The following is a 55,721-nucleotide window of genomic DNA, read 5'->3' as shown; positions in this document are numbered from 1 at the left end:
GAATAATTTCTTTGAATGCTTTTTGTGTAAATTTACATGTTTACTGGTAAAATATTTTGAAAAATGTAATTATGTTTGTGAAAAATCATTAACTGCATAATAATAATAAGACATATTATAGGATATTAAATGGACTATAGGAAGCTTGTTTGTAGGTACGAAATCAATCGAATTTTTTAAACTTTTAATGATAATACCGTTTGGTTGTTTAGGGTAAGCTAAATATGAATTATTGCAATAGTTCGCGGAATTTATTAATCGAAATTCTGGATATTGAATTAGAAAAGAAAACAATTAAAGCAATTTCTAAAATGGCATTATGAAAAATATTTTGTGCGAAAAGAAACGTAGTTTAACAGTTCGTATGTAATATATGTAAGTACATCCAGAAGTATACATTTAATTTACGTACGCAGAATTTTTTTAAATGCTCAGAAGCTTGTTAATACAAGTAAGTATGTATTTACATAATTTTCTGATCTGAAAAACCATAGTTTACCATGAATTTTTTGTATAAAAAGATTCAAATTAAAAGTAAGCATTTCAATTTTATTCATACTTTTTATATTTATAATTGAAAAAACAAATTTCGTCTATCTGAACTGAAATTTAAAACAATTTATATGTATGTGTGTAGGTATTTTGGCGCAGTAAAACATAAAATTATCTTGAACAATGCCTAGATCAAACAAAATATGTGATACTTTAGAAACTACATTAGGAATTATAAAACCGGATGGCATATGTAGACGTGATAAAATATTACGTAAAATTAAAAGAAATGGTTTTTATATCCTTTATAATAAAAAATTTCAATTATCTCCTGAATTGGCAGCGGATTTCTTAAAAGAAAAGGAAAACGATCCAAATTTCAATATATTTGTGTATAATTTATCAAATGGTCCAATAGAAGTATTAATTTTATCTAAAGAGAATGCAATTAATGATTTTCTTGCATTAATTGGACCAGAAGAACCGAGTAAAGCAAGATGTTATTCTCCAAATTCAATTCGTGCTGAATTTGGAAGTCTTGAAAATGATTACTTAAATGCTATACATGGTAGTTGTAATAAAAATAGTGCACGCAAAGAAATTCACTTTTTTCATCCAGATTTCATATATGAACCAATAGAACGAATTGAATCAATTGATGACATAGTATACAAGTATCCGGAATTTTTTTCTACCTTAATTGAAGGTTTACATAATATGACAAAAGAGAAACCTGATGAACCAATAATATGGCTATCAAAATGGTTATCAGATAACAATAAAAATATTCCAACTATAATGACAACTTCCGAGTCGAAAATAAATGAAAAAACTAACTATTCAAAAGAATCTTCTTCAACATCAGTTTGCAACTCATTCGAATCTGATTCGATTTCATCAATTTTGAATTCAGTGATTGGTTCAACGACAACATTTAGCAATAATACTGTGTTACAAGTAGACCAACAAAATGATGAATCATCATTAGGTAATGTAATACATGATATTGGGACTTGTGTTGCCAGTATACATAATCCGTGCATATGTCCCAAATGTAAAAAAATAATTAAAGTTCCAAATTTTGATATGAATACTTCACCAAATAGCAATGAAGAAGCAAAAGAAGTGTTTTCTCCCGAAGATTCTAAAAAGTCTCAAAAGCTCAATCAAGTGTAATTTGAATTTGTAAGAAATCTTCATCGATTTTATAAGTTTTAAATTTATATCAAAATATGAAATAATTGATAAATATGAAATTCCACTTTGAGTTATAGTTTAAAAAATTATTAAGAATTTTTAAGAATTGTCATTGTTTTAAGAGTTCTCACGAATTTAAAATTTCCGAAGAAGGATACTTTTATATTTCTTATATCTCAAGTGGTAAATTAATACAGTAGATTTGGAAATTAAAACAGTAGATTTTTTCTAATTGGTTTTTTTTCTGCACTTTTCTTTATAATTCGAGCATACAAAGCTTCTTAAACGAGTATATAAAACTTGTTAACTGCGCAAAATGTTGAAAAAGTTGAATGACCCAAATCCGAATCTAAAGATATAATATGCATCCTTATAAATTTGAATCATTCAAGAATTAAAATTGTATTATTGAATAAGCCGTGTTGGCGTTAGGTCTGTAATATATGCTATATAAACATCAACATGCAAGGATGCATTTCAAATTTTTGTGTAGGGAAACAAGAGTAAATACTAGAATCTGGTAAATTAGCAAAAAAGAATGAATTTTAAAGTGCTGTTTTCAATTTCCATCTTTGTTTCGGGTCCCACCACTTAATTACATTCACGCGTAATATATTATTTTTAACATCTAAGAAATTTTGAAGTGCATTTTTACATTCTGTTTATGTTTATTAGCTTTAGACTTAAAATTGTTGCAATGCTCCACTTACAAATTACGTGTAAATAATTAAACTTTATTTTTAATTTTACACCCTCTTATAAATTCATTTTCTTCTCTCCTGTACTTGGTATTGTACAAAAGAGACTATGAATTAAAATGCGCAAGATTCATGAACTTTTTTGAAGTTAAATGAAAATTTTACATAAAATTTATATTTAAAAATAAATTTAAATATTTATTGATAATTACAAATTTTACTATACAATGAATTTCATAGACTAGAAAAGAAAAAAAAAATATTACATTATTTAAAAATTTTAGAAATTTCATATTACATTCTGATAATATTAACTACATTATTTCATATATATATACATACAATCATAGGTACATTTTTATCTTACATTCAATATTATTCTCAAATTACATAATGTTAATTTTATTTTAATATTAGATATACATTTACGTACGTATATATCTACATCTTTATATTGAAATTAAAATATACAAATTGTTTATTTGATAATATTCACATGCTTACATACATAATTATATATATATTGTTTTACATATTGTTGTAAATGTAGTCACATTATTGTTTAGCATCACATCGAGTTTTATAGGTCATATTTTTATAAAATTTAATAATTTTTTCATAATTTTTATATTTAGGTACATATAATTATAATAAATTAAATTAATGCCGAATTTAGAAGAATAATAGGTACAAAGAGTACATATTTGGATTATTGGCAGGTTGCGTACTTCAAACAATAAAAAAAATCAATTAATAATTTTTTCCAAAAATTTTAAAGGAAATTGCAAAGTTTCAAAATTGAAGAATATGGCATTCAAAGTTGATAAGTACGGTATTGCATTGTTGCAAATTTTTACAAGATTCGAGATTTTTTTTAAGGGGAATAAGAAAATAAAATTAATCGCAAACGCTTTCGAAAAGAGAATTGCCAACTTCTCTTCTCTAAAATGTAAGACAAAATATGAAATTTGTGTTCTTTCTTTCTCAAAGTACATATTTTGTTATTTCTTTAATAGGTCCAATAGTAAAATCTCACTATGTATAGACAACTGTATATATATAGACAATTTTCATTATAGGTCATAAAATACTATTTCAGAATTGACGGAAGGGATATTCTAATTTAGAGAATATATGTATATGAAAAAATATAAAGTAGCTATAATTAAATTCGGCATAATCTTCTTTTTTTTTTTTAGTTTTATGTAAGAAACCGCTGATAATTTGTTATTTTAATTTAATTATAAAACCACATAATATTTATATTTTATCTCATATAAGTATCGTACACATATTATACATGTATAGAATAAAATTACATTATTATATTATTAATTTATCATGTATATAGATTGTACATAATATAAAATTATATAATTTATTTATTTTACACAAAATCAGTATTATCTAACATGGCAACAGCTTCTGGAATTTTATCTTGTTTACTGCATAACATTGAATGATTTGAATGGTTGGAATGATTTGATTCAAGTATAGTATTATGTTCTTCTTGCATTTGAGTTGGACTTCCTGTAGTTGTACCAATTTGATGTGTTGTTAAATTTGTTGCTGGCATTGTTAAACTTGCTTTATATTTTAATGCTTTCTGTTTGCATATACCAAATCTAAAAATGAAAAGTTTGATTTTGATTTTTATTATCATTATGTTTTAAAGAATAAAAGAAAAAAATATATTTCATTTATGTATATTAAATTGTATTTAAATTTTGTAAGAAATATAACAAATTTTTTTGTTTTTTCTCTTCCTCGCAACTTACTTCGATAATAACGCATATAAATCTTTACGATATTGAGCAGTTAAAAGAGCATACAAATATGGATCAGCACATGAATTCAAAGGATAAAAGAATACAAGTAATATTTTTGATTTTGTTACATTAATCAATGGATAACCGGCAATTGCTGTTAAACCAAAGAATGCAATTGGAGCCCAACACGAAAAATTTGTAAATACCTGAAAAAAAAAAAAACGAGAATCAATTAAGTAAATCAATATTGGATGCTGTTTAAAATTGAAGTGAAAATTTATATAATGGATACAAAACTTACAAGTAATGCCATTTTTTTTGCAACTGTCATTTCACCTATAGATTGATTTCTTGATCTTCTGGTATCAGTACCAAGTGAAAAATAAATTTGAGTGTAACAAATAGCAATTATGAAAAATGCTGCTCCATTAATACCTAATATTGAAACTAAATAAGCAACATCAGCATGATCACGTACTTCCATTGGTAAGCAAATACTATGTAAATATAAGAAAATTTAAATAACTTTTAAATTAAATTTTTCCATTAATATGATTTTTTTTTGTAGAAATAAAATTAAAGAATAAAAATAAAATCTCATTGACAAATTATGCACTTCTTAGTTTCGAGAAACTATTAGTTTTTGTCATAAGTACAAAAAATTATCGTTTAAAGTTACAATAATTGAAAAAAATATAAAAAGTACAATAATTGAAGAAAATAAAAAACAAGATCTACGCAAAAAGTTGTACAGGAAATTCAATTTTGTTAAAAGTAAATTAAATTTTCGGCAATTAAAAATTAGAAATATTAAGGAATAAGAACAATCCTGCAACCTTTCATAAATTCATAGATTATAAGGACTTTATTATTTGATTACCATGTTCTTAAAATACCTAAATAAAATAAACAATATATGTACCTTATATTGTTATTTTTTGGAAATATTCAAAATAATATTCTACACTAATAAACTTATGCAATTCGAGAAACACTTGAATTGGAAAAAGGACTGATTTTAATTGCTCATTAAAATATTTTTAAAATTTTTTTCTTATGAAATATCGAAAATGGAATCTTCTTTGGTATTTCAATGTTAACATTGATTCAATGTTGAATTAAAAATGATAAAAAAGAAGTAGATTGGTAAATTTTAAAAAATAAAGAAAAATACTTTTGTTTAAGAACAGTAAAAGAAGACTCAGAAGGAGTTCAGAAACTAAAATTCTTTTTATATTAAAAAAATTATTTTAAGAAATGTTTATACTTCGGGGGGAATTTGATTTTTATAGCGAACAATAGCATTATTGGGAAAATGTAAAGAGGATGAAAAAAAAAACTTAATTTTTCTTTTGAAATTTATACTTTTTGGATAAGTATAGGTTTTAAAATAATATTTTTGTAATATGTTATACGCTTTAGGGGAATATCTATCAAGCTAGAATGACTATTAGCATTACAGTATGCTAAATGAAATTTCAATGAAAATGGAATTTTGAGAAAAATTTTATTAAAAACTTTTTGTAAGAAATGACCTTCAATTTTTGTTGATGGTAAATTTCAAAAAAATTATCTGCCTGTTTAGAAAATTTCTAAACAATTTCATGGTAAAAATTTAAAATTTTACCTATACGAATAGGCTTTAGTGATGGTAATATTAGTGTAGAATAAAAATTTATTGTGTCCCACTTCTCCTGCTAGTTATACTTCTTTAAAATAAAAAAAAATTAAAATTTTGATGAACTGTAATGAAAAACTTACATTTTTACGAACCAAAAGTGATATGAAAAATTTGATGCAGAAATGTCAGAAATGAGTTTTTTTACAATAAAATATTTTTAAATAAATGTGGAGATGTAAAGAGCTGATCCTTAAAAATGAATTGTTGCTTAAACCGATTTTCGGTTAATTTACAGAGCAATCGAGTTTCTAATAAAGTTTGAGACTCAAGTAGGGCTCACTTTTAATAAAGTTTCGGTCAGAGAAGCACATTCTAGTTGAAAACTTGGAAATATTGTGTTTGTTTAATTGAACTTTTTTTTCTTTAAAATTTGCCTTCATTAATTTGATAATTCTGTATAAAAATTGAAATTTATACAAATATCCTAATACACATGAATAAATTAAATCACATATCTTCAAAACTGTTAATCTCCGTGGTAATTATTTCACCTCCATTTTATCCAAATTAATTTTCTATTTCGAATAAAATTTTTTTAACATATTGCAGATATTAATAAAAATTTCGATTTGAACAAAGGTCTCTAGATATCCAAAAATCGTTTTATTTCAAAACAAAAAAAACTTTAAAATACAAAAAAATAATTTTTTTTTAAAATGGTGAAATCTGGATTCGAACTTAAGCATATTATTTTCGTGTAAAAATAAAAAAAGTCAAAATTTTAAAGGATGAAGACCTAAGTTTGGACCAAAAGCTAAACAGTCACTAGTCACAAGCCTCGCGGTCATGCTGCAATTATGAAATTGTAAATATGGAAAATGTTTTTAAAACCTTAATTTAATAACCAATTCGTAACCCACACAACTTTCCCTACTACACTCATTCCAAATTTAATAAGAACAATTTGCGAATGTAAACCAGCAAATTTTAGTATTTATGTTATGTTATGTATATTAAAAAAAAAATTAATTTACAAATATTTATGAGGCTAAATTTTCTTTTTTTTTCATATTTTTGTCAAAACTCTTTTTTTTTAAACAAAGTAATATTATGAATAGAAAAATATAGAAAGAATTAGAATTAAATTAAAATTATAAAATTAACAAAAAATTGATGAAAATAAATTAAATAATTTAAGGATTTCGAAGAAAGTTAACAATCAACTTATGCAAGAAATATAGAAGCAGTGGAAATTATAAAAGAAATTTGGATTATTCTGATGAATTTTTTAATTGTGAAATGAAATGTTCAAACGTACACAAATTCCCAAAAAATGTGGAATTATTTTAGGTTCATACAGAGGATTTTAAATGTTTTTAAAAAATACAGTTTTGGATAACATAAAATCAATTTGAGAGAATGAATCTGTTGCGAAGGGGGCAAAATTTAAACGGAAATTGAAAAATAATTGGAACAATATAGTTGAAAATATTCACATATAATAAAATTGATAATTATAAAAAGATCCAAAGTCAACGATAATAAATAGGAGCAGTTTCGGTAAAATTTTACAAGACTAGGTAAGATAATTTTGGAAAAATATTAAATTCGAGTATTATATTAACGCTTCTTTCAAGTTTTTTTGTTCTGTTTTAAAGACTGCACTTATTGCCCATTCTGACTGAAAGAATTTTAATAATGTAGTACATAGTTAGATTGTTTATAGCCATTGATTTGACCTAACTTTATTTATTTTAATTGTTTGCTTTATAAAATAGTTTTTGTATACTAGTATTTAATTTTATTAAAGTTACAAGGTAACTTCCACAGCAATCCAAATGTTTATATGTCAGACCAATTTATTTTCAAAAACGGAATATTTTTTTCGTAAATTTAATTTTTTATATAAATGAAAATTTAGTATAGAATCTTTACCTTGTTGAAGAATAATTACTTATACCAAATAATGGTAAAGCTGACATTAAAAATGAATACATCCATCCAAATGCCATTATATATTTTGCTGGTCTTAATTTAATTCTTTTATTTAAATACATTGCCTGTGTTATGGCAAACCATCGTTCAATTGTTATAATTGTTAAAGTAAATACAGATAAATGACTAGCAAATACAGTTAATGAACCAGCTATTTGACATCCAGGACCTATATATATATATATATATATATATTTAGATAAATACCATATTGCAAATATAAAAAATATTCCAAAAAAATATTATATACAAACCATATTGCCAATCGAATGCATAATTAAAATATTCTCCCATTGAATGAGCATCAATTGATGCAAGTAACAATAGATATAAACCCATACAAAGATCAGCAAATGCTAAATGACTCATAAGAAATTTTGGTACTGATCCATCATTCCTGCAGCATATTTATATTGTTTAATTAATATTTTTGTATATTGTATAAAAGAAAATAAGAGTTACCTTGTCGCCATTATAACAACTAAAACTGCAAAATTACCAAATACAGCTAATAATACAACGACCCAAACAGGTGCTCTTAACCAATTTGAACCCATAACATCTTCACATGGGTTTAATGCATCTGGCACTGGAAAACATGCAACTTCACGTTGTCTAAAATTTATAAGTTTCTATTATAAGTTTAATTTTTTATTTCTATAAATAGTTAAAGGAAGATTTAAATTTTTATAATTTTTCATAATGTCAAAGATGTAAATATAAGAGAACTATTTTATTTGCTTTTATAATTTCCTTTAAAAATACAAAAGGAAATAAAATTCTTGGCTTATAACAAAATTTACTTGTGGTCGAATTGCATTAGAATTATATTTTAAAGTATGTAGTTGAAAATTCAATTTAAAATAAAATATCCGAGGTGAATCGGAAATTTTTTTACTTGAAACCTCAGATTACATTAAAAGTTTTTATATTGAAAACTATTGAAACTTGTTGAGTTCTATTAAATAAGTGAGGATTGATTTTTTTATATTTTTAGGTGAGTTTGAAAATTTTATAAAATATCCAAAACAATGTGAAAAAAAAGTGTCCACCTCTGCTTATTTACTGATTATTGGATTGGCGTGGACTGCAACTAATTCATGACTGCAAGTTTCTATAATTGCTCATGAAATCGACACTTATGTAAGCCGGACAGTTGAATCTTTTCAAATTGTTCGTGTTAAATAAATTTAAACGATAAAACTTAATGTCTCTGTCTGTAATTAGGCGAATTCAATGCAATAACTTTTAAATAAATTAAATGCAATTTAAGAATCATCCATTACTATGTACAATAAGTTGTAGATCTTAAGATTCCTCATATTCAAGATCTAATTCTTTTAATTATTTTTATTACTTGAATTTTTTTGAATGTGGTACGCTGATCTAATTCCTTATTGCTGTCTTTTATTTATTTCTCGATTAAAGTTTATATAAAAAAAAAATTATTAAAAATTGTTTCAATGTAAAATTTCTTATCCTGAACTCAAATATGTGTGTATATAGGGAATTGATTTCAGAAACTTATTTTATTCTCTTTGTTATAGTTGCCCTCCTATTCAAATTCTTTTCATAGTAAAATGTATGTATTAAATACTGTTTAAAGTGGATAATAAGCAAATGAAAAAAATAGGAATTAGGCTTGTCATATGGTAAATTTTTTTAGAAATTTAATCGATTGAGCTTTCTTTCAGATCGGATTCGATTATGACAAAGAATTATGGATTCATCTAACTGTTATATTGAACGTCTTAAAACGGTTTTTAGAAATTTAGATAATTTTTACTAAGGGTATCTTATATTGCATCTTGTTTAGTCTTCATAAAAAAAAACTGGAACTACATGTACATTAAATCGTTCATTGTAATTTAAATAAATTACCATGCTTAACAAATATAAATCTATATAGAAGCGTGGCGAATTTGAGCTCAAATTTAATTTTAGAATATTAATAAGATGTTTTTGTTCTTCCTTTCTATTAACAATTATAATCCGAATTTTCATATTATTGCCAATCTTTATATATTATTAAATTCAACGCATTCAAATAAAGTTGCAATACTTTAATTATTTTTGAATTTTTTATACAAAGTAAATATTATAAAACCTTAAACAGCCACATTTACTTTTTACATCTAAAATGAAAATATTAAGGGTGCTTATTTTTGGTATCCCTTAATTATGTTTATTATATTATGCAAGTGAAAGAAAATTAAAAAACCTCATTTTAAGGAATATTGTACCTATAAGAGTTTATTTAATATTCTTACATTATTATAAATTCATTCTAACCATAGTGCAATATTTTTTCCTTGAGATAGAATGTTGTAGAAAAAAAATTGAATGCTTTTAAAAGTCCTTGTAACCCTGATTTTAAAGACCTATGTATATTCACTCTTTTGTCTTTTTTGTTCTCTAACATTTTATGCACACGTCTATGAATTGGTATTGAATAAATATTTTTGTTCCTATGTTTATGTACACATGCAATAGCTTCCTTTTTTAAAGATAAAATCTTTATAATAGTATAGAAAATGAAAATGTAGTTAGAGTTGGTCATGTCAATTCTGTGATATTCGTATGAATGATTGATTCTAGGAGTCGGGTGATAATTATCTTGCAGACTCATGTTACTTGCTATTTAAAAACAGATCTTGTTAGTAACACATTTTGTCTTTAACTTTGTTTTAGGTTATTATACTGAATTATTTTTTCGGCAAACTTCCATTCGTACAATTTCGACTTGGTTTTAAAGAAAGTATTTTTGTTTTATTAATATTTTGGTTTGTGGAATATTTTAGCAATATATGTATTCTTATAATATTTTTGAAGACTTATGGCCAAACGACTTTTGAAGCTCCATTTGGTATTTACTTAAGCCGTTGTTTAGATGATATGTAAATTAAATATAGGATTTTGCAATTTAATGCAAAAAATGTATGAAAATTTGGTAAACATAGTTCAATTATTTTTTGAGTTGTTGTCAAGACGGACAGATATACAGACATAATTCGACACAGAGTAAAAATTTATACACATAACTATTATTCAGCATAATAAACTGAATGGTAAATTTATAATTAAATTTATAATTTTAATATGATGATGATACATTAGTACGGTTATAAAAATTAATAAAATTTTTAGTTATTGTGGGAATTATTTTTGCTTTTTAAATACTTTTTGGCTCAGACAAAGTAATTTTTCTTTTATGATGAAAAAACGCATAAAATGCATTGTACATTTATACTTAAGTGCCTTTTTGTTATAAAATTAAAAAAAAAACATGTAAGAAGATGTTTTATATGTATAGAGTAGAAGGAAATGTTCTTTAAAATTTCATTAAATTTTAAGAAATTTCTACATACATATAACGAATTATTGATCAAAAATTAAAATTATATACATACATACATATTTTTTAATTTTTTATGTTTTAGGGAAAGAATTTTCAATAAAAAAAATACGGAAAATATAAAGGAAATTTGAGGTTTGATTGCAGATGAAAGCATTTTAGTCTTATATAAGAATATTAAATGAGGATGGAATTAATTTACGATTTTTAATTTTTTTATCGTTCCTGTGAACTATAGAAAAAATTAAATTATCGTACCTATAAACTATAGAAAAGTGTCTATTTAAACGACAATCTAGAACAAGTTTGAGCTTTGAATTTAGATAAAGCTACCACACTGAAATTTTAGGTAGGTAGTAGAAGAGTTTGTTCTTAAGGGTTTTATTATGTACTTTGTCATTTTATTCCCCGATTGAAAAGAAAGTGAATGAGTGTCGTATATTTTGTTCGCATGTTATGTGAGAAAAGTTTTTTCATATTCTGCATCTTAATAAAAAATGTTTATTCTACTTTTCTTTTTATTTTAATTCGGATAATTAAAATTTAGAATTATGATTGTTTTAGCATTAGGAAAAGACTTATGAAGTTTCCCCCAAAGTAGATTGGGATCAGTTTTAAAAATAATCTGCTTTTATCATTTTTATCATTCATTAATCATCTTATTCACGCTTTATAACCATCTAAATATAATGAAACATATCTTTTGAGTTTAATGTTTTAAAATTTAATGCGGAAAATGCAAAAATATTTCTTTCCGAATAAAAACAACTTTCGCATTGGCGCAAAATTAAAATTTTAAAACATTTCATCATTATCTTATTAATTTATATGTATTTCAGGAAAATGGTACCAACTTTTTTTTTTATAAAAAATACTTTTAATATTTTATTTAAAATTTTCAACTTAAGAACATTTAATAACACTTTTTCATTTAAAAGTAACATTTATTTTTTTTTAATACTCACTTAAATGTAACATTTCCGCATAATGCATCAAAATGTGTATTCTGCGTTGTTACATTATACAATGGTATATGAAATTCTCCAATATCTTCCATATTTAAGAATTCTTCATCTTCAGGTACAATATCTTCATCTACATTAAAATCTAAATTAATTGGAGAACCTCTTAATGGATCTTCAGATAATAATTCAGTATCTTTTGAAAATTGTGAACCGTTTAGATTATCCCATGGATTTAATACCGTCCTACAATATAAATAAGATATAAGAACATTATAATATAGATAAATAAATTCTTAAAAAAAAATTGTTGAAGATGTAAAAATAGAAAAAAAGGGATTATTATTTTTTTTTATTTCAATGTTACAAGAAATTTGTATTAAATTGTGGTAATAACTTGGAATTTATTAAAAACTACTTTAAGTAAATAAAAAAATTTTTCAATTAGAAGTATTATTGTAGTGAAAGAATTATAAAGTTGCTGGCTTTTGAGAAAATCAAGAAAAATTTTTCAGTAATATTTTTTTTTTTAAAATTTGAAGATTCTTCAATGCTTTAATGGTCTATTTTTTAATGGAAAATTTGAAATTGTATGAGAAAAACCTCACTTTATCTAATTAAAAGCTGAAATTTCTTATTTCATAACAGTCAAGTTTAAGCAACTTACGATACATAGATTGAATTCACGTTTGCAGTTCTAATTGCGCGAGATCTTATTATCTAAAACTGCACGGCAATAGAACTACTAATCTTTGTTAGAACTGTAAACACAAATTCAAGTATGTCTAGACTAAATCGTTCTCATGTTGTCATATATTGAAAAATAGAATTTCATTGAATTCATTTAGAATTAATTTTCTTTTTTGAATTAATTTGAATCTTCATGCGCCTATTATTTGAATGCGTATATCTAACCCCAATTAGGAAATGCCAAAAAAGTAACTTTAATTTTTTTTTGTTGTAATCTTATTTTCATTCTTTTAATGATTATTCAATTTTCATTAATTTTGATTGAAATTTTAATGCAGCAATTAGAAATTTTAATAAAGGAAAAAATACGAGCAATAGATTTTCTTTTTAAAAATACTAAAAGAATTTCAGTACAAATTTTAAATCAATTGTTTTTATGTTTAAAATTTTAATTGTACATTAAAATAGCAATTCCACCTTTCATTGATCTCCTTCCTTCTAAGTTTAATAAAATTTCAAAGGAAAAGAAGAAAAAGCAAGAAAATAAAAATCTCTTTTTGTTCTTTCATTGAACTCGAAAAATGTACGTTTAATTAAATTAATTTTTTTGTTTTTACATAATTTTCTTTACACTTTAAAAAAAATTCTTTGAAAATTTTTGTTTTATGTCATTTTTATACCATTAATTATGTTTGTGTGTGTATGCGTATTCTCCTATTTATGTACTTACCCTCTATACATTCGAATTATTTTTTCAGCTATCATACGTTTTGTTCGCCTTAGGACAATTCCATCTTTTGATGTTGAATATCTTATGCCTTTCTTTTCTAATGATGATTTTAAAGGTACTGATGATGATGTTGATGTCGATGATAATAATAATTTTTGTTGTATCATTTGTTGTCTTGAAATTTCTTCAATTTGTCCCAATTCAAATGATTCACTACTATCTAAAAGTTCACCATTATCTTCAACATTACCCGAACATGTTTTTTCTAAATGTTCTAAATATTTAAGTCGTTTTGCATGTCTTAAAGGATCATGTCTTGATGGAAATTTAAATGCACAGCAATGAAATGAATGTGTTAGCCAAGCAATTTGTAAATTCTGTAAAAAATATAATTTTTTTATGTATTTATTTTTAGAAAAATATTTTTAGGTGTTCGTTTTAAAGGATTTACAAAAATTTTTATAGTGTGTACTTTCTGGAATACTTTATCGTGTTTATTAATGTTCGTTTAATATTTCTCTTATTCATATAGGGATTTCGGAAAATTTAATAGTGTGAAAGAGGAAATAAAAAAGCAATCACTCAACAATAAAATTCGTATTTCATCCAATACAGTAATACCAAGGTAGCTTAATTGATTACAGGCATGTTAGTATACTTAATAACGTACGAAAAATCTCATTCATAAAAGAAATTGATTGTAGAACTTGTAAGAATATTAAGCATAAGAAATATTTTAATAAATTTAAAAGATATTGTACGGGTTCAGGAACTATAGTTATTGCTATTTTCACTATAAGTCGAATATAGCGTTGAAATTAATGTCAGATTTTTTTTGTAATTTTTAATTGTATGGTTTATTGTTTTTTCCATATCAATTTTATAATTGTAACTTTTGTCAGGGGATTGAGAATATTTCGATTAAATGGGTATCCTCTATCAAAGGATATAAACGAATATTTGATTTTAAACTTATTTTCAATATTGCCTGTAATTATACAACACGTGTCTATACAAAATTTTTTTAAGCTATGGGTGTTATATTGTTAAAAATTTATACGACCAGAATGAATCTAATATTTTTGAAAAAAAAAAATTCACTTTGCGTACACAAAGCATCGGAAATCCACGAAACAAATAGCATAATATTACATTTCCGTTTACGTAGGAAATACAGTCTCACATACATATGTATTTATATGCATATACAATGTATGTATTATGTACGTACACTATGTGGTACATTAATGCCATACAAATTAATTTGTAATCTAATACAATTTCAATCATCTAAATTTTAATGTATTTACCAAAATTTGAATGAAATATGTCTCATACTCGTATAACATGACAATTTACTATATAATTATATATTTTACGAAATCAATTGAGGCAGTAAAACATTTTGTATTTACGTTTTAATTGTTACACATTTATTTATAACAGTTTATGTATTATACCCGTGTGAATGTATATTCGAAGGGTTTTATAAATTTGCCTTACCGTTTGTCACGCTAAGAAATAATGATTTAAGATATAGACATAAGTGTACATATGTTTTTGATCTTTACATACAACTTTTTAATATTGTCATTTGATTTAGAATCATTTGATCGAATATTATGGAAACTATTGTAGTTACAGGGCTAAAATTTTGCATAAAAATGTATTGTAATATACCCATTATTTTACTTCATTAATTGCCATTATACTACAGAGTTGACACGGTCGTTTCTCATTTTGTTTTCCTTAAATTTTTAACATAGAAATACAAAAACGTAGTTAAACAATTTGTAGGCGAAATATCGGTCTATCTGATTATTCAACTGAATAATCAGATAGACCGATCAAATCGGGAGATTTTCTGCAATAATTTCGATAAACTAATAATATATTAACAGATTTATTTGTATGAATTTTTTATTTTTTTTTGGGAATTATTTTTTCAAAAAATTTTAAGTATTTTTAAATTTTGATTTGTAATATTTAAATATTCAGATATAATCAAAAATTTCCTAATTAAATTTCAAAAAATTTTCTTATATTATAAACTCAATTATAGTGTGCATATTTAATTTAAAAATTAATTAATACTTAATTAATAAAAGCAATTTTAAGTACTCTTTAATTTTTTTTCAAATATTGCTTTGAAACGGAAAATATTTTAAATAAATTTTTTGTTAATTTTAAAAATTCTGAAATTTTAAAATTTAAAATTTCAATAAAAATTTTATACCCCATATTTTAAAATCGTCACACAATCTTAAATATTTAAATATTTTTTGATAAATCCATACGTATGTACGCGCAGCATCCATATTCGCTTTAAGAAATACAAAATTGCATAATATATAGTGTAGCAATAATCCTCCTTTCTGTTAAAATTATTAATTCTGAAATCTTGGAAAAAGCTGAATAAATTTTCAAATTTTTTGTTCTTTTTCAGATATCTATTTACATATGTATTTGTATTTATGACCATGTGTACGAGTATAACGTTGCACACGTGAATTAAATTTTTTTTTTTTAATCAAATTTTCAATTGAAGCAAAATGCTTTTCAAATTGAAAAATTTTTGTATTTACTTACTTTAAAATTATAAATTGATGGAATTGTTTTCAATGTATGAGTATTTTGAACCTTTAGTATTTCCAGTTCGTTAAGTCCAATCGATGGTAATCTAACTATTGATGTACTTGACAAGTCTCTAAATAAAATTTTTTTTTTTTAAAATTAATTTTTGTTTAGGATATTACTAAATAATAATGTACTTTGTAAGCTAAAGTTTATATGTATATGTATATGTACCTAAAATGCAAATGAATGTTTAGTGGTCAATCAAAGACAGTATAACAAAATTAGAAAAATATTTTTATAATACATAAATTAAATGAACAAAACTGGAAAATCCGAATAATAAATTTTATTTGAATACTAATGAAAACCTTGTATATAGGAATTACTATGTAATTACGAGTATATAATTAATTATTCATTTATACTTTTGTTTTATAAGATACTATATTTCTAGGTAAGGATTGATGACACCATTTAGTTATGCAAAATATGTAAACTAATGCTGAATTAATAAAATTGAATAAGTTTGAATCAAACCAATAGTTTGTAAAGTAGCACCTTTCCTTATTTCACGGAGTTCAATAAAAGGTTCTCAGAGGAAAGAATATACAGTGAACTAACAATCAAATTATTTTTTTAATTTTTTTTTGGAATATACTTAAAAGAACATTTGACATAAAGATCGTATGAAGCAAATCAATGCTTTAAAAGTTTTTAAATGCAATTGTTTAGAATGTGTTTTTTCTAGAAAAAAAAAAAAATATTTCGAAAAGGATGTCAGGAACCAGTAACCTTTAATAATCCGAAACATGAATAATTTGAAATTTCAGAAATGATATTCATATTTCACTTGTTATTAAATTCCATTTGGAACTTATTTTTGAAATCAATAAATTTATTACAAAAAATAAGGAACTAAAATATGTTTACTAATTTCAGGTCTGATACCTTTTGATACACTGTGTTTTATTTATTTTTTTAATATTTTATTAGTATTAAAATCTTATTAGCATTTTATTACTCGGCTTGATTTATATTATAGCTAGTAAGAGACTCCGTGTCTGTATACTAAAAAGTGATACTATATTTATGCTCTTTTGTATATAATTATTTCGATGAATAATATAATGATTTCATGAATAATACCCATAGTTTACAGGATAAATAATGAATTTATTATAGTTTATGCATATGATTATAATGAAATTGTGGGAGAATTTTTTTGTTTTTTGCTATTTAAGCCACTTACAATTCTCTTAAATTCATAATACCAGCAAATGCTGATGGGTGTATAGTACTTAGTTGACGATTTCCAATAAATGTTCTGTAAATTTATAATTTTAAATTTGTATTTTATAATTATTGTATGATATTTGCCAATTATTAATAATTGAAAAACTAAATAATAAAAACATATTAAAAATTTTACTTACAATTTAGCAATTTGTGATCCATAAAATGCTGAATCTTCTATATTTCTTATAGCATTACTATCTAAACTTCTATATAAATTTGAAAATAAAATTTAATTGAAATAAAAAATTTAAGTATGTATATATAATTTGTAAAACTTACAATAACTCAGTCTTTATTTGCACGGAATTACTCTCTACATTATTAATACAATTACCAGCCAAATCTCTGTCGAAAAAAAAAAGAAATTGAAAAATGTTATATTTTAATTGAAATTGGTTGAGTTTCAAATTTAATTTATAAAATGTCTTATAAAATACTTATGGAATAGAGGTTTATTTAAATATGAGTGTGCTTATATGAATACATGTTATTAATTTTATATAATTAAAATTTTATATACTTACACCATTGTCAAAATTGTATCATGTGATTGAAGACTTTTAAAGCTTGGAATTCTCACAAGACCACTGTTTATTATACGTCTGAAAATTAATATTGATTTATTTTTGTTATTCAACTATAATACATGAAATCATTTTCTAAAAATAATTATAGATGAAATATATTAATGTTGTTGTAGGTCTATTCTATACTATTGTATACAAGATGTCTCCAAAGAACGTTTAACATTAAGACATTCAAAAAGATTAGTATTTTTAGGAAATTGAAAAAAATTTAATATATGTAACCATTGCTGTTGTATATACTTTATATATATGTATAAATATAATTTAAAGCTATTTAAACATTTAGATCTTAGATTCTTAGTTTTTAAATTTATTCCAAATTTCAATTGTCTATAGCCTCATTCATATTGGGTCAAAATTTAATTACACAAATCCGAATTTATGGATATAATTTTTAAAAAATGAAGTTATTTATAAAAATTTCTTATTCTATTTTAAGATTAATATTCGCGAAGCAAGTACTTTTTTAAAACAACGGATATATCCTCCCATTTATGTCTTACACACGCAAATTACAACTTTGTGTCATCTTGTCATGATATTGATGAAGGTCAGAATAGTTTACCTTCAGAAATCAACAATTTATTATTATTTTTTTAATGAGGAATTGCTGATGATTATTAGCTGCAATTATCATTAAGAAATTATAACCATATAAAATAATTGTTTCCCATTTAAAATTAAAATATGAACTGCATGATATGAAAATATTAAATTACAAAAATCGATATTTGGGTTCGTTGCGATTTAATTTATAAATAATATGTTTGTATGATTTGTGTTTGAATGGTATAAATGTTCGATCTATTTTAAACTTTTAACCTCAATTGAATATATTATAATATTTAACTTTTAATTATTGTGAATTCTTTATAACCAATAGAATTTTAATCAGAATTAATCAATATTTTCGTGCATTATTAACGACCATAACGAGTATTCTTGGTGAAGAATATTCTAAACGTAATAATTTCATTCACTTTTTTGAGTATTGCTATTGCCATTTATTACAAATACCATCAACAAGACCGTGTTAAAATAAATTGGAAATTGTCTTGGAATGCCAAATATCATGAATGATCCATTCATGATATTCTTAAAATTATTTTTGAAGCAAAGGTTGCGGTAGCCACATGTAGGCATGTAATGCATTCGCATCTCATCCAAATCACTGTCATCCCCTTTTTTTCTTAAAAAGTTATTGATTTGAATGTGATAAAGATTTGCATTAATCATTATGCGAGTATGATTTGATAATGCCAAAATATTGTTTACAAAGCATTCTAGATGTAATAAAGTTTTTAGAATCTCTATAGATAATTTGTCTAACTTTGTATGATGTATTTTTTTTTAGGAGAGACAGTTAACATTTTGAAGAAGACATTTGAGACCTATCTTTTCGAAAAAGCCAAACAAAACATCCATTGTAACAGAAAAATATGTCGTATGTACATTGAAGAAATTTTGAGGTGAATGAAGAAGTATAACATCATGAAATTATATAACAGGGTAAGTGGATTGTATTGTTTAAGTGAAAAATTTTGATCTGACGATGTTGACATGATTTCATTTTAATACATCCTTACAGTCCTTTATATAATTATTAATTTTTTTGATAAAAACAAAAATTTTCGTAAGGTTATGAATTGAACATTATTTTTATAATTATTGTTATATACTCGTATTTGGTATATGAATAAAACTTCCCTTTTTCATGTTACTAAAAAAATATGGTTGATCAGCGACAACAAAGACATAAAATAAAGAGCCAGCAAGATTGAGTACATTAAGTAAATATATACATATATTCACATAACAATTAAATCAATTTCATAATAATTAAATCAAAAATGAATTTATTACACATTAATTAAAATTAAGTTCAATTATATTTTAAAATCTTTGATATTAATTTATTTGACCAAATGCCTCCTGCTCATCAATTAAGAATGAATCTGTGAATGAATATTTTTAAAATAAAATTCTTATTACAATACGGTTATACGTATACATACATATACTAATATTCAATAAATTATTGTAATATTTATTGTTCAAAGAAATTATATGTAAAATATTAAAAGTGTACAAGGACCTGTTTATAGATTTTTATATTAAAATTTATGTATAAACAATCACAGTAAATGTTATTACAAAAAGGATTCTAGTTGTGAATACATGAATATTGGAACAGAAATTTATATTAAAATATTGCGGTTTTAAAAAACCAAAGAACAAATTCTTATAAGAATTCAAAATAAGCTCATCCTCAAGGTGAAATATTCCTGTACTTTTAAAAATTGTAATTTTATAAATCCTAATAACAGTTTCGAAAACTTCACATTTAATTTGGATCTCGATTTAATCTTGATTTCAGTTAATTTTAATTTTATATTCAACTCTGATCCCAATGTTTATACCCTTTGAGGCTGCTTCAAATAAAAAAAACTTAAAATACCGACTCTTTGATTTAGATGGTCACAAAACTATGGTTTCCACGACATCATATACATACATTATTTATGTTACATAGAAATTATTTTGAGTATGTTTTAAATTATATAAGAATTATTTCAACCATAAGTACATAAAATTAAGTTTAAACATTTATATAATACTTACATGGTTTTAATACTGCTTGATATTCCAGTGAAAACTTCATTTGATAAATTTGTTAATTTCGGAGCACTTGAGACATATCTTGAAAATTATTAAAATAAACAAAAGAGAAAATAAAATTATTAACTATATTTGCTCATAAGCATATATATGTATATAGTTTATGGTTTTCTAATTGGTCTATTTTATATATTATAAGGATTTTCACAATTCTATATTATATAGTTGTGGGAATTTTAAATGTAAAACAAAATAATATACATAATGTGTGGTTGAATTTATTTATAGAATATTCATTTACTAACTGTGGTATTTTAATAATAGAATATCGTAGGGTCTTTCAGGTCTACTATATATAAATATATTCAAAATTTTGCTTTAAATAATCATTATATCGGTTATTGGGAGTCCCCATTCTCATTTATATATTTTAGGCGTAATACGAGTATTAATATTCCTTTATATTCACATTTTTTTTAAAAATTAAAAACCTTTTTTAAATTAATTTTATATTCTTTAGGCAAAATTTTAATTATTGACTGAAAACAGCATTTTTCTTTTGAAAAATTTTGAATATAGTACCTTTTTATTAAAAGCTTTTTATGAATTAATTTAAAAAAAAAATATGGCAAATGATGTTTCAATATGCTTTCAATTAATATTTTACAAAAATGGTTATTAATTTGTACATATAGGAATTTTTTTTATTTTCCACTTCAAAATAACTGAGGCTGATAAAATATTTTCATCATATTTAATTTTTGTTTTATGGTTAATTTTTAATAGGTTTTCAATTTCGGAAAATATTTTATAAAATGAAAATTAACGTTTTAATCATCTGTAGCTTATTTAAATAAGCTAGAATCTTATTCTTGATTACGATTAATTATATAGAGCAAATCATTTAAATTTTATTGAATTTTTTAAGAAATGCAGTGCCCCCTATTTCGATTACGTATTAAAAATAATATAAAATTACTTTCTTAATATTTTTATAATATTCTGAAAAACTTTGAAATAAAATGCTCCAACAATTTTTTTTCATTCGTATACAATTACATTTATATATTATATTCTATTTGATTTGTTCCAAACATATCTAATGTTTCGCGTGTTCTCTTATCACAGGAAAAAATTGTATGAAGGAAAGTGCAGACATACTTGGTTTGGAACTTTAGCCTATAACAAAACAGGATTCCAGATTTTTCCTACATATAAATAAATGCTTATAACTTCGGTACCATGCGACATAGAGTTACCACCGGGAGCATATTTTACAATTGATTGATTGTTCTTTATTTTCGGTCTTACGTCAGTCTTACGTCAGATTCAGAATTTTAGTTTTTTTGTTTTGAAATTTTTTTTTTAAAAATCTGATTTTTTTCGAAAATTCGTGTTATTATTTTGTTTTTTCGACGCGTTACAATTAAAGTTGAAAGTTAACCCACGTAACACTTTTCTTTATCTTTCATAGTTTTGCCAGTGAAACGTGCGTAATATGCTTTAAAAACATGTGAAAAATGCATAGTTATTAGTTATTAACTGTAAGTGAAACACCCCGTATGTGATATAGATAAAATAGATATTTATAGACAATTTTAATTATTTAAGTTGTTTTCATTATATGAATCTAAAATCACATAAATAGAAGCTTTCAACATTTAGATAATATTCATTGATTATTCAAAATTTTAAATACTCAACGTTTACCTTGTACGTATAGGTTTCACGATTTATATTTTACCATTTTATTCTTGTTTTACGAATTACTTAATGCAGTAGAACTTCTATATAATTAACCAACTAAATTCAAATATTTTTCTAACGCCAAAGTAATAGTTCGATTATTAAAGAAATTTCTTGTATATGTACGTTATATATTTAAACGAGTCGTTTAATTAGAAAATATATAAGTGGGTCGTTTCTAGAAAATATTGAAAAACTCTTGACAATGTATCAAATATTTCACATTATAATAATATGTCAATAGTTGGTGTTACTGTATTTTTCTTTTAATAATATTATACAAGTAAGTTTTACAGAATATAATTTTATATTTATTTTTTATATTATCATTATTATACTTACATTGTTCTTAGATTTTTAATTGACTCAAATGATCCAGCTTGTATACATTCGAATTGGGGTAAATCAGTTAATGTTCTACAATTTAAAAATAAAAAATAATTAGCTTTTCATTTAATAAATCATTAATGTGAAAAAAGAAAACAAGAGATTATTAATAAATTGAAAAATTATTTGGAAATACCTACGTATAGTGTGAAAAATTTTTAATATCTGATGAAGGTTAGTTATTTTGATGTTTTTGATTTTAAGAGCATATTATTGTATTAAGACTTACCACGTGTTTATATTTAAAATTTATTTTAAAATTGATGTTTTTATAATATTTTAGTATTTTAATATTTGTGTTCTATATAATTATTTTAATGATGTTGGTAATTTTAATAAAAAGTCTTATACATTATTGAATTAAATTTTTCACTTACATATCTCTTAGGGTATCACCATATTTTCTTAATGCAGTACTTCTTAATTGTACAATTCCAGCTGAGGAAATTGTTAAACTATAAACTGATAATAATTTTTGTGGGATTTTTGTTAATGTTTTACTATTACAACTGTATTCGTAACCATCCTAAAATGAAAAAAAAAAAATGAAATTGTTATAAAAATTCAAAATTGCGACAAAAGTAACTGTTATTTAAAACGAAAAATACGACATTTTTGTTATGCGATGCAGTATGAGTCATATACAAATTTGGAGATGCAACAGTTTAATTATTTAAATATAAATGGCACTAATAAAAGAAAAAAAATTTCAGTTTATTTCTTTTGACGTCATATAGAAATAATTGGGAAAAAAGTACTGTTTAGTTGCACTGTGTCTGTCCGTCTGTCCGTTTAACTTTTACACCCTTTAATATAAAAAGCTGAAAATACATACACAAATAAATCTTTACTTGAAACTTTATTAGTAGAAGTTACAATATAAATTTTAATTGAAATGCTATTCAATTTTCCCGCATTTTATTTGATGTTGAATACAAATCCTTTAATTAGTCAATTACAAATTAAGATTAGTCAATACAAATTGAGTATACAATAGAACATAGTGTAAATATATTTATAAAATGAATATTTACTTTAAGTATTATTGGGAAAATTAATATTCGTGTAAATTTTATAATGAGATCCGCTTGGCGCTAAAATAAGTAACTATAAAATCAATATATAAGAACAGCCCCAAAACGTGTCTCCTTTTTTACATCAGCGGCAGACAGACACAAGGAACAGGTTTCACATTCTCAACCTTCGCAACATCTTGACATCCCTGACAGACATCTGTCGTAGTGACTCCAAGCCTCTCCAAAGCCTTAATAGGATCTTTATTTTCTTTAATTCTGAATTAATTATTGAGCAGAATAAGTAGGATACTTTATTTTTTTATTATACACTGTATTATTATAATGAGGTATTATATAAGATTAACTCTTAAATTTTGATATTCCACTGTAAATTATGTTCAAAGCTAAATTTGATAAAATAATATTAACAAGTTCGTAAAGAAATTTTATTTTTTAAATTTGACATAAAATTGACTTCATAAACTATCTGCAGTTCTTAAATTACCTATTTAGTTGAGATTATTATACACAAAAAAAAATTTACTTCCAGATTTAGTTTAATTCATTTTGTAATACCTTTTTTTATTAGTGCAATAACTTTTATAGGGTAAAAATTTCATTAATTTCTATATACCTTGGTAAACTTAAAAATAAAATGAGTCATAATATTTTCTTCATTTTCACCTTAGATAAAATGTTTGTAATATGCTTGGAAAGTAGGAAATTTCCTTTGAACAAGAAAAAACTCAATTAATAATTGTTACATAACGTCAGGATGAGAAAAATAACTATGATTGAGTTAAGATAAATAATTATTGAATTAAGATAAATAATTATTATTTTTCAATGGCAAGATTACAGCTACAGTTTTTTGATTTTATAGAAATTTGAGAGAAATAAGGAAAAATAAGAAAAAAAACCCTAATTTCTGCTTCCTTAAAAAGTTTTTTTATGACACTTCACGGTAGATTATCCTACTTCTCAGTTGGTTTGTTAAATTTTTTTGCGTTTGTGAATTTTAATTATGTTTGTTGTTTCTGTTAATTTTTAGGACTTTAATAGGCCTAATTTTTGCTGAGATGTGAAGTCCGTTCTTCCACGAAATGAGCTTCATTGTCATTTTAATGTACTCGCATATAAAATTTCAGCTTACTGTGTATTATACATTAGAAATTTTGTAAAAAGACACATGGATCGACAAGTACAACAGACGGTTAGAATGAAACAAAAGGAGCCCACATTTTTAGAGTGTTTTTGGAAATCCACTAAAAATATGTAATGCGATATAGAAAATGGAACATAAAAAGTTTTTGACCTTATAATCTTAACCTTTATTTCAAGATTTGTATACAACTAATATGTTTTTGTATAATATTAAACTTTTACTTTTTACATATACGTATAAGCATGAATTAATTAAAACTAATAAACCACATTGTATATAAGAGAAAAAATAAAAAGAAATATAAAATAATTATGGGATCAACTTAGTGAAAATATACAAGAAATGAAAAAAATTCTTGTTCTTAAAATGAAAATTATTTTTTAGTGTATCGTGCTTGATTTAGTGAAGAGGAAATATCTCCTTTAAGACGTTTGTTTGTTTTAAAGCCAAATTATCTTATTTAATTTGAAATTAATGATTTCATTATATTGAAGGGAGGTTTATTCCCAAATGTTTACAAAAATGAACGCATTTGTATATACTCAAGCATATTTAATTAAAAGTCAAATTCAATAAATTTGAGAAAATTATTTTCTTTATTAATTTATTATGGGGGATAACCAATATTAACTACCATTTTATTGAAATAATAGTGTGAATTAAAAAAGGATAATTACAAAAAAAAGGCGTTCATTATAAATTTTTTATACTATATTTTTTTCCATTACTTGTAATTAATTGTGGACATTTCCGAATTCAAACTTTGAATCAAAATTTAAAGAATTATCTGTAAGGATAATAACGGGTAATGTTAAAATACATATGTATGTATGAATGTATACTGCATCAATTTTTTAATGATATTTTACGAAAAATTTTTTTAATATTTTTCCGTATAATATACATTTAGTAAAGAAAATTAAATGGCAAAAAATATTATACAGTATATTTCAAGAAATTCTTTCAAAAATGTAAACCAATTGTTTGATTGCATAAAAAAATTAAAATTATTTTATTATTAAATATTTTCAAAGTGTGATAATTGAAATATCGTGTAGTGTATATGACATGTTTTGTTTGCTATTATACAACGCACAGAAATAGTTGATATAAATGCTTGAAACAATTGTTAAAAATATATTAATTTTGTAGAGTGTGTGTGTGTCATTTCAAAGTACACTGCAATATACCATTGTAAAGATATTCTTGAGTAAGTAAAACTTTTGTTTGACCGCAGCCTAACCAATTCTTTTTAATTTTTTGTAATTTTTGAAAAGTATAAGTGTAACCACGTTTTTTTTCTTAGATGAATGTATATGGTTAAAAGTGATTTATGGTATAATTAGAATATTAGGAAATATGTAAAATAAATTCATAAAAAGTTTATGAAACCTCAGAACTAATTGCCTTTCTCATGAATATTTACGTTAGTTATAATTTCTTCTGATTTAATATTCACATAAATTTAATTTTTGTCTAAGACGTGACATTGCAACTTATGGAATTCCTGTAAATTGACCTTTAATTTTGCATATCAATCATATCTTCGTATTTTCTACGGTTTAAGATTTATTGAGAAAAATAAAATATTATATAATTGTTTTAATTATTGCGGAAAAAACAATCTTGGTGTCACATATTAGAATATTATATTTAATTGTATTCAAGTTGATATATAAGAATTATTTCTTAGGATTGCATTTTAACCAAATCCTTAAGGTTGCATTTTAAGCAAAATGACATTGTAAAAATATCGTTTAAATAATTTGAATTCTAAATGTTTAAATTTTATATTTTACTTAACTTACATATGGTCGTAAATTAATATTTCCTATTCGTCTATATTCAATATTGAATTGTGTCTAAGTCAGCCTCATTTAAAAATACTATAATGGCTTGGTTCACAGTGTTGAATAAAACCTAAACATTAGGTTTTAGTGTTTGCCTTTTTCTGAATTATCTTTATTAATTACAAGTTTTTTTTTAATTAAAATATTGCATATTCAATATATACAAAATATTGTTTTCAAAATATTGTAAATTAATCAAATTTGGGAAATATTATTAAAAAGTATTAATACTATAGGTGCACTACTAAAGTACTAAAATAAAGAATCAAATTGCTTCTTTTGAAGAAATAAACTCGATTTAAATTTTATAGAAGTAATAAATTTTGCCATATTTACTGAATTTTAAAAATATTTTTGGTTTTGAATATAAATAAGTCATAAAAAACTTCCTCTTCCGCAGCTTAGAAGATCTATAATTAAAAGTGAATTTTATTTTTTGACAAACGGACGACAGTAAAAATTTAAAACTCATGCTCTTCTTCATAATTGGTTGTGTACACTTCTATTATAAATCATTCTCCTTTGACTCAATAATTTAATTATGATCTGCCGGTATACTTTTTTTCATAATTTTTTAAGGAAATTTGTTAAGGTTTATTAATTTATTCTTACCGTTTTTTTATAATTTTAAAAAATATACAATACTGAGAAGATTTTTGTCTAACAATGTTTTTCTATAATACAGAAATTTAATCTTTTAATAATCTCTACACTTGTGGATTATGGAAAATATTACATTATTACATCTACAAAAAACATCTACGTTGAAACAAAATTTTTCAGGTTTTACAAAGCCTTGTAATACCCATAACAGCACGTATAACCGACCTATTATGTGACCTTTTTTATGATCTTTTGAAGTCATTTTTTTTAGTGGCGTTAAAATAAAGTTTTACAAAGTTTATAATCGTGTACTTTAAAATAGATCAAATAGATAAAATTATATTTTGTAAAGTTTAGCTGGCAAAGTTTAGCTGGCAAAGTTATTGTACCAAATTTTTAAATTCAATTATTTTAAATTTCATATACACTTTATATGTATATGGCTAATTAATATTTATTTACCATTTTATCTATATAACACGTTTGACTTGCTAAAAACTTTTAAAAAACTAATAATGGGAAAAAAGTATTTTGAAAAAATTTTGTAAATGTAAAAACTTTTAAACAAATTATTTTTTAAATAATTTTATTAAGACCATTTTAAACGAGAAATTTATCCCATTTCCCCAATATATTCACAATACTTGTTTTTATCCTTTAGAAAATTATATTTTTTATTGTGTATCCCCATAATTTCTTTTTAATATAATGAGATTTTGTGTGAGAACTTTATAGAAAATTGCAACCAGTTTCTTACAAATTTTTCATTCTAATGAAATTATTTCGTTGTGAAATGAAATTCTTAGAATCGAACTTTGATTTTTATGATTTTCGGTAATTTCTAGAAAATTTCACAGTGTATAACTTTTTTTTTTGTCATTCAATTCTAAGTAATGCTGGTTTCAAGTGAACAAGTCAATCATAAAAAGAGAATTTTTGGTTTCTTTTTCTTTTTTAATTTTTATAAAATTAATTTAAGCATTTTGAAAAAAATTAAAAAAAAATTTGATGTGATTCGCACATAACTGATCTCAATGTATATTGCCTAGTTAAGTGAAAGTGCTACAGAAGATTATGAAAATGCGTTTTAAACATTTACTTTTAATTTGAAGGAAGTTAGCTAACATACCTAGAAAAGAGTAATTTTGGTTTTTAGTAGAATTTCGATTTATGTCAGCCGGTTCCCTTAAAAGCTCACAATCAGGATTCAAATTTTAAGAAATTTTATCAATCCCTTACGTCGATATGGTAAAAAATGTAAAGTCGGCCTCTAGTTCGGTTTTCGAGCCCTGATCGTTCGTAAAAGTTTATAGATTCATTGTTTTAATACCCCGAGGTCTGATATATCCAAAAAGTTGATCAATCTGTAACAAAGCCAGCATAAACTTACATATAAAATTTCATTAAAATCGGTTCAGTCGAAATCGGCCGACCTTTACTTTTAATATAAACTACTTTTAAAAAAATATACCGATATAGTTTATTTACACTTCTTTACTATGGAACGTTCCCATCGAAAAATCGACATTCAAAATTTGTTGCCATCGCATAACCTACCTTACTGTATAAAATGCGGTCGGTTCAAGCTACAGAAACGAAAAAAACTTTTTTATCTGAATTATTCATAAATGGATAAGCATAATTAAGCTCATTATAAACTTTATACTTTAAACTAAATACGTATATTCGCGAAGACAATATTTTTTTTTTGAAAGTTATTTTAAAATATTTTAATTTAATGGGGATTTTGAATATTTAAAGTGAATATAACAAAAAATTTTTCATGGAAGTAAAAACCAATTAAATTTTTGTTGACTGACTGACACTTGGAAAAGCAAAAGGTAAAATTTTAATTAAGGACATGTCAAAATTGATGCATAGTTGTGTGTTGCCATTAAAAATTACTTTTTTATAATAATTCTTCTAATTGTTACCGTTTATACCTTTCAGGTTCAGGAATGTTAGATTGAGAGTCAGCGAAAGTTTTAACATAAATTTTTTGTAAACGATAAAGGTCACGGACAAGTAGACTACTTTCTGGAAATTCTTGAAATTCTTGACAGCTCTTTCAACTTCCATTTTTAGAAATATGTACATATATATGTACACACACTCGTAGGACCAAATTATATTTGGTCTGATTTAAAAATCATAAATATTGTAATATTTTTGAAGAGAGTCATCTTCTACTTTCGTATATGGTATTCAAATATAAATATATTGTCACATTACTTGTTTTCTTAACGTACGTATGCTTAACAAGATGATTATTCCATTTATAGAGTTCTACAATCACTTGCTTTTAAAATACCAACATTTTTTTAGTTAATAAAATTTTGCTTTTTTTTTAAAAAGTTACTCGTACTTCCAAGAACCCCACTGACAAAAATAAAAAAAGTTTTGTAACAAAAGGGAAAATACGAAAATATTATAAAACAACTTTTTATAAACTAAGAATATTTTAAGGAAAAAAGTTTGGAAAAATTCTTAATATTTCTTTATTACTTGTACACATATACAAAAATATGGAGAACAGAGATGTGATACTCGTATAAATGTAGCGAAATATAATTCGGAAAATCTATAAATAACCCAAAAATCAGACTCAAGGGATTGGCTATATATTATGCGGCAATCTTGAAGGTGGAGAAGAAAGTTGGTTACTATTATGAAAATGGTTGTCGTACAATAAGAATAAGTACCTTAAGCAGAACAAAGAGCGAGATTATCAGGAAAAAATTTTAATAATTGTATGCGATATTTTTTCTGATATTTTCAAGTCTCCATTTTCAAACCTTTCCTCACAAATAATAATGTTTTCGTTTAATTAACAGACAGTATTGCTCCTTTCGATTTCTGTAATATATTAAAATCTAATAACTGTCATCATTTGATCATAATCATTTGATACATAATTTGTAATTAATTAACTTAATAATATTGTATAGAATATTAGGATCTCTAACATATGGTACTTAATTAAAATTAGGTTTAGTGTGAAGTGATACATGAATTGTAAAATTTAAAGAGAAATTTAATTAAATTGCAAGTCTACGAATTGTTATACACTATTGAAATATGTGCCTGTTTACCAATTCTAATTTACTCGTTTACCCGTAGATTAAATGAGTATTGTTTTAATGGTGTCATTTAGTTTCAAGTTGGCATTTATCGGTCGAAATTTTCACAAATTCTATTACCTGTCTTCTAAAAGAATGAAATGTATTTTATTGTAAATGATGTTGATACTTGCATAACAGGACCAACAAATGGTATACTTTCCCATCACTGGTTCCTTCTAACATTTAACCAATTTAACTTGATAAACAAAAAAAAAATATAAAACAAAATTTTTGCCAGAATTTTTACTGATTACATTTTTATTTTATTTTCCAAATTAAATTATACTTTATGGACATCGAAAAGCTTAAGGCAAAAATTTTGAAAATAAATATTTGTAAATATTTACTTTCAATTATATTCTTAATGTGGGAAAGAAAGAGAAGCGAGACTGAGAGCTTCCATTGGAACAATTATTGAAAACTGAAATCACAATAGAAATGGAGGCACAAAGGAAATGAATATTTTTCATACGCATATACATAGCATCAGTCTTATTTTTTTGGGCTCGTAACAGTTTTATTAAATTTTTGCTTTTTTACTGTACGATTTTTGAAATCTAGTAGATTAAAAAGGAAAATAATAATGTAATAATGAAAAAATAGAAATGAGCCTCTATTAAGCCTCTTACACATTTTTCAAAGGCAGTATGAACAAGAGTTTTTTTTAAATTGTCTTTTCGTTGACGGGAGAAAAAAGTTTCATTATATTAGTTCTTATTTAGATTAATTTAAGGTTTTGATAATAGACAACAGAAAATGAATTTTAAAAAAGGTATGACTTCATTTATAATATAATTACTCAAACACTCAATCAAATTTAGTTTTTGGCGTTGCAAACGTTATTCTCAGGGTTGCAAATACTCTCCCCCTTTTTAATAATTTTATTTTTTATTTTAAGTCCACTTACTCTAATACATGAAATACTTTTACAAATAAATATCATTATTCACAAAACGGATCATCTGGATCAATTATAGTGATTTCACAAGTTTTCACTTAATTTATAGAGTATTTAGAATGATCTTGATTTAGCAGGAGCACCATTATGATATAAGTGCATTTACAAAGACAAAGTATACATATAACATCATTATTGTAAACCTCGTATATATTATTTTTCTGTTATACCAACTTTATATTTTTGTCTACTTACTTAAATGTAAACTTAGACATTTTCTTTTTGAATATATAAAATTCTTAATATTTGATTGAAAATAAAAGATAAAGGATAACGATGTAATAAAAAAGAGAAAAAAATATTAAAAGGAAAAACCGGAAATGTAATTATGAACAGTTTAAAGTGCTTTTCAGTAGAGAATTGTTTTTATTAACTAATTTTTCTAAATACGAAACTGAATTATATGGAAATTACTTTTTCTTATGCGTACTTTTTTTTATAATTTAAAATATTGAGAAATAAAATGTTAATAAAATTCTTAAACACATTTGCTAAAGTTGAAAATAAATAAAATTTGAATATGAATTTTTTGGATTTAATGATGAATAATATCTTATAGCATTTTAATAATCTACATTAATAAAGAATTCGAAAAAAACGAATTTGAATCGTTTTTAAATTGCCTTTAAGTTTGAGTTTTTACGATTTTTTACTAGATTACCAAAATAATGCATAATTTTAAAAGATAATACGGAACGTAATTTTTTGACATTATGACGTTGCATGTATTATTTATTTTACATTATTGAATTTATGACATTGCATGGGATATTTTTTGTTTATAGTGAAACTATTTCTGAAAAAAAATTTCGACAAAATAACTTAAAAATCTAAATTGAGCTGTTATATATAACTAACATTTGACACAATGCGTTAAATATTTAACAAACAGAAAAATTTTTCTTAATTTTTACATTCAGTGGCAGCACGGTTTAAATAAAATTTATAAAAAACGTCGGGCAATTTTTCGAGAAGCTCTCTGTTTTTAAGTGCGTACTCAAATGTTTTCCAAACAATTCGGCACTTTACTACATCGTCGAAAGCTTTTAAAATACAATATAGAATATGAAACATTGCAGCAAAAACGCTTTTTTTTTTACAATATGGAAGCCAGGGTGTATGTATGGTATTTATTATTAAAGCAAGGCAACCGGGTTTAAAATTATTTTTTTATAATTTGGAAATTTATTTCATATTATATGAATCTTTTATATTGGTACGTGTATATATTTATTTATATATGAAATCTTAAAGTACACAGAAGTGAAAACCATATGTATGTATATACATATTATTTTAATGTCAATTTCACAACTTTTCTTGTGAATAGCAGCAAACATTATGTCAAGTTGGAGACAGTTTTCTTTATTTCATTTTAATTTGATTTTTCGTATCGTTGTTTTTTTTTTTTGTAAGAAAATAATGTACATATATGTATTAATGTTTATATGAATTTGAATTTAGAGGTACAATACAATACAACACGCATAATCTACGTATATAAATGTGTATCCATGTTCATATATAGAAAATACAAATCCATTCAATTTTAAAATAAAAGTTAACTTTATTATCATATTTTTTTATTTTACGAGTATTTGTTTTTCCTTTTATTTAGATTTTTTGATGTGGAAAATTTAATTTATGGGAAATGTCTAAAAATTTCGTTGGAAACTTTCCTTCTGAATAATTTATTTTTTCTTTATCAATAAATATGTATGTATGTAAATACATATTATGTATGAGAAAAAATGAATTGGGAATATTATAGATAAAATCTACTTTAGCCAAAAGATTTTTCTTTTAAAAATTCATAGATTTTTCTTAAAATTCATGGAAATTCACAGATTTGGAATTAATTGCAAATTGCTAACGTTATGGTGTATAGTATAGATGTGTCTAAAAAATTTAGAAGAGAAACTTTCATAAAATCAAATTAATTTAATTATGAATATTTAATATAAATTTTAATTAATTCTTTATTTTATGTATTTGGACATCATTGGTTTTAATCCTAATAATTTTGTTCCGGATTAAATTTTGTAAGATTTTATTACTGTTGTTATAGTGATATTGTACAAATAATAATGAATTTTTCAATATAAAATTTTATTAGCCTAATTGGTTTCCAATGTGGTTTTGTTCAGGCGGGTTACATGATTTAAAAGAAGAATAATTAGAATCTTGTAAAGCACATACATAAAATGAAGACATTTTTATTTTAAATTTATGGTCCTTTATTTTCATAAGATATTTATAAAATAAATTATTTTATAACAGGTTGAAAAAAAGAATAAGTATACATTGCATTATTTAACAATATTAACTCGAATTTTGAAAAAAAATACATAATTTTAAAAATTTTAAATTCCATGTTCTTTATTTTTACCACAAATTTCAAGATTTTCTTTTTGTTTTTTAATATAGTTTTTCTCAATCAACTTATACGCATGAATGATTTCAAAGAATCAAAGATATCTTTTAACTTTTCTGAAATTAATTCTACCTATGGGTTTTTTGTATTTTTTTTTTCCAATATACTTGTATGTTTGTGGACCCTCATATTATTTTCTGATTTTCTCTTAAATATCAGATTTATCAGATTTTCTATATTAAATGTATACCTACATTAAAAATTCATCATAATATGTGCTGTTCATATAGTTGAATGCAACTTGTTTGAATTTTCTTTTCAATTTTTTTTAAAGATTTTATTTTTACATGGTAACTGGACTAATATATCAGATAAAGGATTAAAAACAAATGGGGTCATGAAAAGATTTAAAAATAGACATAATTTACGTATGAATGTATAAACGCTATAAGAAATTTTGTTGTTGAAATTAATTATAACAGAGACAAAAGGGAGACTGCAGTATTTCAATTCAATTTTTACCTATAGAGACGTAACTAAATTTTATTTAGCAAAAAAATATTTACTAAGTTTTAAATATTTTTTAATATTTACAACGATTATCAAAATTCTTTAGCTTATACGTATACAAATTTTTCAAATAAATTTTATTTTTTTATCACAAGTTATCAAGATTAAAGATTTCAAAAGTTACGATTTTTATCAAGTTATTGCGTTAAAACAAGAATCTTATTTTAAATTTGGTAAGACATGTTTCTTATAAATGCGAAATAGGAAAGACTAACTTTACTTTGACATTGGTTGTATACATATAAAAATAATAATTTTTTGTTCAAATTTTACAATTTTGTAGCCACAGGCAATATAGGCATAAGAATATTAATCTTCTAGAATCAAGTTTATTCGATTATGCTTTATTTATTACTTTATAGTTGGGGAATATGGGAGAAATAATTTAATCATAACAAATAGCAATGAAATGGCATCTCAGTAAGTACACATGTATGTAATATTTCTTTTACACACATGTGTACTTGGTTTTCACATTTCTGTAGTTTTGTTGCTTTAAAAAATTATGAAAATACCAATTTCAGCTTTTTAATTTAAAAGAAGAAGAAATTGTAATAAATGTCTTCTTATAATAGAAAATATAAAAATTTTGAATTTCCGTGAAATCTGTCGGTCTTTTTCTGCACGCGTATCTCTGAATTTCGGCTAAACGGATTTTGATAAAATTTTACGTATGAGTTTATTTTGGCTATGACATGGATTGATATGTCAGACTTCGTGTAATGGAAGTTTTACGGCCCAATTATACTTTTTTGATAATTTTTATTTATTTTTTTTTTATTTCATTTATTTAGTCATTCATTTATCAAAAAGAGCAGCTCTTCTCGTATGGAGTGTTAATAATAATTTAATTATTATTAATAAATTAATAATAATTTTTTGGAAAATATTCGACAGATTTACTTTACATTTAAATGTAATTTTTTTTTTTAAATTTCGTCCGAAAGTACGAAAAAAACCTTACTTTTGGAACAAACCAAGTGTCGGCAACTGGATGTATACTACGGGTCAAATTTGAAAGATGCACTTAAAGGGCATTTTTATGAAACGTTTGCGCTTAGTCAGACAACACTTCTTGCGGTCGGTCATGTGCTGATCACATCAGATTTTTTTTTTAAAAAGTGATTTAGTTGTTGAAGGGAAATAAGCCATATTACAATATATTGTAACATGATTTATCTCAGACCAGCAGTAAAATAATATTGTTGGAAAACATAAAAAAAAAAAAGTTAAAAAAAAATTTTTATTGATAAATGATATTGATATTAGAAAACTTTTAAGATTTATAAGTAAAATACGAGTATGGTATATACTGTATAGTGTTGTCATATATGATGAATATATACTTTGCAGTCTCTACGTAGAGTCCTGTTAAAAGTACATATGTGTCATTTTTTAAAAAATATTATGGTATTTAATATAACTTAATAAAAATAGACTTTATATAAAGTTATTAATTTTATACTAAATTTAAATAAAACAATATATAAGATTATAAAAATATAAAAAATTGATGAGAGAGTAAACTATTTGTAAATTTATTTGATTTGATATTGTATTTTAATTGTAAAATTGGGTTAATAAATCATGTGATTCAATATAAATAAAGGAATATATGATGAGGAAAGAAGGAATAATTACTGAGAACAGCAATGGATATTTTTATAAAATCTTATGTAATATTGGATTTAAATGATTCTTATATGATATAAACCTATAACAATTGAATATCAATTAAGTTGACAATATGATAATAACCAAATTCTATTTTTGAAATTAAAAATACAATTTTTTTATTCAATAAAATCATTATAAAAGTGAATTGATGTTAAGCAGTGGTTGTGGTTTTTAAATTCGCCAAAAAAATAGTTTTTAAAATATGCAATTCTTTTGTACATGAAAATTTCTTAAATTGAAATTGTGAATAAAAACAAAAATGTAGAGCTTGTATTAAAAAAACCTATCATTTAAAAAAAAAAAAGAGATTTTTAAAATAAAAAACAAATAAAACTTTTCAAAGGATTATTTCGGAATAAAAGAAAAAAAAAATTATTTTTATCAGTTGATTTTTACTATGTGAAATTGACAAGGGTCCTCAAATAAATATGATAGACGTATTCCATTCATCATTTTTTTTTCAGTTTTTTAATTTTTTACATAAAAATTTATAGACAAAAGGATTTTAAGAGCTCGAATTGTATATTTCATGACAATAGGACTAATGATTAGTTTTGCTGAACACAATATTCATTCATTACGTTCTTTCACTTATACAAAATACTTTTCCGCACATATACATGTACATATAGAAATTCTGAAGAGCATAATTTTACAGAACGTTAAGTAGATCACAAAAGAAATAATAAAGACAAATTTAAAAACAAAAACTTATTTTGTTGCTACCAGTGATTCTTTGTTTTATTCGAAATTTTCAAAAGTATATCATAACGTGCATCTGTCTCTCCTTGCCATGTGATTAATGCAATGATTTCTTCGTATTTTATGTACATATAATTTTCATTAAATTTGAAAACAAACATTTTTTCACACTCAAATTTTGTATGCCATTCATAACATCTTTTATAACAATATAATGTGAATTTAAAATATTAAAAAATAAAAAATACAATTAGTTGAACTAATGATTTATAAAGTGGCACATTTCATTTGAATAGTGTTATTTAAAGACTAAGAATTTTTAGAATTTTAAAGTCTAAAACATAAGGATAAAAGTATTGTTAGAATTATTTACTAACAATCAAGTACGCTTTTGCATACACTTAGGAGTAACATTTTTTGTTATAATAATTTGATCTGTAGAAATAATTTTGAAAAAAAGTTTGTTCTATTACAACAATTAAATTAGATTCGGGGTTACATATATTAGTCCAGAAATTTAATCATGTTTTTTATGAGAAGATTAACTTGTTTGTTATTTTCTTACTTAACTAAAATTTGTATAAAATTGATAGATTTTAAAGCTAAAATCAGAGAGAAAAGGTAAAAAGAAAAATTCTGTTGTTTTAAACATGTTTGATCGAATGTTTGTGAAATATATTTTGACAAGTATATCTAGTAGTCTAGATACCAAAAGAACAAAGTTAGTTTGGCATAAGGTTTTAGTAGAAAAATCAATTAAACATCCTACATTTCCATAAATTTGTTTTAAATAAAAGGAGATAATTTAAAATCTTCCTGCAGTTGATGATTCCGTTCTAAATTGAAAATTTCATGAGCTTGAGGTACAATAACTTGAAGGGCATATTAAGGAGAGCAAATAACAATTTTGTATGATTTTCTAAATAAGATTCTTTTTGGTTAAGAATTTTTAATTTTTATTGGAGGCACAGACGGCCGGATATTATGCATTTTTAAAATTTAAGCTTCGAGGCAGTTTGCAGGAATTTATGATGAAGTAGATTTTTTTTATAATTAATCACAATTTTTAAAAATAAATTAAAAATTTTTATAAATTCCAAATGAAAAAACACAAGTTTTGTTTTAAAAATTGATAAAATTCTGGAAAATTACCAAGAAATCCTTAATATCTGAAAATAAAGTAGATTAAAGACCTAAGTTTTTGGAATATTTACTTAATTTTTTTAGTATTTTTTTTTTGTGGTAAAAGTATATTTGAATAAGAATTTGTTGCTTAGATTTTACTAAAGTTTTATTTGCATAATAGTAAATTCACACATACTTTAAATTTCTAAGGTTTTAGTTAAAATATTTTCAGGTGTTAAAGGGTATTAAAATAAGTTTTAAAAACCCCTTTTGGCTATTAAATTTAAAAAAAAATATTTAGCACACAAAAAAAATATTTTAGTCTTTATTACAAATTGATAAATTGAATAAATAAATTATTGGAAAATTATGTATGTATAGTATGTACACATACATAGATATATGTGTATAATCGAATACATAAGGTATTGTAAACATTTTTCAAGCACACTTTATAAACAGATTATAAAAGTTAAATGTAATTTTTTCTAGACTACAAAGAAAAAAAGTTGAGGTTTGTAAACATAAGTATAACAAAAAAATTTAAAGATTTAATCTTAACAAATTAAACATATGGCAATCGGTTATTGCGGGCAATTTTTGTCTTGTTTTATCTGGTTCTCAGGAAAATCGGTTTGTTCAATTACACATCTTTAGCGGTAATTTTAAAAGTGGGACATTTTTCAAACTTAATAATAATTTTGAACGGGTATGAGAACAAATTATGAGAATTAGCGTAGATAGTTCATGAAATATACAAATTTCCTAAAATATACAGTAATTGAATATGATTTGTTTCCACATTAGAGCTATTAAGTAATGTGAACTACTTCCTCATATTAGCGGTATTAGTACATTGTCTTATGCGATCCTCCAACTTTTTATCATAAATTAATTTCGATTAATATATTATGCAACGATGATTATTAAAGCTATTCACCTTTATTAGTGAAAAATCTTGTTTTTATAAATCTTAAGTTTTAGATATTATAAAATTTCTATAATTTTTGTTTTAAATTATGGAATTTAAGAAATATTTCAATTGTATCCTATTATTATTCAAATTGAAATAAAAAAGTTCACTATATAGAATATTTCAATGATAATCTTGTAAATAACTTTGATCGATCATTTTCAATAATAATAACAAATAAATTAAATTACAAATTAATCTATTTATTTGTTGTCATTGTCTAAAATAACATGAATTTTCTAAACACGTTTCATGAATTTTATATAGAAAAAGGAACTCAAGAAATAATATAAATATGAAAATATAATTTACGAACGTGACCTTAATTCATATTTCTTTATTTTTCAAAAATATAAGTCGGTGGATTAATCAGAAGAACTATTAAGGATTATTGTTTGTGCTTAAAGAATTTTTTGTTGTGTACTGGGTGTGCTAGCAAAACAAGTTTTATAATTCTTCTACCTCGTAACTTATTCGTGTGTTGTTGTGTTGAAGAATATATTTAAAATAAAAATGCGGAGTCGCAGTCGCAGAATTGTTAAGACAATATGCAATGTAGGCTCCAGGGTAATCAAAAGCCCGTAGCAGAAGCTGGTGACTAAAAAAATCGAATAAAGGATTGGTACATCTAGCACGAAGGGGAAAATGAGGGCAAACGAAGTGGGTACCTAAAGAAGACAAATAGGTCGAAGTATAGTACCATTCCACAGAAAAAAAGGAGTGAAAGGCTCCCCTTCGTTGGAAGGATATACGAAGCCGGTTGCGGTCATCGATGAAGAGACGATACGCTTTTCTATAATATATATATCCCAGTCAGTGGAAAGAAAATCATTTTTAAGAGAGCGGAATGGGTCGAGGGTACAAGATTGTTGCTTCTTCCAACGCCGCATCTAGTGATTTTTTCAGGAGTGTTCTATCGAGGTGTGATATGGTATCTGGGAGGAAGTTAGAGTAAGCGCCGTTCTGTAAAACTTTTTACTTGTTCTCAAATTAATTGTTTTCGAAGTTTGAGCAGTAAGCGAATTTGAAATAAACTTTAACTGAGATTTATGTTTAAATTACAAGTTCGTTATAGGTGTTATAGTTAAGAATCACATACGTTTATTATTACAACAGTTGACTCCAAAATTATACTTATATAATGTACACATACGATAGATTTTCAAAATTTAAAATATCATACATATATATATATGTAAGTGCCAGCTTTGTACGAAATTGACAAGTTTACAATAGCTACAAATTAAATTATTGTTTTTCCTTCATGTTTTTACTGATAGAAGTACAAATTTTTAAATACATTGATAATAAATAAAATTATTTTTTTAAGTTTTTTTCTATTACCAATTTTCATATTATAACTACTCTATAGATAGAAATCAAAGTTAATTTTGGTAAGGTAAAAATGTACCAAATTATTTGATTTATTAAAAAAAAAACACAATATAAAAAAGAAAATCTAGTTAAAAAAGGTAAAATTATTGGTTTTTTTTTTGAGGAAAAATTTGTTATTCTTGAAAATGAAAAAGGAATAAAAATAATAAGGGACTGAAAGTTATTTTTGCAAATCTAATTATATACCCTTATCAAATAGCTATGGAAAATTAAAAAAAAAAGTGAAAAATTCGCTGTGTTATGCGTTTGGCAATATTTTTTTGAACAAGTTTTTATTTAATTTTACCTTAATTAATGTTTCCCATTTCAGTGCGAATTACATATATGTGTATACATATTGTATATTACTCGAATTTATTACACCCCAATAGGAAATTAGAAAATGATTGGTTGCCCATTTTAAGTATCAGGTAATAGGCTACATGACATATAACATAAATCTTTAAAAATTCGTTTAAATTACCTACTGATAATTTTTGTTAATTTTTGTTGATCGGATGAATTCGCTTACTTTTTCCATGTTAAACTAATAATTATTACTTTTTTGTCCATACTTTAATTATTATTGGGATTTACTACACTGATTTTTTTAAAACTTTTCCAAAAAAAATTTCGAAAAAAGTGTTTATTAGTGAAACTTTGTTTGTACGTCCGTCCATCTTTTTATGTAAAACTACTACTCTCATTAAGATAAAAAGCTTAAACTTTATATGTAAAAATATCTTCACTAGAAACTTGTGTTCTCTTTAAAGTCCTAAAAATGAAAAAAAAAATATTTCTCTTTAAAGTCCTCATTTCTGACTGGTTATTGCAACAAAAGCATAAACATTTTTCAATTTCTGCAAACAAAGAAAAGCAGTGGTTGGTTTTTTACCGCCAATCCGGCAATCGATATGTGGAATAATTATGCAATCGATGTGTGGACATATATAGTCGATAATAATCGATAATGTGGAATGCCGCTCGACAAGAATCTGACGGTCACCAAAAGGCCATCAGTAATTTATGCAAAAAAAAATTTATGAAATTGGCAGCCAATTGGCATTATTAATTATGCGACATTTCTTTTTTGCATTATTGATTACATTAAAAATGTAGACATCTGTTGACAATATTAAAAATTATAATGCTTTAACTACAATATCTATTAAGAATATGGAAATGACAAAATGGCCGTTAAAATTAACCGTTATGTGTCCTTTTTCTTCTAAACAATAATTGTAGAAGTTTAAAATTTTATTAACTTTTAGATATTAATAAATATTTTATTTTGTAAAAATCAATTTTTTTTCAGCTTCATCGACTTTTAGGTTATCGCTTCCCGAAATTTGTAAAATTTAAGTTTTCGGCATCATGTTTCCCTAACTCTAAGCTTTTCCAAATATATATAAATGCATAAGGCTAACAGTAAATACTATGTCATTAAAAAAAGTAATTATTTGTCTTAACTCACGCATTAATCTTTGAGTTCGATGATTATGTTAACGACTTCTTCACTTTTTTTGTGTCGTCCATTAGAGTATGCAAACATTTGTAATATTTTGATGTATGAATGAAAGTAATTTATATATGTAACGCAATGTACAATTAAAAACCGTATTTTCACTAGCTGAAGGGAAAACTGCTAGTTTACAAACTTTTGATTTGACCCAACTTTATTTGAAATAACAATCTTTATTTCAAAAACATAAATTTTTACAAGAGTAAAAGCTATTCGTTGTGTATACAAAATTCTTTTTTTCTTTTGAATAAACTCATATTTATTTTGTGATTGTTTTTTTCTTTGGTTTAACATAAAAATTAATTTACCGTTATATTACATATTTTACTATTTCAATAACATAGTTTGGAAAAGGTTTTAGGGTTACAAAATTAGTTTTTAATATTTTTCATGTTAAATAAATAGAATTCGCAGAAATTTTTGGAATATTAAATTTAATGGTTTTGTGATAAATTAAATTGAATTTTCCATATAAATTTTTAATAGACTTTAATGATTGGAGATGACAACAGAAATATTTTTTCACTAAAAGAAAAAAAATTAAACCATGTTATATTTGGAGGAATAAACAGTCTTTGGAAAATAATGCATTGAACGTTAAGTTTATGCTTCATTTGTATTCTGTTTGCTTGTATGCCGTAATTATCTACATATTCTTGTAGAAGAGATAATTTTCCTGGTAAGCTTGCATATCTGTATAGCTGTAAGACACATTTTCAGTTTACAGATTTTACGGATTGAGTTGATTTATATAACGATGAAAAATTTGTAACAATCTCGTAGACTCCTTGTCGTCTTTCTCTATTTTTGATAGACCCCCTGTTACTTTCTGTGATAGATGTAAATTTCTAATAGTAGCAAGGTATACCTATATGATGTGAGAAAGTTAAATAAAAAACTAATTTAATTCATATTTTTTCTTGGACCCCTAGCAGGTCTTCATGGACCTCTGGGGGTATATATACACTTTGGGAATCACTGGCTTAGACCAATAACTATTTTATATTAAAAAAACCAGTAACTTTAAATCTAATTTTCTTGGCGGCCAACAAGGATGATTTTGTTAGATAGTCAATTTGTAAAATTTTACATCCTATAGATAAATTGCTTTTTTGTCTGATGTTATTGATATGCATTTCATTCTTTTATGGACTACAAAAGAATCGGTTAGTATAGCTTGACGACTCAAAGTTTAGAAAAACGGCTTCTCGTTCTTCAAAAAAATTTTCAAGGAAATAAGAATAATTTATGTGGGCCTCCCTGACTGAACGCTCCCTTTGCCGTATGCGAATAATTTTAGAAATAATTTATTATGCTAAAACTGATAATGAAAAAAGAACCCATCACTACACGCAAGATCAAAATATTATTTTCCGAACTCTCCGAACTTTCGAAAATATATTCCGAGTTTTCCTATTGGAAAACCCGTTATATTAGTTTTATTATGAATAATACACAACTAAATTCATAATAAATATTCTGAATCATTTTAGAAGTTATAAATTAAAATCTGCATAAGTTTTTTGTTAAACGAACGTACGTTTTGTGTTATACATTAATTTCTTAAATTTATGAGAATTCCTTTGAAGTTTTTTCTCTTTAATTTAACCATAAATTAAATATGTTCATTCTCAGAAAATGTAATTGAAAAAATCCAAATACGAGTATTGTGGCACAAAGAAATAAAAATTAACGTATTATATTGGATAAATTCATGATATACATACACGGATATTCGAAAATTGGTCCCGTCAATTGTGGAATACTAAAATGGATTATAGGCATTTTTCCTTGTATTTTATTGTAATTCACGTTAAAGTTATGTTCAATATTTGATATATGCTCAAATGTTTTGAAAAATGTTATGACATCTAATGTAAGGTCTCTCTAATTGGGCAGTCATATGGACAGACATAGCGCAATCGAGTCAGAATTCGATACTTTGCCAAAACATGTATATGAACTATCTCTGATTTTTTATTGTAGCAAACAAACTATTAATCCTATAACACATAACCAATAAATATATGTAATTGGTACGAGTAAAAATGAATTTGAGAGAAATGACAAAAAAGCTATATACTCGTATAACTTACCTTAAATTCAGATGAATTCCAAAATTTGCAATATTCTAATTTGTCTCTTATTAGTGGTAATTCATAATTTTGTTGCTGTTGTAATATAAATGATGATGATGATATTAATGATGGTGATGTTGCTGTTGATAATGATATAGTTGCTGTTGTTGATGATACTGATGGCGATAAATATAAGGACGGTTCATTAATGAAATTATCATCATTAACATTATCAATATAATTATTTTTATTATAATTATTATTATCTTGAATATCATTATTATTATTGTTATTTTTAATGTTATTATTAATTATATTATCATTAGATTGTATAATTGTTGATTTTTTCATATCATAAGGTTTTGTTAATTTGTATAAATTCGAATTTTTATTTATATTATTTGTCATCTCTTCATTTTCATTTTTTTTAAAATTATTTTTTAATATTTGATTATTCGGTTGTAATAATTCACTTGATATTGGTGAAAATTTTGGTTGTTGATATTCTTGAAATTCTTTTCTAATATTAAATATTGATAATATATTACCTTTATTATTATAGTTATTATTATTATTTAAATTATTATTATTATTAATATTAATATTATTCAATGATGATATAGTTGATGATTGTTCCTGCTGAGAGTCTTTTTTTATTAACTTTTGATTATAATATTCTTGATTATTATTTTGTAAAAAACATTTTACATTTAATGGTAAATTAAATAAATAAAAAATTAATATAAAATATATAATTATTTTAAAAAAATTAAATTTTAATTTAATAGACATGAAATTTCTTATATTTATATTATAATTATGAATTTTTTCATTAAATTTTTGATTAAAATTATTATTATGATTAAAATTTGATTTATAAATTGTGTAAAAGTAAATGTTTTTCATATTTTCGATGAATTATTATTAATATGCGAATATAATAATTGTATAATATGAATGGCATATTGTTATATGTATTCAGTAATTATTGAAAAATATAAGTTTTATATATTGTTATATGATTTCTTTTTGTTGATTATAACTAAAATTTTTTCAATACAAAATTTAAATTCAATTTTAAATCACAAAATTTCGAAATATCTATAGAAAATTGTTGAAAAGCATTATATAAAATGCATGTGTACATATGTATATAGAAAATGAATTTATATCCTTTTTTGGTTTTCAATTTGATTTCTATAAATTTAATATATTATTATCATTAATGAAAGTATATATCATTATTGTACGCGTATAAAGTCTATGAATCTTTCATTACTATATTCTTTTAATGTCTGATGAACCTTGGAACAGGATATATAATCAATTTATGTTATTAAACTAGACATCTATCGGTAGGTACATGTGTTTTTAACGTATATACGATTATTTGAAAATTTACAATTATACTTGAATTTCATCTAGAAAATATTTTCATTCGTTGTGATTTTATGCGTCGATCTTTTTTTCTTTATAGCTAGCTACTTATTATAAATAAACTTTGGGGTTGTTGAGGGTGTATCTTAAATTGTTATGTATTATTTATTTCATTCTCGTTTTCCTTTCCATATTATGTCCACTGAAAGAGAAATAAATAAGAAAATTAATTTTAGAACTTTCTATGCATATTTTGAATAATTTAATAATTGTTATACATAATATATGCCAGAAATAATAATTGAATTAGTAGTTTTCCTTAAATTCGCGATATTAAGCACGTTACGAGTTAATGGAACAAAATCCAGATGTAAAATGCTAAAAATGTTGACGAACGAAATTTATTTAATATAGATTGAAATCTAAATCCTAAATGATATGATTATAATATTGTTGTTTCAAAATTTATTAGGAAAATTAAGAAAAAAACAGTAATAACTCACCAGAAAGCAATCAAAAAGAATTAATATAAATATTGAACCTATTTTGTAAAAACTAAAAATGATTTAATTTAACATAAAAGGTCAAGACGCGCTATTTTTTATAAATAATATTATGAATGAATATTGAGAATATGAAGCCATTTTTCTTGAAATCTACAAAAAAAAATTATATTTTTTTAAACATGTGAGTATTGAATTAACTACATAGCTATATATTAAGTTGACTTTCGGTTCTAACTTCAAATTTCATTATATTAAGGAAATTATAAACATAGTACTTAATTCTAATGCAAACTGGAATTTAATTTTTCGAATTTCTATTCAAAATTTTCTTTTAAAAAAAAAATTTTTTTTTTCCATAAATCATGAAAGACAATTTTAATGATGTTGAATTAGTGTCCTGACAACTTTATCTATATATTGTACAAACAAAATTTTATTACATTGTTGCAAATTATTGTTCATTAACATGTATGACACTCCCTCATATACAATATCGTAAAGTGAGATATGAAAATATTTTTTTAATATAGTTTTTATAAGATTAATTCAACGTAGTCCAAACTTATACTTAATGCAATTTTCATTATAGTACGCAAGCATTTGAGCAAATTTATTCTAGTATTTTATATCCATTGAAATTTGAATGGATATAAAATGAAGTAATTTTCTATTTCGCTTTTTTTTTTTATCTTTTTACTGACCCCATTACATGCAATAAGGGAGATTATGTGATGGCACCAGCTTTTCCATCCGTGTCGGTGTCTTAAGCTGTGTGGGAACGGATGTACCTCAAGTTCTGCTGAACCGATTTTGAAGAAATTTTATTTGTAAAATTATTTTGTCTATGTCACGGATTGATCAACTTTTGGGATATGTCAGATCATTTTTATATTTATATTTTTATGGACTGGTCTTGCATTTTTAATCATTTTTAAGAAAGTATGTGTAACAGATTTTCTTGGAATTTTATATATAAGATTCATTTGACTAAACGAGAAACTAGCTAACTTTTGGAAAGGAGCAGGTGTCAGCAAGTGATCTTTTATTTTAAATTTATTTTTTTGGGAATATAAAGAGAAATATATCAAACTTTGAAATTAAATATTTAAATTGGAGGTGTTAAAACAATGAACACATTGCATTCAGCTATGTGCTGACCACATCAGATTTTTTTTTTTGTTAAAATAAAGAAAATTTTTGTATAGACAACACGTAATCCTTAAAGTAAGATGAAAAAGATTGATCTAAACAATGTTGAAAATACAATGTTGAAAGAAAAATATTTATTTTAATAAAATAAATATTTAAGGCGCTTAGTGGCTATTTAAATTTTTCACAAGAATTTTAAATTAAAAGTTATTGAATAAGACGCTTGAGCATATTTTAGAGAATTGAATTATAGATGCATTACAAAAAAATTAATGTGAGACTTTGTTTTATTTTAAATAGAAGTTAATAAAAATGTAGTTCATAGGTTTGTTTTCTGAGGAATAGCAATTAGATATCAAACTTTAAAAAGTACTATGTGTGTTATGTACTTATACTTAGTGTTTTTTATTCCCCAACCATAGTGTAAGGTATGCTCAAATTCGTATCCAAAGTTAGTTTGTAACTAGTCGAAACCGTAAAATTCTGCATTTCTTATTTACCATAGATGACTGCTATAGTTATTTTACCAATTCGGGCAACGAATTCTACTTACAGATATTATTTTAAATAATTCAAAAACTAATAAAGATATTAATATGAAATTTATATTTTATGTTCAATTCAGAATTTTAATGGAATTTAAGTTGGTAGCACAAATAAATGAAGTGTCCTTTTGTAATGTTGTTTGTGTTTATGGACGTTCAAAATGAATACATTACAGCTACTAGAAAATTTTCTTACATTAAAAAATAACAATTAGAATTTGTAATTACCTTCAATATCTATGTCTTAACTGAATTTTGAATTTATTATTACATTTAAACCGATGACAGAATAAAAGTTTCAAAAATTTTAATTCAACGTACAGGTCGTCACGATTTGTTATATTTTTAACATTATTGTTTTTCACCGCTTTGTTTACTGTAAATAAACAACAGGTGCCTTAGAGGAAATGCAGCATCTGTTATTATTAGTATTATATTTGATTTTTTTTCCTCTGATATTATGAATAATTTTGTAACTTTTAAAGTATTTTACATAAAAATAGATGATAGATACGCAAGTATATGTATATATGAACTCTATAAATAGATACATACATATTTTGCGTAAAAAAAAAAAATTAACTTTTAAAAGGATATTTTTTTCCCTATTGCCGTTTCCCATGGAATTTAATTCTAAATACGTATATATGCTTCAAATATAATTATAGAATATGAAAAACTTATTCAATGTTAATTTAAAAATAATTAAAAGTAAAAAAAATTCAAAAAGTTTTAAGTGAAAGCAGCCGGCAAAATCATTTCAAAAAAGCAGAAATGACAAAAACATAAAAATAATTTCGTCATCATTATTAAAGTGAATTTTTCCAAAAAAAATTTGAAAAGGTGCTTATTATTTAAACCCTGCCAGTCCATCCGCCCATCCGTGGACATGTTTACAAAATTTCTACAACCTTTAAGACAGAAAGCTGAAATTTATATAAAACCTGGTTATACATCTAGGGTGTTTTCGCTTATGCACGCTGCACTGAAAGTTCTACATTAGAACTAAAATTTCTAAGTCGCAGCATTAAACAGTATGCAAAAACTTTATCTAAGTTTTTTTTTTTACAAATTCTGAAACTTCTAAATAATCAGTCGTTCGAAAATAACAGAAATGACGTTGTTTATGAAATTGTATCCCAATACTTTTCGCCTTCCAATTCACTGCAAAATAAGGAAATTTTAACAAGATTTGAAGACTTAAAGAAACTTACTTTGATAAGCATTCAATATCTGAATCTGCTATTTTCAAATTTTAAATTTTTTTTTGGATTTTAAATTTAGAAAAAAAAAAAATTTCCTGAGGCGGCGACAAAATTTATACTACAGATATACGCCACATGTATAACATTTCTTTATTGCAGATTGAATTTCCGAACGCACTTTATTGCAGCCAGTAAGTTCCGAACGATCTATATTTTCAGTGTATGTAGTGTGAATTTTCGAACGTACTACAAGCTAGAACTATTCTAGAACTGAATAAATAAAAACCCCCCTATTACATATAAATAGACCTTCACTGGAAATTTATTTTTGTACAAGAAAATTTTCCCTTTAAAAGTTATAGCCCCCCCAAAACCCTAAAAATGTCATTTTTGAACTATTTATTGTAAAAACATTTTTTAAATTCTGTAAACGCAGAAAAGTAGTGGTTGTACTTTAAAAAAAACAAAATTACCGTTAAAATTTACCGTTATCTAAAATCCGTTTTCAAATATTTGATGCCGTTTTCTCCTAGACCGCAGGTTGCAGAAGTCTGAAATAAGCACATTTTAGATATTATAAATAGTTTATATCGTTAGAAAACAGTTTTTTCTATCTCCACACCTTCTCAAGTTATCGCTTCTCGAAATTTGTAAAATTAGAATTTTTGGCTACCTATATTTCCGAAACTGGAAGCTTTTCCAAATTTTTATAAACATAGAAAGCTAGTGGTAAATACCATCCTTTATCAAAAAATATAATTATTTTTCTTAACTTACGCAATTAACCCTTAAGTTCGATCTAAAAGATCTATTGTGCCCCCCATCACGAGTGCCCAGTGTTCCGCTTAGAGCACCCACATTTCAAATGAATCCGAGTAACTTTTCCGAGAAGATATTTCACAACGGTATGCCCAACAGCCAAGGTCCGCCCAATCTGTTCCTTTTCTTATAGATCAACACTCCACAGTTATTGGGAAGGTGCATCGGATTCCGATCCCCTAGGTCCAGGTTGCTTTTTCGACTACATTATGTGCAAACAATTACAAAAGGTTATAATAATTATACTGAATATAAAAAAAAATCATTAAGAAATCAAATGACATAAGCGTTGTATGCACATACTCGTTAGATAAAATGAATTTTATTTTTTTTTTATCATATTTTTCTACCCACGCATAAATTATTCTTTGCACTTTATTATACCGTTATTTATAAAACATCAATTAATTAGTACCGGCATAATGATTTCTTTACAATATAAAAATATTTGACAAAAAATAGAAGAAGGAAAGAAAAAAATGATCTCTGCTTACTATAGTTTTTTGGTTTTTGTTTAAATTGATAAAAAATTTTCGTATATGGAATAAATTTTTTGATTCGATTATAAAATGTTTGAAACTTTTAAATAAGCAAATAGTAGAGTAACAAAGAAAACCATGTAATAAACTATACACCTTTAAACAACTCGACCTTTAAATTGAAATACAATGAAGATTCTAAAAATTATTTGATTTTCCTTGAATCATTAGTTTTGGTTCTTTTTATCAATAAAACATGGGTTGTTAGGAACTACAAAAACACTATTAAAATTAGAATTGGAATGTCATAAAATTTCAACATTATAAACCTAAAGTATAATAAAATGAAAATTTTTTATATCTAGTGTTCTTTTTTTTTGCTTGTGGCAATTAATATTTTAGGTCTTTTTTTTTAACACGCATTTAACGTTATTTGAATTTATCTATCTTCATAAGTATGTAATTTGTATATGTAAATGTATATATACATCTTCATATCTACATCATTAATCTTAATAATATTCTTATAATTAATTCAAATTAAACATGTAGTCTAATTAAGCTAGAATTTTTGGAAATTAATTTATATTTACAGTTTTTTCCTTTTGTTTAAAATATAAATTAATTGAATTTGTTAAATGCAGTGAAACAATGAAATAATAGAAACAAAATGTGTAATAAAAATACGGTTATGCATATGTATATATTATGTATATATGTATGTACATATATAATTATAATACATATGTTTCAGTATTATGTAAATTTTTACCATTATTTTTGATTTACTAATTTTAGGGTATGATTACTTTATACTTATACTAAATAAATGAATTAAATAAAAAATGCTGGTGTAATTTTTGGAGCTATAGTAAATTTGGATATAAAAACAAAATTTGATCAAAAAGCAATATGAAAAAATTATTAACAGTATTATGTTATTTAAAACAAAGTGTATATAATTTAAAATATACTACTCGTATATGAAAATAAACATGAAGTTTTGATAACACTATTTTAATGAAAATAAACAATATTATAAAAAGTTCTTTATAAGATTTAGACTATAGAGTGACGACTGAAATAAAGAAATTGTTTTGAATTAGAATTCTTTCCAATATCAAATTAAATGAGTAAGGAACACACAAATATTGTAAAATAATTCAAAAATTACACAAAAAAAATAATTAAATAATAATGATTTTAGAAAATTAGATCATTTTGTAGTTCAGTTTTAGCTTCAGAGATTCTAAAAGTAATTTTTACTTCAAATTATTTTACCTAATAATTTTCAAATTTTATTAATATTGTAATTATATTGTAACAATAAAAAATAAATTTTAATTCGTTTACATTATGTACATACGCATATATACTAAAAACCATCACCAAATTATCAAATATTTTATTCATAATTTAACATTAAGAGTTCATTTCGTTTATTAGCTATTCAAATTCACATAATATTTGATGTATTTTAGTTGTTATTAAGAGCGTGATATTAAAATTAATACTATATTTGAAAATTTATTAATAAAATGAATGTTAACATTTTTGAATAATTATTGTATATAGTGCTATATTATATATTTATTTTGAATAATATTTAAACGTACGAACATACACATGTACGCGCATATTTTTATGGAATTGTAAATATTTTTGAAATTATTATTAACCATAAAAATATAAAAAATATATTAAAATTTAATATTTACTAAAATTCTCTTCATATACTTAATTGATTGATTTGATTGAATCTGGATTGAATCTGATGCTCAAAACCCAACTTTGTAGCAATTATAATTTTATGTTAGATAACGTAAAGAACTAGAGATTTGAATTTGAGTGCATATTTTTACTGTACGAAGATCGATATTGAAAATGAGCAAGATTGGCGCACTTATAGTTGTATAACTCCCATACAAGATATGCCGGTATAGCTTTTCACCAAATATAGGTCATATTGTTCCAAAAATTCTCTGAAATCTAAACAACTTTTGTTCGACAACCCGTGAGTTAATCTAAAATATGCGAGAATACAATTTTAGCAAATCTTAAAATGAACTTTTTTACTTGTTAATTTTAAACATGGTTCTTCGAAATATAATGATTAAATTTTATTATAATAATTTTATTTAAATATTTAGCACGTTTAAAATTCAATATATATACTTGTGTATAAGTAGTATAAGTTAAGTCCTACACATGTGTACTGTTTGTTATTAAAAAAAAAAAAAATCAAAATGATAATGTGAAGAATATTGAATCGTGATCATATGCCATAAAAATTATCATGACATTTATTAAAATTTTATTTATAAATTATTTATTTTTAAAATTATTACATAAAATGAACTTAAAAAAAAAAAGAATTTTGATATTAAATTAGTAACAAAATAAAAAAAAGAAGTTGAAAAAGTTCATATAACATGTGTGTACATTTTGTATTGCAATAATATTCATGTATACGTTAAAGTGTACACATATGTACATACATACATTTGTCAATAAAATAAATTTCATTATTTTTGTTTTTTATTTAACATTTCAATTAGCAAGTTCATCTGTTCTTATACTTATTACTATTAGTTATTCGATATTGGTCCTATAATAATAATTATAGGTGATAGTAAATATTTTTCTGTTTAACCTTTAATTTTTTCTTTTTTCAAGAATGCTGCATGGGGTGTTGGACTATAGGTTGATTTTATTGATATGCTTTTCTATTATTTACATAGTTATTGTTTGTTAATATTATTTACTAAATTGTTACATATAGTCATTTGGCAATTATACTTGAAAGTTACATATTTATATATAGAACTTTATGTTATGTTTACTAATATGAAAGGCGAGCGCATTATTTGAATTAGAATTAGAATTACGAGTATATACTTTGTCTCTATGATGGACGAAATGGAGATGAACAATCGTGACATTAACGATACCAGAATCAATTAAAAATAGTTATAAAGTTTTTAATAGTTAATTTATAAACATAGTTTCTGACGATGTTAAGAATTTCCTCCCATTTTTAGTTATTGAAAATAGAATTAATTATTTAAATTATCGTATGTAATAAGAATTTTAAACTAAGTCAAATTAAAATTCATTAAATGAATACATAATACATCAACATTCTCAACCACAAATCACTAAAATACGCTTAAATTTACATATAAGTTTTCTGAAAATTCTTTAATAATTCTTCTGTATCCCGTATATAAATGAAAAATTATGCAAGATACGTATAATGCTGTGTAAGAATTTCAGAATTTGATCAGATATTGTTTCTGATTGCCAAATTATATTTCTATAATTTAATAGCTATATCTTTGATTATTTCTACAACAATTTATGTATAACAGCTTTATTTTGTATAACTGTTTCATATAACCTATTATATGAATGAAAATGAGAAATGTCAATCAAGATTAAAAAAAAACCAGACAAATACTGATAAATGATAAGCTCGCGCATTTTGTGAAGATAAGCCGTTCGTAACTCCTTCGCAACAAAAGGAGAATTAAACCTTCATATTCTGCCATATGTCAGGTTCTTTTTGTTCACATAGCAGAGCATACAAATATTCTCATTTGTTCAGTGTATAAAAACAATAACAGCAGTCAAAGGTTAAATAAAATTCTCTTATTTGTATTTTTTTATTTTATTTTAAAATAAATTTCATTATATAACAATATGATAGAATATTATCGAAAATGCTCAGACAATTCTATTTAATGTATTAATTAATATATTTGAATAAAGTAAAAAAAAAATTACTTTTATTAAACAATTATTAACTTTTATTTTTAAAAAATTCAAAAAATTCACAATAAAAAAAAATAGAATGAATTTAATATTAAATTTTGTTCTAAAAATATATTTAAGAAAATAAAGATGGTTTTTTGTCACGATTTTAAATTTATTTTTTTTTGACAATTTTTCGTTTTAATTATTGGAATTTATAGTATATAATTGTGTGTATAAATTTATTACACATACATAAATAATTTTTAAAATTTGATATTGTCAAGAATTTTATTTAACAAAAATGGCTATTATCTTATACATTGGAGCACTTCGCCATCGATATATTTATTTCAAATGAACCTTATAGTCAGTCATCGTATTGTTAATTTTCGTAAAATAACTTGATCAATATACATACATACATACTGTATATTCTCACACGGCTAACAATTTTTATTCTTATTCTATACTCAATCTAGTGAAATACACAACTTTTTTGTATAATTTGGATTATGCTAGGGTTTTATTTGGAATTTTAAGGTTTTAATTGATTTTTAGAATCAATTATTTTTAATTGATTCTAGCTATCGATCCAAAATAAAAAAAAGTTTGAGTATGTTGAAATTTTTCTACTTTTATATAAGCACCATTTTAAAGTTAACAAGGGATAAAAGAAATGATTTTTATGTCTAATGATGACCTAGAAATGATTGCCGATATTTTAATTGGTTCTCTATTTGTGTTTATTGAATCAAAAATTTAAATTTCATAATTGTATGTTTTTAACTGAATATTTATTAATTGTTGAATAATAATGATTGTTATAATAGGGATAATTTGTAACATTATATATTTGTAGACTATACGTATGTAGTCGACCAACATAATAAGAAAAACTACAGTAAAAACACTATATCCAAACAAATAAAGAGAAACGATTGATTACTTTTTCAAATTACAACTTACGTGTTTCAGTGTTAAAATATAAATGAAGCCTTTTCCAAAAATAAAATCGAAAAATACTCACACAATGATATTTTCTAAAATGAAAAAAAATTTTGATAGTTTCTAGATTGATCCTTTCGACTCGGCTTTTGAATAGTGTAATTAGCACATGGTCTACATGTGGGTTCTGTTACCTTTATGTAAAAAAAGCTGTCTGTGATGAAAAAAGTGGCGTTAAAATTCAATGTGCCAAATGCAATGCCATTTTTAATTTTTAGGGATGTTTGGACTTAACTGGTGCATGCATGTATGTTACCAGCCGGGTGGAAATTGTTAAAAGCAATTTGAAAATTATTAAAACCGAAAACAATTAAGCTACACTACATTTTTAAACTGCATTTTATTAACAATAATTATTATTTATTTGGTATGGTAACATTGTGGTTTATGAAAATAAATTTAAATGTAATCTAATTCATTCATTCATTCTATGTATTTTGTTATACGTATGTATATGTACAATAAGCAAAATCTGTTTTGTTATTTGGCTTTAATGTTGGAAAGCTAATTATTTAAAGATTTTAAATAAAATCTTTTGTATTTGTATAATAAAGATTAAAGTCTAAATATAATTGGAATTAAGATAAGTGTATGTATATATACGTACAAACGCACATATCTCTATACGTACACATTTATATATATTTATATATTATATATGTACATATGTGTATTAAAATTAAAAACTCTATTTATGTGTATATGCATATGTTTATAACATTTTTCCATTTTTTATGTTTCCTAGGTGCTTCTTCTTTTTAATTTTCTCAATTATTTTGAAGAATTTTTTTCACAAATTCATTATGAAAATAAATTTTGACTTTTTGTCTTTCATCTTTATTATTATATACATATAAGGTATCATGATTTTAAATAAGTAAATTTTAAGAATAAATTATAAAAGTTATTAGTAAGAAAAAAATTTCAGTATTTTTGCATTGCACATTATAAATGAAAAAGAGATTTTAAGAGCATCATTACAGCTCTTCATTCGAGCTTAATGTTCAGTTAAGTGTTATTCAAGAGAAGCCATGTAACAGACAGACAGTT

At 24.0% G+C, this 55,721-nt stretch overlaps 2 protein-coding genes across 2 annotated transcripts; one reads left to right on the top strand and one right to left on the bottom strand.

The window, feature by feature from the left end:
• The first annotated feature begins 675 nt into the window (after nucleotides 1-675).
• On the top strand, nucleotides 676-1,668 carry LOC129612974 (nucleoside diphosphate kinase homolog 5). The gene has a single exon (XM_055526837.1). The coding sequence runs from the start codon at nucleotides 676-678 to the stop codon at nucleotides 1,666-1,668; it is 993 nt and encodes a 330-aa protein (XP_055382812.1).
• Nucleotides 1,669-2,892: 1,224 nt separating this feature from the next.
• Nucleotides 2,893-44,181, bottom strand: LOC129612973 (lutropin-choriogonadotropic hormone receptor). Its single transcript, XM_055526836.1, has 17 exons — nucleotides 43,849-44,181; nucleotides 23,099-23,247; nucleotides 22,677-22,751; nucleotides 20,592-20,669; nucleotides 17,907-17,984; nucleotides 17,662-17,727; nucleotides 17,520-17,588; nucleotides 17,336-17,410; nucleotides 16,099-16,216; nucleotides 13,510-13,886; nucleotides 12,093-12,335; nucleotides 8,235-8,387; nucleotides 8,027-8,169; nucleotides 7,713-7,941; nucleotides 4,458-4,653; nucleotides 4,166-4,362; nucleotides 2,893-4,012 (listed from the first exon to the last, which is right to left on the bottom strand). The coding sequence occupies exons 1-17, from the start codon at nucleotides 44,179-44,181 to the stop codon at nucleotides 3,775-3,777; spliced, it is 2,817 nt and encodes a 938-aa protein (XP_055382811.1). The 3' UTR covers nucleotides 2,893-3,774.
• Between the last annotated feature and the right edge of the window lie 11,540 nt (nucleotides 44,182-55,721).

Source organism: Condylostylus longicornis, unplaced genomic scaffold (assembly GCF_029603195.1).
Source record: "Condylostylus longicornis isolate FDR11 unplaced genomic scaffold, ASM2960319v2 ptg000080l, whole genome shotgun sequence".
In the NCBI taxonomy this organism is placed as follows: domain Eukaryota; kingdom Metazoa; phylum Arthropoda; class Insecta; order Diptera; family Dolichopodidae; genus Condylostylus; species Condylostylus longicornis.
Note: the sequence above shows the minus strand (reverse complement) of the source record. Positions and strands in the feature narration are given on the sequence as shown.

What these genes read in the sequence shown, in the direction of transcription:
- LOC129612974 (XM_055526837.1), top strand. Translation starts at nt 676, where the DNA reads ATGCCTAGATCAAACAAAATATGTGATACTTTAGAAACTACATTAGGA.
- LOC129612973 (XM_055526836.1), bottom strand. Translation starts at nt 44,181, where the DNA reads ATGAAAAAATCAACAATTATACAATCTAATGATAATATAATTAATAAT. An exon ending in TGCATTCGATTGGCAATATG is followed by an intron (nt 7,942 to 8,026) that starts GTTTGTATATAA and finishes ATATATATATAG; the next exon opens with GTCCTGGATGTCAAATAGCT. An exon ending in AGTAATTATTCTTCAACAAG is followed by an intron (nt 4,654 to 7,712) that starts GTAAAGATTCTA and finishes ATATTTACATAG; the next exon opens with TATTTGCTTACCAATGGAAG.